This window comes from Panicum hallii, chromosome 9 (genome assembly GCF_002211085.1).
Source record: "Panicum hallii strain FIL2 chromosome 9, PHallii_v3.1, whole genome shotgun sequence".
In the NCBI taxonomy this organism is placed as follows: Eukaryota; Viridiplantae; Streptophyta; class Magnoliopsida; order Poales; family Poaceae; genus Panicum; species Panicum hallii.
The window spans coordinates 62,155,571-62,216,342 of NC_038050.1; the positions used below are offsets into that span (position 1 = coordinate 62,155,571).

The 60,772-nt window shown below is 47.2% G+C and overlaps 4 protein-coding genes and 1 pseudogene across 7 annotated transcripts; 4 read left to right on the forward strand and 1 right to left on the reverse strand.

Moving 5' to 3' along the window:
• Positions 1-2,818: 2,818 nt before the first annotated feature.
• Positions 2,819-6,773, forward strand: LOC112872549 (probable nucleolar protein 5-2). Its single transcript, XM_025935580.1, has 10 exons — positions 2,819-2,977; positions 3,069-3,204; positions 3,331-3,372; positions 3,930-4,109; positions 4,186-4,350; positions 4,628-4,828; positions 4,906-5,205; positions 5,445-5,645; positions 5,722-5,856; positions 6,159-6,773. The coding sequence occupies exons 2-10, from the start codon at positions 3,127-3,129 to the stop codon at positions 6,567-6,569; spliced, it is 1,713 nt and encodes a 570-aa protein (XP_025791365.1). The 5' UTR covers positions 2,819-2,977; positions 3,069-3,126; the 3' UTR covers positions 6,570-6,773.
• Positions 6,774-8,603: 1,830 nt separating this feature from the next.
• Positions 8,604-47,687, forward strand: LOC112872548 (probable nucleolar protein 5-2). Of its 3 annotated transcripts, none has more exons than XM_025935579.1 (10): positions 8,604-8,724; positions 8,810-8,944; positions 44,245-44,286; positions 44,844-45,023; positions 45,100-45,264; positions 45,542-45,742; positions 45,820-46,119; positions 46,357-46,557; positions 46,634-46,768; positions 47,073-47,687. In XM_025935579.1, exons 2-10 carry the CDS (start codon positions 8,867-8,869, stop codon positions 47,481-47,483), a joined length of 1,713 nt encoding a protein of 570 aa, XP_025791364.1. In that variant the 5' UTR covers positions 8,604-8,724; positions 8,810-8,866; the 3' UTR covers positions 47,484-47,687. The 3 variants fall into 3 exon arrangements, with proteins under 3 accessions (XP_025791364.1, XP_025791363.1, XP_025791362.1); XM_025935577.1 differs by lacking the exons at positions 8,604-8,724; positions 8,810-8,944 and adding exons at positions 43,733-43,891; positions 43,983-44,118; XM_025935578.1 differs by having other exon boundaries at positions 8,617-8,944.
• LOC112872550 (probable nucleolar protein 5-2) lies at positions 24,556-26,201 on the reverse strand. 2 transcript variants are annotated; one of them, XM_025935582.1, is made up of 5 exons: positions 26,047-26,201; positions 25,826-25,954; positions 25,653-25,694; positions 24,938-25,117; positions 24,556-24,860 (listed from the first exon to the last, which is right to left on the reverse strand). In XM_025935582.1, exons 2-5 carry the CDS (start codon positions 25,895-25,897, stop codon positions 24,660-24,662), a joined length of 495 nt encoding a protein of 164 aa, XP_025791367.1. In that variant the 5' UTR covers positions 25,898-25,954; positions 26,047-26,201; the 3' UTR covers positions 24,556-24,659. The 2 variants fall into 2 exon arrangements, with proteins under 2 accessions (XP_025791367.1, XP_025791366.1); XM_025935581.1 differs by having other exon boundaries at positions 24,564-24,860; positions 25,820-25,954.
• A 1,818-nt stretch (positions 47,688-49,505) lies between the features above and the next one.
• Positions 49,506-53,409, forward strand: LOC112877342 (annotated as a pseudogene).
• Positions 53,410-55,005: 1,596 nt separating this feature from the next.
• On the forward strand, positions 55,006-59,731 carry LOC112877608 (probable serine/threonine-protein kinase At1g54610). The gene is made up of 7 exons (XM_025941950.1): positions 55,006-55,488; positions 55,630-55,914; positions 55,998-56,315; positions 56,978-57,205; positions 57,706-57,806; positions 58,667-58,784; positions 59,094-59,731. The coding sequence occupies exons 1-7, from the start codon at positions 55,183-55,185 to the stop codon at positions 59,376-59,378; spliced, it is 1,641 nt and encodes a 546-aa protein (XP_025797735.1). The 5' UTR covers positions 55,006-55,182; the 3' UTR covers positions 59,379-59,731.
• Positions 59,732-60,772: the final 1,041 nt, after the last annotated feature.

A 60,772-nucleotide genomic window follows, 5' to 3' on the forward strand; every position in this document is an offset into this window, starting at 1 on the left:
CAATCAAGCTCTTTGTGGGTTTTGGCGTTGATGACCACCTAATTAGGGAACTAATGAGATTTATCGAGATGACATGCAGGTAATTTAAAAAGAGGATGATGTACAGGTTGGAGGATCCCCCAAATCTATTTGATGGCTATCTTGACTCATGAAGGTTTAATTTATTTTATATTTTGAATATTGAGTTTAAGGAAAGCCGTACTATAAAGAGGGATCCAAGAACAACTATCCAACTGTTGAACCAAATGCTCAAATCCTGAAAACCACATCCTCATACTCAACCAAAACAGCCAGCAAAATTTCACATCCAGCAGAGTTGTTTTGATGGGTGCGGCAGTGCCGCGCCCTGGTGCGGCAGTGCTGCACTTAATGTACCGTTGGAACCAGAGGGGTATAAATTCCCCAACGGTTACTGACCTCCTAACAGTGCTCCCAAACGTTCAGATTCGCAGAAGAAAGAACCAGAGCTCTTCTCTCTCTCCTCCATTGTTCCCACCTCTTCCCCCAAGCGGATCTCCACATCCACCCACCAAATCTTGAGGGAAAGTGCAGCAAACTTCGATTGGAGAGCAGATCTACTGTTTCCCCCACTCAAAAGAGCATTTGGTTCGCGTTTGGCCGGCGGGTCTAGGGTCTGTTACTCTTGGAGCTTGCTCCTAGCCGGCTAGTGGTCGCCCTTGTGCTTGCCCCTCCGTGTAGCAGCCTTGGGAGGTCTGTAACTTTCCCTTGCAGCTAGTAAAATCACTCCTCATCTTAAGAGTTCACTCTCTTGACTTGAGAACGAGGACGGGCTGACCTTTGTGGTGCAGCCCAAGCCTTTTGTGGCAGCCTCAATAACGTGGACTTAGGCCAGCCTTTGTGGCGACGCCGAACCACGGGATAAATCCCTGTCTTGCGTGCTGTTTTACTTTATTGCTAAGTTACTCTCTTGTTCAAGGTTTGAGGCCAATCTATTTATCTACTGCGGTGTTCTCTGTTTTAGTTCCATATATATGTTGCTGACACCTGCAGGAAACCTAGAAATTAACTCGATCTATTTTTGGTTCGGCAGTTCTTGAGTTCTGTAATTTGTGTTCTGTTTGAGCACGGCAGTGCCACACTCGGCACGGCAGTGCCGCACTCACCTCTAACGAGAATTTGGAGTTGAGTTTTTGCAGGCCTATTCACCCCCCCTCTAGGCTTCTTTACTGGTCCAGTGATCCTACAATGTTGGTGGTTTCATGTAGGTGGCCAGCGATCTCGCTGAATCATATTTACATTGTATGCATCAGTCTTCGATCCTAGCAACGCACGGATATATTTGCTAGTCTATTTACTATGTTTGTAAAAAAAATTATCTATCTGATAAGATGGATAGGAAAATTATTTTATTATTTTAGTAAAATGATACAAGTACATAATGGGATGACCATAATTAACTGAGTTGTAATATTTTTATTTTAAATATAAATGGTTGTTCTTCTTATACTAATAACATTGGTACATAACCCTTATTAGTCCCGGTTCCCAACCCTCCTTAGTCCCGGTTCGGTTACGAATCCGGGACTAAACTAAACATCTGAATTATTAGGACCGGTTTCCACACCTGGGACTAAAGGTCTGTGGAAAAGAAAAAAAAAATACTCCATGCCTAGTACTCAAATTCGAAACCACTTGCCTCACGCACCGCTTCTTTACCACTCCACCCACACAGCACATGTGACTTTGAATGTGATACCTTCCTTCTAAACTAACCGTGAAGGATCGTTTAGTCCGGGTTGAAGCCACCAACCATAACCCTTTTACTCCCGGTTGGTTTAGTCCCGGTTGGTAGTTTCAACCGGAACTAAAACTCCCCACCGCCCCCTAGCTGTTGAACCCGGACTAAAACTTTCATTAGTCGTGGGTCCAAAACTGGTCGACACAAATAAGGATGACGAAAGAACGATTCTGCAGTAGCATAAGAACTGATGTTTAATAAATCCACAAATATAAGCATGTGCAGTGTTTCAAATTTTTCCAGTAATATATGCAGTTATAGTTTTGTCTATTCTCCTCACGCACATCAATTACTTTCCGCAGCCGGTTGCATGTTAATTAGTAATCATCAACGTAACAACATTTAATTTTAATAATTCACGCAGATATGCACGCTTGCAATTAAACATGCATAGTTTATTACCAGCAGTATTTTGCTAAGACCGCATGCGTCTGTTTCCATGTTCTTTAATCTATTAAAAAATTCCTATGAATACTTTTTAGTAACACCCGTCAATGTTAATTTTATTATGATAATAATTTTTCTCAAGAATAAAATATGCTACATATTATCAATCCCACGTCAGTCAGCCTTACCAATTATATACTAATTAGCTCACTAACACTTGTGTTGATGTTAATCCCATGGCAAATTTACGGATGCTAAAAATTATTAGGTGGATCATATATTGATTTCGATTGAGATTCCAAGTGAAACTTTATGAAGCAAAGATCTCATGTTGACCTTAATCCAACAACAATTTTATGGATGATAAAAGTCAGTCATGTGGATCATATGTTGCCATGTTGGTTTAAGTTGAGATTATAAGTGAAAATTTCGTGAAGTAGAAAGGATGTTGACACTGATTTGAAAGTTGAACTGCATGAAAGTTGTAATTACATTCAACCCACAGTTGTTGCTAATCTAATTTTTAAACCAGAATTGTTGCAACGCAAAAAGTTGTCAGAAACAAAATCCCGTTAACTCCAGCCACTAACCTAAAACCCCAGACTATCCATCCAACGACCGAGCACACCGGCCTTGCTGAACCAACGGCGAGATCGGACACCGAGCCCCTTCGTCCTCCCCAGTATAAATTTCTCCAACTCCAAGCCCTAACTCTAAAACCCTTGCGGCGGCTACCTCTCCTTTCTCCACCCGTCCCCTCTCCGTCTCGCCGGCCGCCGCAAGGCGAAACCCCTCTTCGCCTCGCCGTACCCAACGTCGCGTATCCCCCAGGTTCGACGGCTTCAGGGCCTCAGCAGCCCGATTGGTTTCACGCGTGCGTTCCTCGGTCTGATTTGGTTCTGTGGGCGTGCTTTTGTTGCAGGTGAAGGGGGTATTTGGTTTGTTACAACTTAGTCGTGGGCTACTGATTCTAGGAGGATATGTTGGTGCTATTCGAGACCCCCGCAGGGTTCGCCCTCTTCAAGGTGCTGGATGAGGGGAAGCTCGACAAGGTCGAGGTGAGTGGTTACTGCTGGCGCTGTTTCAATTTCTGAGATTTGGTTTTGTTTCGGTTTGTTAAATTTGGCCTGCTGCGCGCTTGTTTATTGTACTCACCGTGGTATGTCTTGTGCTCGTGCTTGTAGGATCTATGGAAGGAGTTCACAACATCGGACTCGGCTAGAAGGGTATGTGATTCTGTTAACCATGAAAGCGCAAACGAGATTTGGTTCTACGAAATCCCACTGCAGGACCTAGCACATTATCACATTCTGCGTGTGCCTTTTTAAATCAATGATGTCAATGTAACTTTACCCTGGCGGAGCACTGTGGACTTCGCCAGTAGAATGGGAACTTAGCTTACAGATATGGGTAGCTAGCAGAATGTGTTTTAGAATTCGTTTTCGTTAGCTATTTTGAAGTTTGAACACATCAACTTTAAGCCACAAAGTGCCTAGAGAAGACATATATTCCTGCCTTCTTTCCCCCTAGGGGAACTACTATTTCCTGCTGATACATGCTATATGCCCATGATGGGTGAAGGTGGTAATGATGTATAGCATCTGTAACAGGCTCCTCAGATGATCGTTTTGTCTGTACCCCTACCAACACAAAGCTGTTTTTGTTCAAAATGCAAAATACCTGATCAGCTTTTATGATAATTGTGGTACCATGTCCTAGTTATATGCTTTGCTACTTTACATCTAGTAGTCTTTTCTAACTAGCGATAATAAACTTTGTGTAGGTGGTTGAGCTGAAGGCTTTCAACAAGTTTGAGAACACATCTGACGCTCTCTCTGCCGCAACCCTGATTATTGATAGCAAGCCTAGCAAGGGTCTGCGCAAGTTCTTGCAGAAGCACTGTGAGGGTGAAACATTAGCTGTTGCTGATTCTAAGCTTGGAAATGCTATAAAGGAAAAGCTGGTCAGTGGTGCTTCTCAGCTTTTTATATGTTTGTAGAGTGAGTGGCCCTCCTTAAAGTATAGTTATGCTCTTGCAGAAAATTGACTGCATTCACAACAGTGCTGTGATGGAGCTGATGAGAGGGCTGAGAAATCAGCTCACTGAGCTTATAACTGGGTTGGGTGCACAAGACCTTGGTCCGATGAGCTTGGGACTGTCCCACAGCCTGTCTAGGTATAAGCTGAAGTTCAGTCCTGAGAAGGTGAGTCTGATGCCATTGCTATTTCGTTTTTGCTAAATTTCTGCCTTTTTATTGTCCCATCACTTGTTTCTTCACATAAACATATTTATTCAGTTCCAATACTGTATTTGTGCATTTTGCACTTTTGTTGCCCTTTGGTGCTGCTATATATCTAATTTATCTTTGCAACATTCGTAATATTTGGCATCTTGTGTGTTGGCTAGTTAGGGTTTGTGTTTGTAAATTACCCATTTTGACTTGTGGAAGTGAGATGACCAACATTGTTTTTGTTCCGCAGGTTGATACCATGATCATTCAGGCCATTGGCTTATTGGATGACCTTGACAAAGAGCTTAACACTTATGCCATGCGGGTTCGCGAATGGTATGGTTGGCACTTTCCAGAGCTCACTAAAATAGTCACAGATAATATACAGTATGCTAAAGTTGTGAAGATGATGGGCAACAGAGCTAATGCAGTCAACCTTGATTTCTCTGAGGTGAGTTATTGCCATTTCTAAATGTTACTTACATGCCTAGTGGGGAACTGCTCAGTAATAAGCTCTGGTGTTTACAGATACTGTCAGATGAAGAAGTAGAAACACAGCTAAAGGAGGCAGCAGTAATATCCATGGGAACAGAAGTTAGTGACCTTGACCTGTTAAATATCAGAGAGCTATGCGATCAAGTGTTGGCTCTTTCTGAGTACAGAGCGCAGCTGTACGACTATTTAAAAAGCAGGATGAACACTATAGCGCCAAATCTGACCGCACTGGTGGGTGAGTTAGTTGGTGCTCGCCTTATTGCGCACGGTGGCAGTTTGCTAAATTTAGCCAAGCAGCCTGGCAGCACCATTCAGATTCTTGGTGCAGAGAAGGTGTGTGATATACTTATGATTTCAAAAACACTTTTTTTCATTTCTTGTTCTTTTTCTTTATGTGACCATGTTCTTCTATATATGCGTCAACACGCAGGGGATATGTAAGATGCTCGAAGGCTTGCCCTCTTTTTTTTTTTATGTTTCCTCATTTGTATGGAATGAATATACTATTTCTTTATGTTATCTGCTAGAATTGGTTTCTCCACTAAGCCACTGAAGGTTGTATTTCTCTCCAGGCTTTGTTCAGAGCTCTGAAGACGAAGCATTCTACACCTAAGTACGGGCTCATCTACCATGCATCCTTAATTGGCAAGGCATCTCAAAAGCACAAGGGAAAGATCTCTCGTTCTCTTGCTGCGAAAACTGCTCTTGCCATCCGGTATGATGCCCTTGGTGATGGTGAGGACAACTCCATTGGCACGGAGAGTCGACTCAAGGTATCTGCACTGTGGAAACAATTTTAGTTTCTATAATTCAAACAATAGATTGTTTTCTGACATGTAAAAAAAACAGCTTGAGACACGGCTTCAAGTTCTGGAGAAAACAGAATTTGGGAAATCTGCTGGTTCCGCAAAGGGAAAGCCCAAGATAGAAGCGTATGAAAAGGACAGGAAGAAGGGTGCTGGGGCTTTAATTACTCCTGCTAAGGTAAGCTGTGTCATGGTTGTGTTTCTTGAAAAATATTATGAGAAACATTTTGTATTATGGACGGCAGGGATAAACGTTGTTGCTCACTTCACTGCCAACTTTGTCGTCAATACTTAAAAGCATTGAAAGAACATTACTTCCTTGAACTAATGACTGTTCTAGTACTAGATGCGTCATCTAGTTAGCGAAAAAAGATCCCATGGTTTTTGCTTGAAGCATTCTTTTGTGAGCACCCTTTTTGGTGCAATTTGTTCTTTCTTGGGGTGGATCTCATTTTGGCTGACGTTTTGCTTTTGTTTTAGGCGTACAACCCTGCTGCTGATGTTTTTCTAGGAAAATCCACTGAAGAAACACCAAAGAAGTCAGAATTGGCTTCAAAGAAGAGGAAACATCATGATGCGGAGACTGCACCGCCAACAGAGCCTGCAGCTGAAGCAATCCAGGAGGATGGTGACCAGGACAGGAAGAAGAAGAAGAAGAAGAAGTCCAAGGAAACTGAGGAGACTCCTGTGGCTGATGCTGATGGTGAGAAGAAAAAGAAAAAGAAGTCTAAGGATACCGAGGAGGAACCTTCTGTGGCAACTGCAGAAGGTGGGAAGAAGAAGAAAAAGAAGAAAGCTGACACAGACGGTGAGGATGTTGCAATGCAAGCGGAGGAGTCCGGTAAGAAAGATAAGAAGAAAAAGAAGAAAAAGCATGCTGATGATGAGTGAGGAATTCACTTGGGGAAGGGAGAGCCATGGTGACGAAGGTTGGGGCTTCTGTTCTGTAGAATGGATATTACAGGCTAGTAACCAGGTGGAGATTAGTTTTCTTTGAACCCTGCTTGTATTCAAGGACTTGCTCGATCTGGACATTGAAGAAGTTTAATTTTTGCTGGCGCAGTCGCATAAATTACCATTATTGTTGATCCTTCATGAACTGAGTGAGATTGGTAACTAGGCAGCTGAAAGAGTTTCTTTCATGCTTTGCTTGCTTAGAATGCGCTTCCACAGACCGTTTGTGCACCCCATCAGATCTGCTCGAGAGATGCACGTTTCTGTTACCTGGTATCCCAGTAATACTGAAACATTAAACTAGATTTGCAGCAAGAGCCTCGAGTCTCCTGCTGCTCGATGATAGTTCATTTTTCACCATTGTTTCGTTTGTCTTGTAACCAGTTGAAACCCTGAATATACTAATGGAAGAGGGGGCTTCAGTGTCTACCACTCTACTACTTCCTCTACTCCAAATTATAGGTGATTTTTACTGTTCTAGATACATAATTTGTGCTAATCTAGACATATTATATATCTAGATGTATAACAAAAATGATTTATCTAAAAAGGCTAAAGCAATCTATGATTTGGATCATAGGGAGTATTTGCTTTGTGTTGATCATTAAATCTAAACCGCCATGTTTAGCATGTGTTATGCCAGAAACAAAAGGCATTGAGGTTGAACTTTTTTCAGGACTGGGCCAAACCAAGCCATGCGATGGCAACGCTGGAACAGGAAATGCAAGCCGCGGTTCCCTTAGTGCCATCCGGTGTTCGAACTCATCTGCCTTTTTCTGGTGCAGCACAGCGGCAGTTTGGTCTTGCTGTCCCTGTCCATGGGAAAGCAAACGGTCAGATAGATGCTCCTGGTTTCGCGTCAACAAAAGCCCGCTCCGCTCAGCTGACAGCCATGGCAGGCAATGGTTTGTGCCGAGCCGCCCAAGCAATCGCTCTTGCAAGCAAATGGAAGGTGGTAGCAGGGGCAATGTATGTATCCATCGTGCCCTCCTAGGAAGTAGGTAGCCTCACTGAGGTAGGATTTTTTTCCCATCGTCTAGTTCTATACGTGTGTCTAAAAACAGAGAATTAATTATAGGCCTATACTGTATCTCTTAGCTCCATCAACGATAGACAGTATTCCTCCAAACCTCTACGTATCACTTTCCTTTTCCGTTCTAGGTTTCCCTCTCGTACACACCACCGTTTCCTCACGTATTCGGTGGTTCTCCGATGGCCAAATCCACCGCTCTTACTAACACTGTACCATCGCTTCATTGGTAAACCTAGCCATTGAAAGGGTAAGGTATTCGAGTGTCCTTAGGAATATGTGCGCAAATGTTAATTTGAGTGTTAATGCATTTACTATGTTTTTACAGAAAAGCTATCTATTTGGTACAACGAATGTGATAATCCTATTTTTAATTGGTCAAAGGAATATAAATTGAGATGGGATGAACAAAATTAAATGGGTTATATTATTTTTTACTAATGCGAGTATTTTACGGTTGTTCTTATTATACTAATAATTTATCCATCCACAAATGCGAGTATTTGCGGCGCTTAAAATTTATCCACGAATTTAATCATTTATAGTCATGTATATTCACCTTAAGCGCAACAATTACTTTCCCATAGCGAGTTGATTGTCAATCAGTAATCATTAGCACTTACTTTTAATCATTTATAAAAATATGCATGCGTGCAATTAGATGTGCAAAAAGATTACTAGCAGCATTTGCCAAAGCTGTATGTACCTTTTTCCCGTGATCCTTAATCAGTTCTAAAACTCCTATAAATTCTAATTTAATTTTTAAATTTGAGTTGTTGGGATGCAAAAAGTTGACAGAAACACGGTCTTGTTAACTCCAACCACTGACCTAAAATCCCAGATAGTCCATCCAACGCCCGAGCACCACGGTCTCGCTGAACCAACGGCAAGATGGGACACCGAGTCCCTGCCTCCCCCCTAGTATAAGTTTCTCCAAGTCCAAACCCTTGCGGCGGCTATCTCTCCTTTACCCACCCGCCCCCTCTCCGTTTCGAGGGCTGCCGCAGGCGAAACCTCTCTTCGCCTCGCCCTCTCCAACGCCCAATCTCCCCTAGGCTCGACGTATTCTGGCGCCACAGCTGCCCGATTGGGTTCACGCGTGCGTTCCCCAGTCTGATTTGGTTTCGTGGTCGTGTGTTTGATGCAGGTCAAGGGCGGGGGCTTATTTGGTTTGTTTCAGCGGAGATAGTCGGGTGCTACCGAGATGTTGGTGCTGTTCGAGACCCCCACGGGGTTCGCCCTCTTCAAGGTGCTCGACGAGGGGAAGCTCGACAAGGTCGAGGTGAGTGGTCGCTGCTGCCGCCGCTTCAATTTCTAAGTTTAGTTTTCATTGGACATGTAAAATTTGACCTGTTTCGCACTTGTTTATTGAATTCAACGTGCTGTGTCCTTTGTTCGTCCTTGTAGGATCTATGGAAGGAGTTGACAACATCGGACTCGGCGAGAAGGGTATGTGATTCTGCTAACCTTCAAAGGACAAACCGAGTTTTCCTTTTACGAAGTTCCACTGCAAGATCTACCACATCATGACATTTTGCGTGTGTCTTTTTAAATTAATGATGTCAATGTAACTCTTTTACCCCGGTGGAACACTGTGGACTTGCCAGCAGAGTGCGAGCAATATGGGTTGCTAGCTGAATATGTTCCAGAATGCGTTTTTTGTATATTTTGAACATATAAACTATAAACCGAAAATTGCCTGGATAATTCTTGTATTCCTACCTCTCTCTCTCTCTCTGGGAATAAATTTCCTGCTGATGCAAGTTATATTAATGGGTGAAGGTGGTAACGATGTATGTCACCTCTAACAAGCTCCTCAGATGATCGTTTTGTCTGTACCCCTACCAACACAAAGCTTTTTTTGTTCAAAATGCAAAATACCTGATCAGCTTTTATGATAATTGTGGTACCATGTCCTAGTTATATGCTTTGCTACTTTATATTTAGTAGTCTTTTCTAACTAGCGATAATAAACTTTGTGTAGGTGGTTGAGCTGAAGGCTTTCAACAAGTTTGAGAACACATCTGACGCTCTCTCTGCCGCAACCCTGATTATTGATAGCAATCCTAGCAATGGTCTGCGCAAGTTCTTGCAGAAGCACTGTGAGGGTGAAACATTAGCTGTTGCTGATTCTAAGCTTGGAAATGCTATAAAGGAAAAGCTGGTCAGTGGTGCTCCTTATCTTTTTATATGTTTGTAGAGTGAGTGGCTATTATTGCCATAATTTGACTGGGCCAAGGGATGGGCCGAGAGTAACATGGGCTGAAGGAAATTATCGTAATGGTCTGCGAATCAGCTTCTGTGCGAACGCGTCAAGGGCCGGGATGACCATTTATCTAGTAAGGATAGTTTAAATATAGGAAGTTCGAGATTGTATCGTAATCAGCTAGGGTTAGTTAAAAAAGATCAAGTCTCCGGTCTATAAATATGTATCGTGAGATTCAATAAATCATTCATTCACAACAAACTCTCGGCGCATCGCCACCCCTTCCCCGAGGGCTTTCTCCATGTAATCGACATGCTGCTCCGATCATGTTCCGCATGATCGGAGCAGCGTTACGTTTATCTGCTTATCTTTGTGTTTCTCGTACTGAAACGTTGTTGATAGCGAGCAACACTAGTTATCTTAAACGATTATGATATTGTATTGGTTTTGATTAGTACATCCATGATCTGCTTGCTGTTCGTAATCGTTTAGCTGCCCTTGTACATGATCCTAGGTATAAGGGCAGCACCTTGCTCTGTTCTTGCTTAGTAGATCTAATTTGTTATGGTAGTTCTTTGTGCTACAAGGAATTGGTTTAGTATCCATATGATTAGGCCCTTCAAACAGGTTAAATGTTCCGGCTGCATGATTGGTGCTTTATGGTAATCTAATGAGGGATTGTTCCGGGAATCGACTTGTTAGTTGGTTTTTAGACCTCTTTTTTTGGGTTAGCGTATTGTTATCTTTCATGTTCGTTAGGCTTAACCACGCGTAGGATGTTCCGGTTATACGGTGAAAACCTTTACCGTCGCAGATTGGATTAGCTTGGTAATTACAGAGCATGTTTTTATCTTTTCTATCGGATTCGTACAAAACGTTTAAATATTAATCGATCCTATCTGTTAAACGGGGCAATCGGTTTCTTTTAGCCGATTCTGAGAGGTACCCAAAGGTCCAACCTGGCACGAAGATAGGTCCGACCTAGTACAGTGACTCCGTCGGCTTCTTTAGCTGATCTCGGGAGTCGTTGTAAGGGCCGATCACGGCTCGGACTAATGTTTGACATGGCTGTGTATGCAGGAAAATAACTGACAAAAATTTCTACACCTTCCTGATCAGGTATAGGTCAGGTGGCACGCCTAGCACTTCCTCATGTCAGGACGTGTGCCGGACTTCTAGGCCGTTGATCGAGGGATCGGGACCCACCAGCAGTCTCGGAAGCCTCCCGGCTCCTCGTGTTGCCTGTCGCTGCTCGCCGGTGGGTTTTAACCGACAACACATTCTGGCATGCCTGGTGGGACCTCATCGACTTCATCAACTACATCGACTACTTCCTTCGACTACATCGACTACAATCGGCTGCATCATTTTCTTCGGCTTCATCAACTTCCGTTGTCAAGATGCCGAACGAGAACCCGATTACTTTTGAAGAGTTGTCTGATGAGCACAAGCAGAGGTATAATGAAATAAAAGCTGCTTTTGAAGCCGATCTCATCGGCTCATTTGAAAGAACCCGTCACAACGGCATCAGATGGAAGGGATTTTCATCTGAAGGAGCACTCAACGAAGTGGATCTATCTACTCCTACGGAAGAACGCACGCGAGCTCTCCGCCAGGAAGTTAACTATATGGTGGCTCACTCATTACATCGACATTCTGAGAGTTTGGTGAACACCCTTGAGCGCGTCGCGGTACGTGTGGTGCAGGAAATTATGAAATACCAGTACTCTCCAACAGGACCTGCTTTAGGGAGCCACAAAGGGGAGTTGCCTTCTCTAGCCAGACCACCAGTGCCCTATGCATTTGCAGCCCCAGAACAATATAATTCTCCAGCATTTGTTATATACAAGGTGCGAGGTGACCCTGCTGATCACCAATTCTTCAGTGAACCCCCCAAGGAGGTTCCACATGGATATGTTTGTGCATATATACCAGATGGTGGTAACCCGACACAACCCACGCAGAGAATAACTGGAGGAACATCTGTAGTCGATGCCGACAAACAGGCATGGCTGACTACTTATGCGACAGGGCCGAGTCATGAAGGTATGCACTCGGCCCCAGGAATTCACACAGTAGATCAGATTGGTGCCATTTTGAGAGATCAATTTGGCATTCTCCCAAGAAGGCGAGCGATCGGCTACACCAAGCCGTATCCAAGTGAGTATGACTTGATTCCCCTGCCACCCAAGTATCGGCTATCTGAGTTCACCAAGTTCAGCGGAGCAGAAGGATCTAGCTCCATAGAACACGTGAGCCGATATCTGCGCAGCTTGGGATGATTTCGGTGTCGGATCCGTTGCGGGTGAGGTTTTTCTCGCAGTCTCTCACAGGGCCGGCTTTTGGATGGTACACATCGTTGGGTCCTGATTCTATCCGCACCTGGAAGCAGCTAGAGGAACAGTTCCATATACAATATCATTTAGAAGCTGCAGAAGCTGGGATTGCTGATTTGGCACAGGTCTGCCAGAAGCGGGGAGAAACAGTGGCGGAGTACATCCAGCATTTCAGAGAAGTCAAGAACCGGTGCTACTCGATTCGAATTTTAGAAAAAGAGGCAGTTGAATTGGCGTCTTTGGGACTAGTAAAACCAATCAGAGATCTGGTTTTCCAGCTAGAATTCAACTCTTTGGTTCATCTGGTACAGAAGATGACAGCATACGAGCAACGCCACCCAGAGTTATACCAAGACAAGTTCAAACGTCAAGTAGTAATGGTTGACGCTGAAGACTCTGAAGATTCTGATGATGACCAAGAGATAGCAGTTGTAGAGTGGGCACGGGGGGCAAAACCCGTGTCCTGCAAGTGGGTGAAACAACAAGGGCCTTCGAAAGGATTTGACTTTGACGTAAGCAAAGTCGAACAAATATTCGACTTGCTCTTGAAGGAGAAACAATTGAAACTCCCTGAAGGTTGCAAGATCCCAACAGCTCAGGAGCTCCAGGGAAGATCATACTGCAAGTGGCATAACTCTTTCACCCACAGTACTAGTGACTGCAAAGAACTCCGGCGAGAGATACAATCGGCTATTGAGCAAGGCCAATTAATCTTGGGGCAATACGCCATGAAGGTTGATACTCAACCATTCCCAAATGTAAACATGGTGGAAGGGTACGACCGGTCAACACATCATCAGCTGGATTTTACGTTCGGAATTAACATGGCAGGACGCACATCACGACATCAAGAGGCCGATTCCTGCGATCGGCCCCAAAAAGAAGAAAGGGACTATATCACCGAAGAGCAGGTGAGGCACGTCAGGAACCAGCGACCGGTTTCCTCTCATCTTCTGAGAAGGTACCAGTATCACTATCAACAGCATCTCCAACGCGAAACTGAAGAGGAAGAATACGAGCGGCGCACTGGGAAACGCCTCAGGAAGCGAGAGGATACGCGAGATCATTGGTATTGCCCGTTCTTCAAATACTGTTGGGATTCTGGTATTGTCGGTGTTTAACCGGCTGCCCACCGAGGGATATACCCAAGGTGGTAAGTTTTGGGTGAGGCGACGCTGAGATCAGAAACTCGAAGGTGCAAAGAACACAAGACTTTAGACAGGTTCAGGCTGCACGGAGCGTAACACCCTACGTCCTGTATGGTGGTTTGTATTCTCTTTGGTGTAGATTGACCTAATGATCTCCTTCTTTTAGGGGGGTCCCTGACCTCCCTTATATATCCGAGAGGCCGGAGTTACAAAGATGCTAACCAACCCCCGTCGAGGGATCATACCAGAACACATCTCGAGAAGATCCTCTCCGTGTTGGTTAGCTCTATCTCCTATTTAAACGGGATAAACAAGAGATAAATAAAATGAATAAGAGATAAGACGGACTTAATCTCTTAAACTACGTGATGTGCCCAACCCGGTGGCCCGGGTCTGACAAGCCCCCGAGCTCTTCGTAGCTGAGCACTGCAGGCTTATCGAGTACTTTCGAAGCAGTCTTCGACTTCTTCTGAAGCTTCGTCTTGAAGTCCTTCTTCGAGTACTTGTTTGGCTGCATCGAAGCTATGAGGTGCTCATGCCCCGAATTTCTGTTATGGCGTGCGATTTAAAAATCGCACTCCATATGGAGTAGCCCCCGAGCCTTAGTTTGAATCGGAGAATCAGGCTAAGGGTCCCATTTGTCTGTGACCCTACTTATCCTTCAAAAGATTTGAAAAAATAAGTAGTCGATGCCACGTATCCCGCAGCCCCCGCGTCATGCGCGACAAGAAGTCGATTTATATATGTATATGTTTGCACGTGACACTGGCCATCGTGGAAGTAAGAAGGCATGTACAACCCGAGTCATGTGGCACATGGCCTCCAAATTGATTCGGGGAAAGAAGATCTTCTGAGCCCCCGGGGAATTAGCGATCACCGGGCCCCGACTTAAGGGTAGAACTTGCGCAGGTTCTGAACGTTCCAGGAGTTCGGGACATCCTGACCCTCAGGGTATTGTAGTCGATAAGACTCTGGCCTTGTGACCTGCTTGACGACGAACGGGCCATCCCACCTTGAATTGAGCTTGTGTAGGCCAGACTCGTCCTGAATACGACACAAGACCAAATCACCGACGTTGAATGACCGTTCCCTGACGTTGCGATCATGGTATCGCCGGATCCCCTGCAGGTACCGGGCTGACTGAACAAGGGCGGTACAGCGAGCTTCTTCCACAGAATCGAGCTCTAACTGCCGCGCCTCGTCCGCCTCGCCTTCATTGTACATTTCGACCCTTGGAGACTTCCACATGATATCGGCTGGTAGGATAGCTTCGGATCCATACACGAGGAAAAAAGGTGTTTGTCCTGTGGCTTTGGACGGCTAAGTCCGAAGCCCCCAGATGACATGTGGCAGCTCATGCACCCATTTGCCTCCCTTCTTGCTATTTGCATCGTAAAGTCTCTTCTTGAGGCCGTCAGTGATCAAGCCGTTCGCCCTTTCGACTTGTCCGTTGGCCCTTGGGTGTGCAACCGAGACATATTTAACTTCAATGCAAGCATTCTCGCAGAACTCCCAGAACTGGTTCACCGTGAAGTTTGATCCCAGGTCTGTGATGATGGAGTTGGGGAAGCCGAACCGATGCAGAATATCTGATATGAAATCGACGACCCGATCTGGTGTGAGCTTGGCTATCGGCTTGTACTCGATCCACTTAGTAAACTTGTCGATAGCCACCAGGACAAGGGTAAAACCGCCTGGTGCCGTTGTGAAGGGCCCGATCATGTCAAGACTCCAACAGGCAAAAGGGCAGGATGGCAGTATGGTGATGAGGCTGTGAGCTGGAACATGCGTCTGTTTGCCGAAGAATTGACAATTTTGGCATCTGCGCACGAGATCCTCCGCGTCGGTCACTGCGGTAGGCCACCAGAAACCGGCTCTGTACGCTTTTCCCACCAGTGTTCTCGAAGCCGCATGGTTGCCGCAGATGCCATCGTGGATCTCCCGCAGTATGTCGTAGCCATCGTCCTTTGTGACGCACTTCATGAGAACCCCTGACCGAGCGCCTCGCCGATAGAGCTTGCCGTCGACCAGGACGAAACCCTTGCTTCTTTGCAAGATGCGAGCTGCTTCGGTGCTCCTAGCGTCGATTCCTGCTGGTAATCGTTGATCTCGAATGAAGTCGATAAAAGCCCCTCGCCAGTCCTCCTCCAGCACCATAACCTCTCGATCGGGTTGTTGGGGACCCGCGTCGATGGCTACCTGCGGAGAAGATTTGATGGATGGCTGTTTGAGCTCCTGGACAAAGACTCCCGGCGGGACCTGGGCACGCGTGGACCCCAGTTTGGACAGAATGTCCGCGCCAACGTTGTGCTCCCGCAGTACATGATGAACCTCCAGGCCGGAGAACTTGCTTTCCAACTTGCGCACTTCCTGCACATAAGCATCCATTGTCTCCTTATTGCAGTCCCATTCCTTGTTGACCTACTGAACAACAAGAAGAGAGTCGCCATATACAAGTATTCGCTTGATCCCTAGTGATATCGCCAAACGAAGCCCGTGAAGCAAAGCTTCATACTCGGCTTCATTGTTGGATACCGCCCACAGGATCTGAAGGACATATTTCAACTGCTCACCTCGGGGAGAAATAAGCAGAACCCCAGCACCGCCGCCGTCGAGCTTGAGGGACCCATCAAAATACATGGTCCAGTGCTCTGGCCTGTCCACTGGAGTTGGGACTTGATTCTCCCTCCATTCAGCCATAAAGTCGACTAGAGCCTGTGACTTGATTGCAGTGCGTGGCTTGAAGTCTATTGACAAAGCCCCCAGTTCCACTGCCCACTTGGATATGCGCCCCGTGGCATCTTGATTATGAAGAATATCCGCCAGCGGGAAGTCCGTGATCACAGTGATCTTGTACTCATCGAAGTAATGGCGCAGCTTTCTTGATGTAATTAAGATTGCATACAAAAGCTTTTGAACAGTAGGATACCGTACCTTGGATTCGGAGAGGACCTCGCTGACGAAGTAGACAGGCCTCTGCACTCCAAACGCATGGCCTTCTTCGCCTCGCTCGACTACAATAGCACTGCTGACGACATGAGTTGTTGCCGCGATGTAAAGTAGTAGATCCTCCTCTGGCAACGGTGCTGTGAGGATTGGAGGTGACTGCAGATGATGTTTCAGATCTTGCAAGGCCCGCTCAGCCTCCTCCGTCCATTGGTACTTATCCTGGCGTTTCAGGAGCTTGAAGAAAGGTAGTCCTCTCTCCCCGAGCCGGGAGATGAACCTGTTCAGAGCCGCTATACAACCTGTTAACTTTTGCACATTCTTGATTGTGGCCGGAGCCTCCATATCAGTGATGGCCGTGATCTTCACAGGGTTGGCTTCAATGCCCCGATTGCTGACGATGAACCCGAGCAATTTTCCTGAAGGTACTCCAAAGACGCACTTGGTGGGATTGAGTTTCCAACGAAATCTGCGCAGACTGCTGAATATTTCCTCCAAATCTGCGATCAAGTTATCGGAATCCCTAGTCTTGATGACCACGTCATCCACATAGGCCTCAACATTCCGGTGCAGCTGATCCACGAAACACATCTGGATCGCACGCTGGTATGTTGCTCCTGCGTTCTTCAACCCGAAAGACATTGTTTTGTAGGCGTAAGTCCCCTACGGGGTGATGAATGCAGTCTTGATTTGGTCCTCCTCCTTGAAGGCGATCTGATGATATCCTGAGTAACAATCAAGAAAACAAAGAAGGACACAACCAGCCGTCGAATCGACAACTTGGTCATTGCGCGGCAGCCCAAAATGATCTTTTGGGCAATGCTTGTTGAGATCGGTGTAGTCGACACACATTCTCCATTCATTGTTCTTTTTCTTTACAAGGACGGGATTCGCTACCCACTCTGAATGGATTACTTCTTTAATGAATCCAGCCGCGAGAAGTTTAGCGATCTCCCATTTAATGGCCTCACGCTTGTCGTGGGCAAACCTCCGCAGGCGTTGCTTCTTAGGCGTAGCCTTCGGATGTACATTCAAAGCATGCTCGATCAACTCCCTAGGCACCCCTGGCATATCCGCTGGTTTCCATGCGAATATGTCTCGGTTAGCCTGAAGAAAACTGACGAGCGCGAGTTCCTATTTGTCACCCAAGCCCGCACCGATGACGGCGGTCTTAGATGAATCTCCCTCCTGGAGCTGGATCGTCTTGAGGGCCACGTCATCAGTCGACTGGATGCTCGACTTGTTGGCCTTCTTGGAAGGAATCTCCAGCCCGGTCTGGGAGAGCTGCTGCGCGGCCGCGAGTACTTCTCCCGAAGCATCTGGCACGCGAGTAGTCGAAGCGTATTGGATCGCCTCCTGATTGCAGTCGTACGACTTCTTCAAGTCGCCGCGAAGGGTGAGTACTCCACCGAGTCCTGGCATCTTAAGAAGCAGATAGACATAATGCGGCACTGCCATAAACTTGGCAAGTGCCGGTCGACTCAGTATTGCATGGTAAGAAGAGTCAAAAGTAGCCACTTCGAACTTGAGAATTCAGTACGATAATTCTCCCGCGTGCCGAAGGTGACTGGGAGAACCACCGTACCAAGCGGGTGCGCCGCATTACCTGGAACGATGCTGTAAAAGGGGGACTTGCTGGGAACCAGCATATCCTTGAAATCCAGGCCCATCTTCTTCAAAGTGCTGACGAAGATGAGATTGAGCCCGCTCCCGCCATCGATGAGGACCTTGGTAAGCTTGACCTCCGCCACCACAGGATCCAGGACCAAGGGGAACTTACCAGGCTCGGAAAAGCTCGTCCACTGGTCATCACGAGAGAACGAGATGGGGACCTCCGACCAATGAAGTGGTCGTGGTACCGCCGGCTCGATGGACAAAATCTCTCGGAGGAGCAGCTTCTGATCCCGCCTGGAACAGAAATCCTCACCCCCCCGAAGATGACGTTGACCACCTTGGACGCATCCTGAAATTTCGGGTTGCGCCCGTGATCCTCCTGATCATCATCCTCGGATTCTTTGTAAGCAGACTTCTTGTTCTTCTTGCCGCCACCAGAGTTGCTGAACGTCCTCCGAAGGTGGTAGCAGTCGATAGCGGCATGGTTGGCGCCCGGGTGCCACGGGCACTTCTTCTGCAGGAGCTTCTCGAACTCCTCCTGAGTTGTTGACTTCTTGCCTCGTGAAAGACGATCGATAGCCGCGATGACATCATCTGGCTTTCGTTTCCGGGGTGGACCCGAAAAGTCCCGCTGGCCTTTGTCGCTGCGGTTGTCGTTTGGGCGCCGCAGATTGCTATCTTGACGCCGCGGGAACCGCTCCCGCATCTTCTCCTCCTGCTCGGACCAATCGTACATCATATCACGAAGGCCCGCAACAGTTTTCAGCCTGTTCCGCCCGAAGTCTCTGTATATGCCCGGGTCGGTGATGCCGTTGTAGAAGCAGTCGATGATGTCCTCCTCCGAGATGTTCGCGATGGTGGCGCGGACGTCGAAGAAGCGACGCGTGTAGGACCGCAGAAGTTCGCTACGTTCTTGCTTGCACTGGGCAAGATCGTGTCGAGTACCTGCTCGGGGAATCGCTCCCTGGAAATTGTCGATGAAGACCTTCTTAAGTCGTTCCCAGGAGTCGATGGAGTTGCTGCCGAGGCTCTCCAGCCAAGTGAGCGGTGCAGGGTCCAAAGCCATCGGGAAGTAGACGACTTTGGTGACATTCGAGCCCCCCGCGACCTCAATGGCCGTGGAGTAGCAGCGGAGCCACTGCTGGGGAGCCTGCTTGCCGTCGTACTTGGTGATGCCGATCGGCTTGAAGCCCTCTGGGTACTTGTAGCTGCTGAAACGAGCAGAGAAAGCAGGAAATCGATCGCTACAGTCAGTACCTTCAGCTTCGACTTCCTCGCGGGTCTTGCGCCTGGAGGAGATCACGGTGCGCGCATCGCGACCTTCATTGATGTGCTGGCGCAAATCCTCCGGAGGAGGTCATCGACTAGCCTATCGCATATGACCCCCTTGCGGTGGCTGTTGCCTCCCGCCAGGGGCCTGGCTCCCACGTGCGTTGTCATTGCTGATCTGGTGTTGAGGACGACCACCGGCCGATCGACTGCGAGCCTGACTTCGACTCTCGTCCACGCGCTCTTCCCGGATGATAGACGCCGGATTATGTTGATCCAGCTGGATCCAAGCCCTCTGCGCGTAGAGGAGTGCGCGACGTACCTCCAGGTCGTGGCTGCGCTCGAGGATGGCCGTGACTCTGGCGATGTTGGCCACCGGAGTCCTGAAGCCCCGCTCGCTTGCGGCAGCAAACTCAAGGTCGAGCTCGCGATGCATAGATCGCCTTCGCTCGTTGGCTCTCCTCCGCCGGATTGTGCGGGCCCTGTTCCTGGCCCTCCGCGCCTCACGATCAGCATCGCTCTCGTTACCGGCGTTGGCCGTGATCTCATCTTTAGAGATCGCTTCAAAGTTTTCGATTGGAAAATCCCCACCGTCCTCGCCTCCTTCGGCCATTAGCACCTGGCGGGAGGAAAGCTCATGAGAACTTTCGTCGACTAACTCAGTCGACCCCTCCGCCGCGGTTGCCAATGGCCTGCCCTCTTGGAAGGGCAATGGCTCGAGGTGAGCCACCAGCCGACTCTCTGCCTCGAGTAGGTTGGAGAGCATCATGCCCCTCCAATGCACAATGTGCCCCTTCGGCAAGGAGGTGATCACCAAATCACCGGGACCAGAACATCCCGAAGCCCCCCGACACGCGGTGACTTCAGGATTTCCATCCCGAAGTAGCAGGTCCAGATCCTTCTCTAACATGGAGAGGGATCCAGATGCGTTGGCCTCCTGAAGATCAGTGGCCGGTTCGCACAAGCCGGGTTGAGTCCGACCATGCGAATCCCTAGATTGGAACAAGTCCAAACCAGGGGAATTTGTCGCGACACCAGAAGAAGTCGAGCTTGGAACAGGTTCCATCTCGACCTGTGCCGCGGAAGCATGGAGCGACGAGTTGTCGAGCTCGTTGACGAACTTGTCGAGGCCGCTGCGAGGATCCGCAGCGACGGTTTTCGGCGTCATGTCGACGAGGAATCGCCGAAAGTTGCCCGCACCATCTGCGATGCAAACCCACGAGCCAAAAACGAACGTCGTACCCTGAGAGGGAACTGACCTGATGAAATTGAAAGATGCCATCGAGCTCGCCGGTGGATATTCGACGCGCTCCCCTATCTGGCACGCCAGCTGTCAGTGTTTAACTGGCTGCCCACCGAGGGATATACCCAAGGTGGTAAGTTTTGGGTGAGGAGACGCCGAGATCAGGAACTCGAAGGTGCAAAGAACACAAGACTTTAGACAGGTTCGGGCCGCACGGAGCGTAACACCCTACGTCCTGTATGGTGGTTTGTATTCTCTTTGGTGTAGATTGACCTAATGATCTCCTTCTTTTAGGGGGGGTCCCTGACCTCCCTTATATATCCGAGAGGCCGGAGTTACAAAGATGCTAACCAACCCCCGTCGAGGGATCATACCAGAACACATCTCGAGAAGATCCTCTCCGTGTTGGTTAGCTCTATCTCCTATTTAAACGGGATAAACAAGAGATAAACAAAATGAATAAGAGATAAGACGGACTTAATCTCTTAAACTATGTGATGTGCCCAACCCGGTGGCCCCGGGTCTGACAGGTATGAAACGACTACCCACTCTTGAGGATTGCCCAGAGTGTAAGCCTCAGAAACAAGATGCAAGGGGTGCCTTAGTTTTTTGGCGTTTAGGGCCAGTGCAACCCCGTCATGAACAAGTCGAGACATCACGCGCAGGGGGCAATTCAGAAGATGAGGAGGACAAGTATCACCGACCACGCTGGTGCCCTGATGGGCTTAACCGGTCCCAGAAGCGGAGGGTGCAGTGACTACGCAGCCTCGAAGAAGCCGAGGCCCAATATTTGGAAACACTAAGGAAGGCGCGACCGGATCTGGCGGAGAAAGTTCACTACCCCCACAGAGCAGAGGCAAGTCCTTCCAAGAAGGTGTGGCATCCCAAGAAGTCAAAAGCCGATGTAAAGACATCAGCTGATGCACACATGGTTTTTGTTCTTCCTGCAGAGTTTCATGCACTAGGCCATGAGGAGTTGTCAGTGGCTCAGCTTGATTTGGGGCTGCGACCAGTCATATTTGAGGAGCCCCGAGAGAAGAATTACAGGCACCTGAAGGCTTTATATCTCAAGGGTTACATAAACGGCCAATCTGTCAGCAGGATGCTAGTCGATACAGGAGCAGCGGTTAACATAATGCCGTACTCAGTGCTGCGTAAGTTGGGGCATTTTGTTGGGGATTTGATCAAAACTAACATCACGTTAAGTGACTTCAACGGACAAATATCAGAAGCGCAAGGAGTCCTCAGCGTGGATTTGACGGTAGAAGGCAAAACCGTCCCAACATCGTCTTTTGTCGTCAACAGTAAGGGCTCGTACACCGTTCTGCTTGGGAGAGATAGGATCCATGCCAATTACTGTATCCCTTCTACAATGCACCAGTGTCTGATTCAATGGGATGGAGATGAAGTAGAAGTAGTCCACGCGGACGATTCTGTTGAAGTTTCACATGGCGCCATGAGTGTCTGGGACGTGGAGGACCAGGAGCCGATCTCAGGGATTAGCTTGGAGGGCTGCGACCATGTGGAAACTAAAAAAAAAATGGGGTGAGGCTGGTCTTATCCACTGGCCTTACGGAGTAGATGGGGTGCCAAAGTTAGTTTGCAGCAGAGAAACAGGAGAGGCCGAACCCTGCGATCGGCCCCAAAACATAAGAATCGAGTTGTTTTTGTCATCCATGTTACATTGTTATGATGTTCACAAAGAGGCCCGCTCGAGCAGCCGGCCATGTGTTGATTGTAAAGTGGCACAAGTTAATGAAAAGAAAATGTCGGCCGATCCCTGCGATCGGCCGAATCCTTTTACTTCGTATTCATCGTTTATTTGCAGTATCGACCTAATGGATGAAGGGAAGCTAGGATACAGGTTTACTTCTGCTGACGAGCTGGAAGAAGTCGATATTGGTTCTAGGGATAAGCCACGGCCAACATTTATCAGCAAGAAGTTAAATCCAGAATTGAGAGAACCGATGATAGTACTGCTGAAAGAATATACGGAATGTTTTGCCTGGGATTACATTGAGATGCCCGGGTTAGATAGAAGTATTGTTGAGCATCGGCTCCCTCTCAAGCTAGGATTTCGGCTGTTCCAGCAACGAGCATGGCAAATGAAGGCCGAAGTCCTATAAGAAGTCAAGAAAGAAGTCGAAAAAATGATAGTAGCAGGCTTCATCAGGCCATGCAGGTATGCTGAATGGATTTCCAGTATTGTGCCTGTCCAGAAGAAGGATGGCCGGTGGTGGGTCTGCATGGACTTCAGAGACCTCAACAGAGCTACACCAAAGGATGAGTACCCGATGCCAGTTGCGGAAACATTGATTAATGCAGCTGCTAGTCATAAGATGTTGAGTTTCATGGATGGCAATGCTGGTTATAACCAAATTTTTATGGCTCCAGAAGATATCCATAAGACCGCATTCAGAGTACCAGGTGCAGTGGGATTATTCGAGTACGTGGTCATGACTTTTGGGCTGAAAAATGCTGGTGCTACATACCAACGGGCCATGAATTATATGTTTCATGACTTGATCGGTAAGCTGGTGGAAATCTACATTGATGACGTGGTGGTAAAATCTGCATCGGCTGAGGGGCATTTAGGAGATCTACGGCGAGTTTTGGAACGAACCAGGAAGTTCGGGCTTAGAATGAATCCTAAGAAGTGTGCCTTTGGTGTATCGGCTGGTCAGTTCCTGGGTTTTCTGGTTCATGAACGAGGAATTGAGAACGGCCTAAAAAGCCAAGAAGCTGTAAGAACAATGGTGCCACCTACTACAAAGAAGGAACTCCAACAACTCATTGGCAAGATCAATTTTGTCAGAAGATTCATTTCCAATATGTCAGGAAGAATTGAGCAATTCATGGAGTTGGTGAAAATTAAAGCCAATGACGAGTTCCGCTGGGGGGCAGAGCAACAACAGGCGTTTGAAGATATCAAAGAATATTTATCCAAACCGCCTGTGTTAGTCCCACCCTAGCAGGGTAAGCCATTCTATGTTTATCTGTCAGTAGGTAACACTTCCATTGCTTCAGTCATCGTACAAGTGCAGGATGGCAAGGAGAGAGTTGTTTTTTATCTCAGCAGAAGGATGCTAGATGCAGAGACAAGGTACCTCAAAATTGAGAAACTATGCCTTTGTATATTCTTTACCTGTACGAAGCTCCGCCACATCCTGCTTTCTGCCGAGACGATTGTCATCTGCAAATCAGATGTTACCAAACATATGTTGTCGGCACCGGTGTTGAAAGGCCGATTCGGTAAGTGGATGTTTGCTTTGTCAGAATTTGATATCCGGTATCAGCCTGCGAAGGCAGTCAAAGGGCAGGCGCTGGCCGACCTCGTTGCCGAAAGGACTAGCTCGGACATAGCAGCACTTTCCATCCGTGCATGGGCAGTGTATTTTGATGGGTCGGTCTGTGGAGATGGCTCTGGCATAGGTATTCTGCTGGTTTCGCCTCGGGGGGCAACATATTCCTTTTCAATCAGATTACCAACACCTTGCACCAACAATCTAGCTGAGTATGAAGCGGTGCACAAGGGTATGAAATTACTTCTTCAGGCTGGAGCAAAAGCGGTGGAAGTTTTTGGGGATTCAAAACTGGTCATCTCTCAGCTCACGGAGACGTACCGATGTGAGAGTGAGTTGTTGTTTCCCTTGTGGAGACAATGCTAGGAGCTAATGGCCCGGTTTAGATATATAAATTTCTACTGGATACCAAGAGTATAAAATTCTGATGCCAATGACCTTACCCAGATGACTTCCGGTTACAAGGATACGGCGGATGGAGCTGATTTTCCGATAAACCTGCTGGATCAGGGGATTGGAGAGCCGATATCTTCAATTACTTGAAGGATCCGGCTCGGGGGGCACCTAAGAAGATACGTTACAAAGCCATGAAGTACGTCTTTATAGGGGACGACTTGTTTTACAGGACTCTAGAAGGCCTACTGCTTAAGTGCTTAGGGCCGATTGAGTCCAATCGGCTTCTACATGAAGTCCATAAAGATACGTGTGGTACTCATCAATCAGCCCACAAGATAAAGTGGTGCTCGGGCGTTGGATGGACTGTCTGGGGTTTTAGGTCAGTGGTTGGACTTAACGAGACCGTGTTTCTGTCAACTTTTTGCATCCCAACAACTCAAATTTAAAAATTAAATTAGAATTTATAGGAGTTTTAGAACTGATTAAGGATATGTTTATGTGAAGCAACAAGTGATGGGACAATAAAAAGGCAAAAATTTAGCAAAAACGAAATAGCAATGGCATCAGACTCAGCTTCTCATGACTGAACTTGAGCTTATACCTAGACAGGCTGTGGGACAGTCCCAAGCTCATCGGACCAAGGTCTTGTGCACCCAACCCAGTTATAAGCTCAGTGAGCTGATTTCTCAGCCCTCTCATCAGCTCCATCACAGCACTGTTGTGAATGCAGTCAATTTTCTGCGAGAGCATAAACTATACTTTAAAGAGGGCCACTCACTCTACAAACATATAAAAAGATGAGGAGCACCACTGACCAGCTTTTCCTTTATAGCATTTCCAAGCTTAGAATCAGCAACAGCTAATGTTTCACCCTCACAGTGCTTCTGCAAGAACTTGCGTACACCCTTGCTAGGCTTGCTATCAATAATCAGGGTTGCGGCAGAGAGAGCGTCAGATGTGTTCTCAAACTTGTTGAAAGCCTTCAGCTCAACCACCTACACAAAGTTTATTATCGCTAGTTAGAAAAGACTACTAAATGTAAAGTAGCAAAGCATATAACTAGAACATGGTACCACAATTATCATAAAAGCTGATCAGGTATTTTGCATTTTGAACAAAAACAGCTTTGTGTTGGTAGGGGTACAGACAAAACGATCATCTGAGGAGCCTGATAGAGGTGACATACATCATTACAACCTTCACCCATTAATATAACTTGCATCAGCAGGAAATTTATTCCCAGAGAGAGAGAGAGAGAGGCAGGAATACAAGAATTATCCAGGCAATTTTCGGTTTATAGTTTATATGTTCAAAATATACAAAAAACGCATTCTGGAACATATTCAGCTAGCAACCCATATTGCTCGCACTCTGCTGGCAAGTCCACAGTGTTCCACCGGGGTAAAAGAGTTACATTGACATCATTAATTTAAAAAGACGCGCAAAATGTCATGATGTGGTAGATCATGCAGTGGAACTACGTAAAAGGAAAACTCGGTTTGTCCTTTGAAGGTTAGCAGAATCACATACCCTTCTCGCCGAGTCCGATGTTGTGAACTCCTTCCATAGATCCTACAAGGACGAACACAGGACACAGCATGTTGAATTCAATAAACAAGTGCGAAACAGGTCAAATTTTACATGTCCAATGAAAACTAAACTTAGAAATTGAAGCGGCCGCAGTAGCGACCACTCACCTCGACCTTGTCCAGCTTCCCCTCGTCGAGCACCTTGAAGAGGGCGAACCCCGCGGGGGTCTCGAACAGCACCAACATCTCGGTAGCACCCGACTATCTCCGCTGAAACAAACCAAATAAGCCCCCGCCCTTGACCTGCATCAAATACACGACCACGGAACCAAATCAGACCGGGGAACGCACGCGTGAACCCAATCGGGCAGCTGTGGCGCCAGAATACGTCGAACCTGGGGGAGATTGGGTGTTGGAGAGGGCGAGGCGAAGAGAGGTTTCGCCTGCGGCAGCCCTCGAAACGGAGAGGGGGCGGGTGGGTAAAGGAGAGATAGCCGCCACAAGAGTTTTAGCGCTAGGGTTTGGACTTGGAGAAACTTATACTAGGGGGGAGGCAGGGACTCGGTGTCCCATCTCGCCGTTGGTTCAGCGAGACCGCGGTGCTCGGGCGTTGGATGGACTGTCTGGGGTTTTAGGTCAGTGGTTGGAGTTAACGAGACCGTGTTTCTGTCAACTTTTTGCATCCTAACAACTCAAATTTAAAAATTAAATTAGAATTTATAGGAGTTTTAGAACTGATTAAGGATATGTTTATGTGAAGCAACAAGTGATGGGACAATAAAAAGGTAGAAATTTAGCAAAAACGCAATAGCAATGGCATCAGACTCACCTTCTCAGGACTGAACTTCAGCTTATACCTAGACAGGCTGTGGGACAATCCCAAGCTCATCGGACCAAGGTCTTGCGCACCCAACCCAGTTATAAGCTCAGTGAGCTGATTTCTCAGCCCTCTCATCAGCTCCATCACAGCACTGTTGTGAATGTAGTCAATTTTCTGCAAGAGCATAAACTATACTTTAAAGAGGGCCACTGTTGTTGGTCAAAACCCACCGGCGAGCAGCAACAGGCAACACGAGGAGCCGGGAGGATTCCGGGACTGCTGGTGGGTCCCGGTCCCTCGGTCAACGGCCCAGAAGTCCGGCACACGCCCTGACTTGAGTAAGTGCTAGGCGTGCCACATGACCTATACCTGATCAGGAAGGTGTAGAAGTCTTTGTCAGTTATTTTTCTGCATGCACAGCCATGTCAAACATTAGTCCGAGCCGTGATCGGCTCTTACAACGACTTCCGAGATCAGCTAAAGAAGCTGACGGAGTCACTGTACTAGGTCGGACCTGTCTTCGTGCCAGGTTGGACCTTCGAGTACCTCTCAGAATCGGCTAAAAGAAGCCGATTGCCCCGTTTAACATATCGGATCTATTAATATTTAAACATTTTGTACGAATCCGATAGAAAAGATAAAAAATATGCTCTGTAATTACCAAGCTAATCCAATCTGCGACGGTAAAGGTTTTCACCGTATAACCGGAACATCCTACGCGTGGTTAAGCCTAACGAACATGAAAGATAACAATACGCTAACCCAAAAAGAGGCTTAAAAACCAACTAACAAGTTGTGACGCCCTGAAAATTTCCAAGTCAAATTACGCGCTAAGACATGTTTGTTCGAAACCTTTTCGTCGCCGAAGCCCGCTCAACCCGAAACCCTAATCCCCGAGCCGACACCGAATCCGGCCGCGGCCCCGCTCCTCGTCCTCCTCACGCAGCGTGCGAGCGTCGCGCGCGCGTGGCCGACTGGCCACGGTCACCGCCGCGAATCCCGCCGGCACGCGTCGTTCTTTTCCTTTCCATTTCTTCTCTTTTCCCCATTTTCTTTTATTTCCCTTCCTCCTTTTCTTTTTCTCTCTTTTCCCATTTCTTTCTCCCCTTTTCTTTTCTCTTCTCTCCTTTTCTTTTCCCTCCTCCCTTCTCCTACCTTCTCTTCTCCCCTTCCCCTGCTCCCGAGCACCGCCCGGCCCCCGGCTTCCGGGCCACGCCGCCCCCACCCTTTTCTCCTCTCACGCACGCGCGCGCCTGCTCCCGGCCAACCGCACCCGCGCCGCGCACGCGCGCACGCCCGAGCGCCCACGCGCCCTCGCCCCTGGCCGCGCACCGGCCCTGTCCGCGCCGCGCGCGGGCCTTGCCCCGGCCGTGCCGCGACGCACGCGCACGCGCAGCGCGTGGCCGTGCGCCGCGCCGTGCCGCCCGTCGCCCGCGCCCCCGCTCTGGCCCGCGCCTCGCCGCGCCGTGCGCGCACGCGTGCGCCCGGTCCCGCGCGTGCCGCGCCGCCCGTCGCTGGCGCTCCGCCCCGCCGCGCGCGCCGTCACTTCCTCGCCCCTGTGCCGCACAGCGCCCGGCCCTCCCCCACGTGCTACGCCCGGCGCCCTCGCCGCCACGCCGCATCACGACGGCCGCGAGTGGCCAAACGCCATTAATGGCCGCCCGCGAAGCCGCCGGCCGAACCACCACCTCAGCCGCCTATAAATAGGGCCGAGGGGCACCCCCGGCACCCCACAACCGCCGCCGCACGCCCAGCCCCCCGCCTCCCTTGCTCCAGCACCGCCCCGCCGTACTCCCGCGACCGCCGCCGCCTGCTCCCGTCGCCCCACTTCCTCACGCCGCCCCAGCCCGAGGTGAGGCCGGGAATCGGACCCCCTCACCTCCCTCCTCCTTTCCCCCCCCCTCCACAACCGACGCCGGGCTTCGGGCCGGCCGGCGTGGCCGCCGCTGCCGCCCCTGTCCCCTCCCCTGTTTCGGTCACGGGGGAAGAGAGGAGGAAGAAAGGGGCTTTTTGCCCAGAGCCCCCCTTCCCTGTTTTCCCAAAGGAACCCCCCCCCCTATGTACTACCTTTTGCAAAAGAAGCCCTGCTCTTTCCGTTATTTCAAACCAAACCCCCCATTACATAAACCTAGATATACTTGACATTCTTTAGCATGCCCCGAGTATTTCTAGGGTTCGCAAATAGGCCCTTACTCCCTCCAGATAATTTCGAATAAGCCCCTGGACCCCTGTTTAACCACCCGAACCCTCTTTAACTCGTTATTTTATAACTTTACCATGCCATTTCTAGCATAGTCCCAACCATGCCATTACGAAACCACCCAAAAATATTACCCCTATCTCCATAACTAAATTATTTCCGATTTAAGCTCAACGATGAGAGCTTTTAGTTCTTTCGCTTGATTGTGTGTTTGTTTGCTTGCGTCGTAGGACACGGAGTGAACGAGGAGGGTCCCGACGGTGACCAAGTGAACGAAGACCAGTTCTGCGACCCCGATCCCGAGGGACAGTGCTTCGATCAGGACCTCCCGCAAGGGTTTGATGATGGCAAGTTCAATCCCGCCCTTTGATGCATATTTCCGTCCTAGTTTTTATAAACGCAACCCAGTGGCCTGTTTTATAAAATTGCATGGTTTTGCTTGCTGAGAACATGGTAGGATAGCCACCCTTGTTTGTGATAACCATACCTTGACCACCTGGTTTTATAAAATGAAGTGTGTGTGTGGGGGAAGGGATAAAATGTGGTTTTGAACGACGAGTCAGACGGGATGGATGGAATTTCTGTGTGAAATGCCGTTGAAGTGCTCGTACCTTTGTGGTTGAGCAAGGAAGGGAGATATCCATCTTGTCACCCCTAAGGACCGAGTTGATGTGTCATCTCACCTAGCTTTCTGTCGTGCAAACCACTTGACCGTTGTATGGGCAACGGCTTAGCATAAATCCCACTAGTTAGTCTGATAGCCATCAGGAGAGCTGAGAGCAACGGGTGATCAAGGAGAAGGGATAAGCTCTGTGTGACTTATGCCCCGGTTAAACCTCGGAGATAGGTCGAATGACCCCTTGATAGATCCCGTGGTGGCTAGTCAGGTCTAGCTAAGGTGGGTAATGGCTTTGTTGGATCTGCACCGACACTAAGGTGATCGTGCTGTGGTACCCCACCTGTGGGTAAAGTTGCACACCTCTGCAGAGTTAAAATCTATTCGAATAGCCGTACCCACGGTAATGGGTAAGTTATGGTGTGGTCACATAACTAGTGTTTTTCTCCGGGAATGGTTGGACTGGTGTGGGTTGTTTGGAAAGTGTCCGGCAGCTGTGCCGTGTGCTACGGCGGACGGGGAGTCCGGTAGCAGTTTAAGACTTGGATCCTGTATGGATCGACACCAAATGCTCTTTGGTACTTAAAAGCTTGTTTTGAAAAATTGTTTTTAAACGAACCCTTGCACATAACTGAGTTTTCCGTGAATGAACCCTAACCTTACCCTTGGACTGTCCTGTGCATTGATTTCTGTTGTAACCCCCCCCCCCCGGTGGGTGTGATTGGACTTGCTGAGTACGTTTGTACTCACCCCATTCTTACTCCTTACAACAGAAGATCCAGACTATATCCCAGAAGACGTCGAGTAGGGTTTCGTCCTGCACCCAGTCTTGCGTGTGGTTAGGGCCACCGCTGGAACTCCGCATGGCGCAAGACTCTGATGACCCTCTTTTCGTAGCTAGTGTGGTAGTGTGGGTTTTAGTGGTAATCCTCGCGATAGTGGCGCTTCACTGCCCATTACCGCGTAGAGTTGTACGGTGATGTACCATCTGATGTAATAAAAGTGTTATCAGCCTCCTGGGACTGATAAAGCATCACTTTTAAGTCTTCCCTGATGGGAGGACGCTTCAGGTGGTATCAGAGCCGTAGACTGGCCGTAGGACCTGACCCTAGGAGAGAGACCCTTTTCAGGCCTAGGACTTGTTCTGACTTAGTTCTTTTCCTACACTCACCGTTGATTGTTGCCCTGTTCCAGATGGCTGACAATGGATGGATCGACGGAATCTGCCACGCAGAGCCCGGCCTTCCTAAGTTATTAATACTCAGCCTGGAACGCATCGGAGTTATGGAACCACCAGAGTATGCTTACCGAGAATACACCTCCAAGGGCATCCTTCGGTGTGACATGATGGTCTTTGTAGGAAAAAGCACTCGCTACCCTGATGTGGACCCCTGGTTCATCTCCACCTCTAGTTTCCGCTTCCCTGACACTTACTGAAAGGCCGCCCGTAAAGCCCTGCGACGATTGCGTGTGATCTACAAGCACCACCTTCAGCGGACTCCTATGGGATTTTTCCCACCTACTGAAGGAAGAGGACGCACTTGGATCGCCTGAATCAGAGGACTCGGAAGAGAAGAAGAAGACCTAGAAGATACAGTCTCCCACCTATCCATCTACCTTACCGGCTTGGATGAACTCTACCGTGAACAAGCGGTACAACTGAAGCAGCTAATCCATAGGGTAGAAAAGGCAACCCAAGAACTGGAAGAACAACGGATAAGGGCCGCACGCGCTGAGTATTCCCTAGCCGCCCTCCAAGCCCAGATGCAGGAATACGAAAACCGCAGAGGAATAGGTGGATGGATAGAGGAAGAAGAGGAACCCGAGGAAACCCATTGGGATAAAGGTACTCAGACCGAAGGTGAAGTGATGGATCACTGCCTCCCAATAAAGAAGCGCCCTATCAGAATCGGGGATAGCACTCCAAGCTAGAGCCCTACCCTGATAACCATGTACCCATGGAAACTGTACCTCCATGTTGCAAGAATAAATGTTACCTACCCCTTTTGTACCTGTGCAAAATTTGTTTACCCTATCCTTGTTTCAGATGGCTGAGGAAGGATGGACCTAGGGCAATTGCCAAGCTGCACCTGGCTTTCCCAGCATTTTGATCGACGCCCTGGAAAGCCTTGGCGTTACGGAACGCCCAAGGTACTACAGCAGAGAGTACGAACACCATGGTACCCTCCGCTGCAGGGTGATCCTGGTCATCGCCAGGAGCAACCGCTGCCCCGACATCCAGTCATGGCGAGTGACTGCCACAGGGTTTAGGCATCAAGACACCTACCCCTTGACCGTCAGAAAAGCGCTCCGTTATTTATGCCGGATTTTTGAAGGACACCTCGCAGCCACACCAGTGAGGTTCTTCCCACCGGCCATCAGGACCCCAATTTGGGAAGCACGCATGAGAAGTCTGGAACGACGTCGCCATGAAGAAGGCCCTCTGTACCAAGTGGCTACTTATCTAGCCGCCTTGGACCAACTCTTCGATGAGCAAGCCAACCTTCTGAGGGAACAGACCCATCGAGCCGAGCAAGCAGAGCTCGCAGTAAGGCTGCAGCAGATCCGAGCAGCCCAAGCCGAGGCAAGAGCCGCAGCCGCGGTCAGCAGCGAAGCGGTCGCCCAAGAGAGCCTCAGGCAGGCCCGAGACCGGCGTATGCAAGAATGGACCCAAAGTGGAACGCCGGTCCCGGCAATCGGAGAGGATCATGTTTTATTCGGGACACCCGTCATAGGATGGGGACCGCTCTTTGGGAGCACACAAGCCCCACCCGAGAACCCTGAAAGTTCTGCTGCCGCCGTCGAAGGGGATACTGTAACGCAACCCTTGACGGATGGGAACCCAGAGGACGGCGAACAAGGATCTCTCACCCTCCCCACCCTGGAAGAAGACACGCCTCGCGAGTAGAATAACCGACGCTGTCCTAGTGATGCACCCCCCCAGCCTCTTCTGCTTAAGACGTGCCCTTAGACATGACCCGGACAAATAGTACGAGACCTGGTTTTACTCTAAACTGTACCCCCTTGCTGTAATAAAGTTGTTTGAGCTTGTTGTGTGCTGGTTTGTTGTGGGCTGTTTGTCTGTATAGCTACCGGCAGGTGGTAAATCCTGCCTTATATACGAATTAAACAACTTGAACATCACATAATCATAACCCCCATCTACCCAATCAACAGGTGACTCCCCGGAACGTCGCGAGGGCCTCCCGTAGCCGGAACCCCGCAGCCGCTGGTGCCGGAGCACAGCCTGTTGAACAAAACCTTCCTCAGGGAGAACAGGAAGTAAGCCAGAACCGAGGAGAAAATCAAGAAGGAGAGCAACTACCACCACCCCCACCCCTCGGAGACTTGGCACAGATAATCCACAACCAGACCCTTATACTGGAGACACTGGCCAATGCCCTCATTAACCGGCAGCCACGAGGGCAGAACATGAATGACAAGCTGACGGCTTTCCTAAGAACCAAGCCGCCCACCTTTGCCGGATCCTGCAACCCTTTGGATGCAGATGACCGGTTACGAGTAATCCAGAGGAAACTCGAACCGTTCGAATGCCAGGGCTGAGACAAAGTCCTTCTGGCTGCCCACCAACTCACCGGAACCGCATTAGCCTGGTGGGAAAATTATTGTGCCGCGGCCGAGGATGCCTCTACCATCACTTGGGAGGAATTCGTGAGAGAGTTCCACCGTTATCACATCCCTTCGGCCACCATGAAGCGCAAGGCGGATGAGTTCCGTGCCCTACAGCAAGGAAGCATGACGGTGGAAGAGTACACCCACCGGTTTATGGAGTTAGCCCGATATGCACCGGAGGAAGTGAACGACGATGACAAGAAACAAGACATGTTCAAGAAGGGACTCAACCCAGAACTCCGGACCCTGCTTACCCCTCAGATCTATCCGGACTTCAATACCCTGATGAACAAGGCTATCCTTACGGAAAGGGCCAAAACTGAAGAGAGGAAGGATAACAAACGCAAATTTCTGGAAAGTAAGGCCCGCCAACAGGACCGATTCCAAAAGCCAAGGAACTTCCGCTACACTGCACCAAGATCTCAGGCCCCAATGCAGTATAGGATTCAATCCCAAGTGACAAGACCACGGGCCCCTGACACACAGCCTAGGAGCCAGAGTACCCTGAGGGCCCCGCAGAGTAATACAAGCCTGGTCGCCTCCGACAACAACAATGTTAGGGCCTGTTTTAACTGCCGTGAGACAGGGCACTTCATCACCAATTACCCTTATGCCAAGAATAAGCCGGTTACATCAACCTTCTCCAACACGGTGAATGGCCCCAGACCAGCCCTGACCGGTGCCAACCGAGTGCCCATCCGGCACAACGACAACAGTCAACAGATGAAGCAGCCCCAGCAATCGTTTGGACGAGCCCGCGTCAATCACATCGACGCACAGGAGGGTCAAGAAGCTCAGGGTGTAGTGCTCGGTGAGTACCTAGTCAACTCAGCTCTGGCAACGGTACTATTTGATTCTGGAGCATCGCACTCGTTCATATCCACGAGTTTTGTGGGACAACACAAAATACCTACAGTACTACTAAAAACACCCCTATTAACCCGGATGCCTGGAGGCGACATCAATTGTCAATTAGGTTGTCCCCGGGTAAGGATCAATTTAAGTGGGGTAGAATTTCTTGCAGACTTGGTAATGCTTAAGTCTGGGGGAATAGATGTGTTCCTTGGAATGGACTGGTTAAGCCGACACAATGGTCTCATAGGCTGTACTGACAAAGTGGTACACCTAACAAACCCCGAAGGAATACGAGTAATCTGCCACACCCGAGAAAGTGAGTTTAACCCGATGGTGTTTAGCATGGAAGCCAAGCCCTTAGAAGGAGTCTCGGTAGTAAACGAATACCCAGATGTCCTCCCCGAAGAACTTCCCGGTATGCCACCGGACAGGGATATAGAGTTCGTCATTGACCTTATCCCTGGGACCTCCCCCATAGCCAAGAGACCCTATAGGATGGCAGCCTCTGAGTTGACAGAGTTAAAGAAGCAGCTAGAAGAACTGCAACGAATTGGCTTCATCAGACCAAGCTCGTCGCCATGGGGAGCCCCAGTTCTATTCGTCAAGAAGAAAGATGGGAGTATGAGGTTGTGTGTAGATTACCGAGCACTGAACGAGGTTACCATTAAGAATAAGTACCCCCTCCCCAGGATTGATGACCTTTTCGATCAGCTAAAAGGAGCCAAGTACTTTTCCAAGATCAACCTAAGGTCAGGATATTTTCAGCTTAAGATTAGAGAAAGTGACATCCCTAAGACAGCTTTTGTCACCCGCTACGGGCAGTTCGAGTTCACCGTAATGTCCTTCGGACTAACCAATGCCCCCGCCTATTTTATGAACCTCATGAACAAAGTATTCATGGACGAGCTAGATAAGTTTGTCATAGTCTTTATCGATGACATACTTGTCTACTCCAAGAGTATTCAGGAACATGAGCAACACCTGTGGGTAGTATTGGAAAAGCTGAGAATACATAGGCTATATGCCAAGTTTAGCAAGTGTGAATTCTGGCTGGAGAGAGTAGCTTTCCTTGGTCACATTCTGACCGCGGAAGGTGTAGCGGTGGACCCAGAGAAGGTCGAAGCAGTTTCCAACTGGTAGCGATCGACTAACGTTAGTGAAATCAGAAGTTTTCTTGGATTGGCTGGGTACTATCGGAGATTTATTGAGGGATTCTCTAAGATAGCCCGACCTATGACGGAACTTCTTAAGAAGGAGAAGAAGTTCGCCTGGACAGAAATTTGTGAAAAAAGTTTTCAAGAATTGAAGCAAAGGTTGACAACCGCCCCAGTGCTGACCCTACCGGACATCCATCGGGATTTTGTCATTTATTGTGACGCATCCCGACAAGGATTAGGGTGTGTGCTGATGCAAGACGGGAAAGTTGTTGCATATGCCTCCCGCCAACTCAGAACGCATGAGCAGAACTATCCGACACATGATTTGGAATTTGCAGCCGTAATGCATGCCCTTAAAATTTGGAGACATTACTTGATTAGAAATAAGTGTGAGATTTACACCGACCATAAAAGTCTGAAGTATATCTTCACCCAACCGGATTTGAACTTAAGGCAAAGAAGACGGTTGGAGCTGGTGAAGGACTACAATTTGGAAATTCATTATCACCCCGGAAAAGCGAACGTGGTAGCCGACGCCTTAAGTCGGAAATCCTATGGACCCAAAGATAACCATCTGCGCGAGAAAATGGCACGATTAAATGTGCACATTGTTCCTCGAGGTTCCAACCACGTGCTGAACGTCCAATCAACACTAGAGCACAGAATTAGGGAGGCTCAAAGCTCGGATCAAGAGTTAGTAAAGATCTGCAAACAAACTGGAGAAAACAAAGCACCGGGTTTCAGAGTAGATGATAAGGGAACGTTATGGTACGAGAATAGGATTTGTGTACCCCAGAATGGAGACTTCCGGCGGATAATCATGGACGAAGCCCATAACTCGGCCTACTCCATCCACCCAGGATCCACCGAAATGTATATGGACATAAGGCAAAAATATTGGTGGAATGGGATGAAGGCGGATATCGCACGATTTGTGGCTCATTGTGATACTTGTCAAAGGATCAAGGCCGAACATCAAAAGCCAGCAGGACTATTGCAACCCCTACCCATTCCGGTTTGGAAATGGGATGAGATAGGAATGGACTTTGTAGTGGGTCTACCTAGAATACAGAAAGGACACGATTCTATATGGGTAATAGTGGACCGACTCACTAAATCGGCTCATTTCATACCCGTACGAACTAACTACGGTGGAGAAAAGCTGGCAAAGCTTTATGTGGAAAACGTAGTAAAGCTAAATGGAGTGCCTAGCAGAATTGTCTCAGATAGAGGAACCCAATTCACCTCTAGGTTTTGGAAAAGCTTGCATCAAGCCATGGGCACCAAGTTAGATTTTAGCTCCACATATCACCCACAGACGGACGGTCAAACCGAAAGGGTAAATCAGATTATGGAAGATATGCTAAGAGCGTGCGTCCTGACCTATGGAAAGGACTGGGAGCAGAGTCTGCCTTATGCAAAATTCTCGTACAACAATAGCTACCAAGCCAGCTTGGGTATGTCACCATTCGAAGCTCTCTATGGAAGGAAGTGCAAAACTCCCCTGATGTGGTCACAAGTTGGAGAACGTGCCCTAGTAGGACCCGCACTTATAAAAGAAGCAGAAGAAAAAGTAGCGGAGATCCGCGAGAAATTGAAAGCGGCTCAATCCCGACAAAAGAGCTACGCAGACAAGAAAAGGCGAGAAATAAGTTTCAACCTAGGGGATTTTGTTTATCTCAAGGTCTCACCTATCCGAGGTACCCGAAGATTTCAAGTACAAGGAAAACTAGCCCCTCGGTACGTTGGACCGTACCAAGTTCTGAAGAAAATCGGAGCTGTAGCATACCGATTGGAGTTACCAAGAGAAATGGCAGATATACACCCAGTGTTCCATGTCTCACAATTAAGAAGGTGTTTGAGAGTACCCGAGGAAGAACACGTGCCGGTGGAAACAATAGATCTGCAGCCGGATCTGCGATACCAGGAAGTACTGGTCAAGATTCTGGACACTGTCACTAGGAGGACAAGAAACTCCAAAGTACGGATATGCAGGGTTTAATGGAGCAGACATGGAGTAGAAGAAGCGACATGGGAACGCGAAGAGGCTCTAAAGAAGGAGTTTCCCCATCTATTTAGGAGCCAGCCGAACCTTGAGGACGAGATTCATTTTAAGTGGGGTAGGTTTCTGACGCCCTGAAAATTTCCAAGGCAAATTACGCGCTAAGACATGTTTGTTCAAAACCTTTTCGTCGCCGAAGCCCGCTCAACCCGAAACCCTAATCCCCGAGCCGACACCGAATCCGGCCGCGGCCCCGCTCCTCGTCCTCCTCGCGCAGCGTGCGAGCGTCGCGCGCGCGTGGCCGACTGGCCACGGTCACCGCCGCGAATCCCGCCGGCACGCGTCGTTCTTTTCCTTTCCATTTCTTCTCTTTTCCCCATTTTCTTTTATTTCCCTTCCTCCTTTTCTTTTTCTCTCTTTTCCCATTTCTTTCTCCCCTTTTCTTTTTTCTTCTCTCCTTTTCTTTTCCCTCCTCCCTTCTCCTCCCTTCTTTTCTCCCCTTCCCCTGCTCCCGAGCACGGCCCGGCCCCCGGCTTCCGGGCCACGCCGCCCCCACCCTTTTCTCCTCTCACGCACGCGCGCGCCTGCTCCCGGCCAACCGCACCCGCGCCGCGCACGCGCGCACGCCCGAGCGCCCACGCGCCCTCGCCCCTGGCCGCGCACCAGCCCTGTCCGCGCCGCGCGCGGGCCTTGCCCCGGCTGTGCCGCGACGCACGCGCACGCGCAGCGCGTGGCCGTGCGCCGCGCCGTGCCGCCCGTCGCCCGCGCCCCCGCTCTGGCCCGGGCCTCGGCGCGCCGTGCGCGCATGCGTGCGCCCGGTCCCGCGCGTGCCGCGCCGCCCATCGCTGGCGCTCCGCCCCGCCGCGCGCGCCGTCACTTCCTCGCCCCTGTGCCGCACAGCGCCCGGCCCTCCCCCACGTGCAACGCCCGGCGCCCTCGCCGCCACGCCGCATCACGACGGCCGCGAGCGGCCAAACGCCATTAATGGCCGCCCGCGAAGCCGCCAGCCGATCTACCACCTCGGCCGCCTATAAATAGGGCCGTGGGGCACCCCCGGCACCCCACAACCGCCGCCGCATGCCCAGCCCCCCGCCTCCCTTGCTCCAGCGCCGCCCCGCCGTACTCCCACGACCGCCGCCGCCTGCTCCCGTCGCCCCACTTCCTCACGCCGCCCCAGCCCGAGGTGAGGCCGGGAATCGGACCCCCTCACCTCCCTCCTCCTTCCCCCCCCCTCCACAACCGACGCCGGGCTTCGGGCCGGCCGGCGTGGCCGCCGCTGCCGCCCCTGTCCCCTCCCCTATTTCGGTCACGGGGGAAGAGAGGAGGAAGAAAGGGGCTTTTTGCCCAGAGCCCCCCCTTCCCTGTTTTCCCAAAGGAACCCGCCCCCCCTATGTACTCCCTTTTGCAAAAGAAGCCCTGCTCTTTCCGTTATTTCAAACCAAACCCCCCATTACATAAACCTAGATATACTTGACATTCTTTAGCATGCCCCGAGTATTTCTAGGGTTCGCAAATAGGCCCTTACTCCCTCCAGATAATTACGAATAAGCCCCTGGACCCCTGTTTAACCACCCGAACCCTCTTTAACTCGTTATTTTATAACTTTACCATGCCATTTCTAGCATAGTCCCAACCATGCCATTACGAAACCACCCAAAAATATTACCCCTATCTCCATAACTAAATTATTTCCGATTTAAGCTCAACGATGAGAGCTTTTAGTTCTTTCGCTTGATTGTGTGTTTGTTTGCTTGCGTCGTAGGACACGGAGTGAACGAGGAGGGTCCCGACGGTGACCAAGTGAACGAAGACCAGTTCTGCGACCCCGAGCCCGAGGGACAGTGCTTCGATCAGGACCTCCCGCAAGGGTTTGATGATGGCAAGTTCAATCCCGCCCTTTGATGCATGTTTCCGTCCTAGTTTTTATAAACGCAACCCAGTGGGCTGTTTTATAAAATTGCTTGGTTTTGCTTGCTGAGAACATGGTAGGATAGCCACCCTTGTTTGTGATAACCATACCTTGACCACCTGGTTTTATAAAAGGAAGTGTGTGTGTGGGGGAAGGGATAAAATGTGGTTTTGAACGACGAGTCAGACGGGATGGATGGTATTTCTGTGTGGTTGAGCAAGGAAGGGAGATATCCATCTTGTCACCCCTAAGGACCGAGTTGATGTGTCATCTCACCTAGCTTCCTGTCGTGCAAACCACTTGACCGTTGTATGGGCAACGGCTTAGCATAAATCCCACTAGTTAGTCTGATAGCCATCAGGAGAGCTGAGAGCAACGGGTGATCAAGGAGAAGGGATAAGCTCTGTGTGACTTATGCCCCGGTTAAACCTCGGAGATAGGTCGAATGACCCCTTGATAGATCCCGTGGTGGCTAGTCAGGTCTAGCTAAGGTGGGTAATGGCTTTGTTGGATCTGCACCGACACTAAGGTGATCGTGCTGTGGTACCCCACCTGTGGGTAAAGTTGCACACCTCTGCAGAGTTAAAATCTATTCGAATAGCCGTGCCCACGGTAATGGGTAAGTTATGGTGTGGTCACATAACTAGTGTTTTTCTCCGGGAATGGTTGGACTGGTGTGGGTTATTTGGAAAGTGTCCGGCAGCTGTGCCATGTGCTACGGCGGACGGGGAGTCCGGTAGCAGTTTAAGACTTGGATCCTGTGTGGATCGACACCAAATGCTCTTTGGTACTTAAAAGCTTGTTTTGAAAAATTGTTTTTAAACGAACCCTTGCACGTAACTGAGTTTTCCGTGAATGAACCCTAACCTTACCCTTGGACTGTCCTGTGCATTGATTTCTGTTGTAACCCCCCCCCCGCCCCCGCGTGAGTGTGATTGGACTTGCTGAGTACGTTTGTACTCACCCCATTCTTACTTCTTACAACAGAAGATCCAGACTACATCCCAGAAGACGTCGAGTAGGGTTTCGTCCTGCACCCAGTCTTGCGTGTGGTTAGGGCCACCGCTGGAACTCCGCATGGCGCAAGACTCTGATGACCCTCTTTTCGTAGCTAGTGTGGTAGTGTGGGGTTTTAGTTGTAATCCTCGCGATAGTGGCGCTTCACTGCCCATTACCGCGTAGAGTTGTACGGTGATGTACCATCTGATGTAATAAAAGTGTTATCAGCCTCCTGGGACTGATAAAGCATCACTTTTAAGTCTTCCCTGATGGGAGGACGCTTCACAAGTCGATTCACGGAACAATCCCTCATTAGATTACCATAAAGCACCAATCATGCAGCCGGAACATTTAACCCGTTTGAAGGGCCTAATCATACGGATATTAAACCAATTTCTTGTAGCACAAAAAACTATCATAATAGATTAGATCTACTAAGCAAGAACAGAGCAAGGTGCTGCCCTTGCACCTAGAATCACGTACAAGGGTAGCTAAACGATTACGAACAGCAAGCAGAATATGGATGTACTAATCAAAACCAATACAATATCATAATCGTCTAAAATAACTAATGTTGCTCGCCATCAACAACGCTTCAGTACGAGAAACACAAAGATAAGCAGGTAAACGTAATGCTGCTCCGATCATGCGGAACATGATCGGAGCAGCACGTCGATTACCTGGAGAAAGCCCTTGGAGAAGGGGTGGCGATACGCTGAGAGTTTGTTGTGAATGAATGATTTATTGAATCTCACGATACATATTTATATTCCGGAGACTTGATCTTTTCTAACTAAGCCTAACTGATTACGATACAATCTCTAACTTATTATATTTAAACTATCCTTACTAGATAAATGGCCATCCCGGCCCTTGGCGTGTTCGCACAGAAGCCGATTCGCAGACCATTACGATGATTTCCTTCAGCCCATGTTACTCTCGGCCTATCCCTTGGCCCAGTCAAATTATGACGATAAAAGCCACTCACTCTACAAACATATAAAAAGATGAGGAGCACCACTGACCAGCTTTTCCTTTATAGCATTTCCTAGCTTAGAATCAGCAACAGCTAATGTTTCACCCTCACAGTGCTTCTGCGAGACCTTGCGCAGGCCCTTGCTACCTTGCGAGGGCGGAGTAGCGACGGCGGGGTAGAGCGGTCGCTTTCGGGGAGCAGATGGGGGCGCTGCGTTTGCGTTGCCCGCCCGGGAGGGGAAGGGAAGGGGATGCGAGGCGAGGACAGGAGGCGCGGAGCAGCAGCTTCGCCATGGTTCGACAGGGACGGGACGGGAAAGAGGGAGGCGCACCTGTCCGGCGAGAAGATCTGGGCGGGAGATGCGGCCGTTGGTGGGGATGGGACGGCTCGGAAGCGGGAACCTGCGGGAGCGGGAGTCCGGTGACGTGTCTGACGTGGCGGGGGTGGGGTGATGTCAGCAGTGATGCATTACTCCCTCCTTTCCTTTGTCTTCTTCTCGTGGGCCTTGGCAAAGAGTAATGAATGGGCACGATGCGGCACACATGTGTGTGGGCTGTAGCCCAGAACCTGTGGCTGATTTGCGTGGGCTGTCGTCATGCGTGAGGCCGTAGGTCAAAATCCATCCGTCACGTTCCAAAAGCCCGCGCTGAATTTAGACGACTGAGCCGGGTCAAAACCAAAACAAACCGTTTTTAAATTTAAAGAAAACAAAACAAACCGTTTTTTTAAAATAACAAGACAAACCGTATGATGTAATAACTTGTTCAAGCTCGAGCATATGATAAACTGAGTCAAGTTAGGGGTTGTGCCTAAGCTTATATCAATCAAGTAGTTGGGCTAGCTAGACTTGAGTACTCAGCTTGCTCGAGTTCAACTCGAGCTTATGTTCAAGTATTGTAATCATTGAGTACTACTAGTAACGAGCTTGTCAAAATGAGCAATGATTGAGCAAAAACTTGAGGTCCACTCAAGCTTCTTCTAGTTGTAATCTTGAATCTAGCACAAAGACATAGAGCTCCATTGGGCTTAAGTCTTAAACGGCGTCCGATTTGAGGGTGAAGTTGGATGGGGGTATGGCTATCCACGTTCCCAAGAATATAGTCCCTAGTTCGGTCAGATTCCTTGATGTCTATAGGTGTTTGAGTGTTCTTAGGGAATAAGTGTATGAGCGTTAATCTCTATACTTATATATTTCTAAAGCAACCAATGGTTCCTTGATCCGTCAATCCAAATTATAATCGGAACCGGGAAATCAATACCTTGCGCAGTCACGACATGGTCTGAACATGAAGTGGAAGAGCACAATGTTGGTGGTTTCATGTAGGTGGCCAGCGATCTCGCTGAATCATATTTACATTGTATGCATCAGTCTTCGATCCTAGCAACGCACGGATATATTTGCTAGTCTATTTACTATGTTTGTAAAAAAAATTATCTATCTGATAAGATGGATAGGAAAATTATTTTATTATTTTAGTAAAATGATACAAGTACATAATGGGATGACCATAATTAACTGAGTTGTAATATTTTTATTTTAAATATAAATGGTTGTTCTTCTTATACTAATAACATTGGTACATAACCCTTCTTAGTCCCGGTTCCCAACCCTCCTTAGTCCCGGTTCGGTTACGAATCCGGGACTAAACTAAACATCTGAATTATTAGGACCGGTTTCCACACCTGGGACTAAAGGTCTGTGGAAAAGAAAAAAAATACTCCATGCCTAGTACTCAAATTCGAAACCACTTGCCTCACGCACCGCTTCTTTACCACTCCACCCACACAGCACATGTGACTTTGAATGTGATACCTTCCTTCTAAACTAACCTTGAAGGATCGTTTAGTCCGGGTTGGAGCCACCAACCATAACCCTTTTACTCCCGGTTGGTTTAGTCCCGGTTGGTAGTTTCAACCGGAACTAAAACTCCCCACCGCCCCCTAGCTGTTGAACCCGGACTAAAACTTTCATTAGTCGTGGGTCCAAAACTGGTCGACACAAATAAGGATGACGAAAGAACGATTCTGTAGTAGCATAAGAACTGATGTTTAATAAATCCACAAATATAAGCATGTGCAGTGTTTCAAATTTTTCCAGTAATATATGCAGTTATAGTTTTGTCTATTCTCCTCACGCACATCAATTACTTTCCGCAGCCGGTTGCATGTTAATTAGTAATCATCAACGTAACAACATTTAATTTTAATAATTCACGCAGATATGCACGCTTGCAATTAAACATGCATAGTTTATTACCAGCAGTATTTTGCTAAGACCGCATGCGTCTGTTTCCATGTTCTTTAATCTATTAAAAAATTCCTATGAATACTTTTTAGTAACACCCGTCAATGTTAATTTTATTATGATAATAATTTTTCTCAAGAATAAAATATGCTACATATTATCAATCCCACGTCAGTCAGCCTTACCAATTATATACTAATTAGCTCACTAACACTTGTGTTGATGTTAATCCCATGGCAAATTTACGGATGCTAAAAATTATTAGGTGGATCATATATTGATTTCGATTGAGATTCCAAGTGAAACTTTATGAAGCAAAGATCTCATGTTGACCTTAATCCAACAACAATTTTATGGATGATAAAAGTCAGTCATGTGGATCATATGTTGCCATGTTGGTTTAAGTTGAGATTATAAGTGAAAATTTCGTGAAGTAGAAAGGATGTTGACACTGATTTGAAAGTTGAACTGCATGAAAGTTGTAATTACATTCAACCCACAGTTGTTGCTAATCTAATTTTTAAACCAGAATTGTTGCAACGCAAAAAGTTGTCAGAAACAAAATCCCGTTAACTCCAGCCACTAACCTAAAACCCCAGACTATCCATCCAACGACCGAGCACACCGGCCTTGCTGAACCAACGGCGAGATCGGACACCGAGCCCCTTCGTCCTCCCCAGTATAAATTTCTCCAACTCCAAGCCCTAACTCTAAAACCCTTGCGGCGGCTACCTCTCCTTTCTCCACCCGTCCCCTCTCCGTCTCGCCGGCCGCCGCAAGGCGAAACCCCTCTTCGCCTCGCCGTACCCAACGTCGCGTATCCCCCAGGTTCGACGGCTTCAGGGCCTCAGCAGCCCGATTGGTTTCACGCGTGCGTTCCTCGGTCTGATTTGGTTCTGTGGGCGTGCTTTTGTTGCAGGTGAAGGGGGTATTTGGTTTGTTACAACTTAGTCGTGGGCTACTGATTCTAGGAGGATATGTTGGTGCTATTCGAGACCCCCGCAGGGTTCGCCCTCTTCAAGGTGCTGGATGAGGGGAAGCTCGACAAGGTCGAGGTGAGTGGTTACTGCTGGCGCTGTTTCAATTTCTGAGATTTGGTTTTGTTTCGGTTTGTTAAATTTGGCCTGCTGCGCGCTTGTTTATTGTACTCACCGTGGTATGTCTTGTGCTCGTGCTTGTAGGATCTATGGAAGGAGTTCACAACATCGGACTCGGCTAGAAGGGTATGTGATTCTGTTAACCATGAAAGCGCAAACGAGATTTGGTTCTACGAAATCCCACTGCAGGACCTAGCACATTATCACATTCTGCGTGTGCCTTTTTAAATCAATGATGTCAATGTAACTTTACCCTGGCGGAGCACTGTGGACTTCGCCAGTAGAATGGGAACTTAGCTTACAGATATGGGTAGCTAGCAGAATGTGTTTTAGAATTCGTTTTCGTTAGCTATTTTGAAGTTTGAACACATCAACTTTAAGCCACAAAGTGCCTAGAGAAGACATATATTCCTGCCTTCTTTCCCCCTAGGGGAACTACTATTTCCTGCTGATACATGCTATATGCCCATGATGGGTGAAGGTGGTAATGATGTATAGCATCTGTAACAGGCTCCTCAGATGATCGTTTTGTCTGTACCCCTACCAACACAAAGCTGTTTTTGTTCAAAATGCAAAATACCTGATCAGCTTTTATGATAATTGTGGTACCATGTCCTAGTTATATGCTTTGCTACTTTACATTTAGTAGTCTTTTCTAACTAGCGATAATAAACTTTGTGTAGGTGGTTGAGCTGAAGGCTTTCAACAAGTTTGAGAACACATCTGACGCTCTCTCTGCCGCAACCCTGATTATTGATAGCAAGCCTAGCAAGGGTCTGCGCAAGTTCTTGCAGAAGCACTGTGAGGGTGAAACATTAGCTGTTGCTGATTCTAAGCTTGGAAATGCTATAAAGGAAAAGCTGGTCAGTGGTGCTTCTCAGCTTTTTATATGTTTGTAGAGTGAGTGGCCCTCCTTAAAGTATAGTTATGCTCTTGCAGAAAATTGACTGCATTCACAACAGTGCTGTGATGGAGCTGATGAGAGGGCTGAGAAATCAGCTCACTGAGCTTATAACTGGGTTGGGTGCACAAGACCTTGGTCCGATGAGCTTGGGACTGTCCCACAGCCTGTCTAGGTATAAGCTGAAGTTCAGTCCTGAGAAGGTGAGTCTGATGCCATTGCTATTTCGTTTTTGCTAAATTTCTGCCTTTTTATTGTCCCATCACTTGTTTCTTCACATAAACATATTTATTCAGTTCCAATACTGTATTTGTGCATTTTGCACTTTTGTTGCCCTTTGGTGCTGCTATATATCTAATTTATCTTTGCAACATTCGTAATATTTGGCATCTTGTGTGTTGGCTAGTTAGGGTTTGTGTTTGTAAATTACCCATTTTGACTTGTGGAAGTGAGATGACCAACATTGTTTTTGTTCCGCAGGTTGATACCATGATCATTCAGGCCATTGGCTTATTGGATGACCTTGACAAAGAGCTTAACACTTATGCCATGCGGGTTCGCGAATGGTATGGTTGGCACTTTCCAGAGCTCACTAAAATAGTCACAGATAATATACAGTATGCTAAAGTTGTGAAGATGATGGGCAACAGAGCTAATGCAGTCAACCTTGATTTCTCTGAGGTGAGTTATTGCCATTTCTAAATGTTACTTACATGCCTAGTGGGGAACTGCTCAGTAATAAGCTCTGGTGTTTACAGATACTGTCAGATGAAGAAGTAGAAACACAGCTAAAGGAGGCAGCAGTAATATCCATGGGAACAGAAGTTAGTGACCTTGACCTGTTAAATATCAGAGAGCTATGCGATCAAGTGTTGGCTCTTTCTGAGTACAGAGCGCAGCTGTACGACTATTTAAAAAGCAGGATGAACACTATAGCGCCAAATCTGACCGCACTGGTGGGTGAGTTAGTTGGTGCTCGCCTTATTGCGCACGGTGGCAGTTTGCTAAATTTAGCCAAGCAGCCTGGCAGCACCATTCAGATTCTTGGTGCAGAGAAGGTGTGTGATATACTTATGATTTCAAAAACACTTTTTTTTCATTTCTTGTTCTTTTTCTTTATGTGACCATGTTCTTCTATATATGCGTCAACATGCAGGGGATATGTAAGATGCTCGAAGGCTTGCCCTCTTTTTTTTATGTTTCCTCATTTGTATGGAATGAATATACTATTTCTTTATGTTATCTGCTAGAATTGGTTTCTCCACTAAGCCACTGAAGGTTGTATTTCTCTCCAGGCTTTGTTCAGAGCTCTGAAGACGAAGCATTCTACACCTAAGTACGGGCTCATCTACCATGCATCCTTAATTGGCAAGGCATCTCAAAAGCACAAGGGAAAGATCTCTCGTTCTCTTGCTGCGAAAACTGCTCTTGCCATCCGGTATGATGCCCTTGGTGATGGTGAGGACAACTCCATTGGCACGGAGAGTCGACTCAAGGTATCTGCACTGTGGAAACAATTTTAGTTTCTATAATTCAAACAATAGATTGTTTTCTGACATGTAAAAAAAACAGCTTGAGACACGGCTTCAAGTTCTGGAGAAAACAGAATTTGGGAAATCTGCTGGTTCCGCAAAGGGAAAGCCCAAGATAGAAGCGTATGAAAAGGACAGGAAGAAGGGTGCTGGGGCTTTAATTACTCCTGCTAAGGTAAGCTGTGTCATGGTTGTGTTTCTTGAAAAATATTATGAGAAACATTTTGTATTATGGACGGCAGGGATAAACGTTGTTGCTCACTTCACTGCCAACTTTGTCGTCAATACTTAAAAGCATTGAAAGAACATTACTTCCTTGAACTAATGACTGTTCTAGTACTAGATGCGTCATCTAGTTAGCGAAAAAAGATCCCATGGTTTTTGCTTGAAGCATTCTTTTGTGAGCACCCTTTTTTTGGTGCAATTTGTTCTTTCTTGGGGTGGATCTCATTTTGGCTGACGTTTTGCTTTTGTTTTAGGCGTACAACCCTGCTGCTGATGTTTTTCTAGGAAAATCCACTGAAGAAACACCAAAGAAGTCAGAATTGGCTTCAAAGAAGAGGAAACATCATGATGCGGAGACTGCACCGCCAACAGAGCCTGCAGCTGAAGCAATCCAGGAGGATGGTGACCAGGACAGGAAGAAGAAGAAGAAGAAGAAGTCCAAGGAAACTGAGGAGACTCCTGTGGCTGATGCTGATGGTGAGAAGAAAAAGAAAAAGAAGTCTAAGGATACCGAGGAGGAACCTTCTGTGGCAACTGCAGAAGGTGGGAAGAAGAAGAAAAAGAAGAAAGCTGACACAGACGGTGAGGATGTTGCAATGCAAGCGGAGGAGTCCGGTAAGAAAGATAAGAAGAAAAAGAAGAAAAAGCATGCTGATGATGAGTGAGGAATTCACTTGGGGAAGGGAGAGCCATGGTGACGAAGGTTGGGGCTTCTGTTCTGTAGAATGGATATTACAGGCTAGTAACCAGGTGGAGATTAGTTTTCTTTGAACCCTGCTTGTATTCAAGGACTTGCTCGATCTGGACATTGAAGAAGTTTAATTTTTGCTGGCGCAGTCGCATAAATTACCATTATTGTTGATCCTTCATGAACTGAGTGAGATTGGTAACTAGGCAGCTGAAAGAGTTTCTTTCATGCTTTGCTTGCTTAGAATGCGCTTCCACAGACCGTTTGTGCACCCCATCAGATCTGCTCGAGAGATGCACGTTTCTGTTACCTGGTATCCCAGTAATACTGAAACATTAAACTAGATTTGCAGCAAGAGCCTCGAGTCTCCTGCTGCTCGATGATAGTTCATTTTTCACCATTGTTTCGTTTGTCTTGTAACCAGTTGAAACCCTGAATATACTAATGGAAGAGGGGGCTTCAGTGTCTACCACTCTACTACTTCCTCTACTCCAAATTATAGGTGATTTTTACTGTTCTAGATACATAATTTGTGCTAATCTAGACATATTATATATCTAGATGTATAACAAAAATGATTTATCTAAAAAGGCTAAAGCAATCTATGATTTGGATCATAGGGAGTATTTGCTTTGTGTTGATCATTAAATCTAAACCGCCATGTTTAGCATGTGTTATGCCAGAAACAAAAGGCATTGAGGTTGAACTTTTTTCAGGACTGGGCCAAACCAAGCCATGCGATGGCAACGCTGGAACAGGAAATGCAAGCCGCGGTTCCCTTAGTGCCATCCGGTGTTCGAACTCATCTGCCTTTTTCTGGTGCAGCACAGCGGCAGTTTGGTCTTGCTGTCCCTGTCCGTGGGAAAGCAAACGGTCAGATAGATGCTCCTGGTTTCGCGTCAACAAAAGCCCGCTCCGCTCAGCTGACAGCCATGGCAGGCAATGGTTTGTGCCGAGCCGCCCAAGCAATCGCTCTTGCAAGCAAATGGAAGGTGGTAGCAGGGGTATGTATGTATCCATCGTGCCCTCCTAGGAAGTAGGTAGCCTCACTGAGGTAGGATTTTTTTCCCATCGTCTAGTTCTATACGTGTGTCTAAAAACAGAGAATTAATTATAGGCCTATACTGTATCTCTTAGCTCCATCGACGATAGACAGTATTCCTCCGAACCTCTACGTATCACTTTCCTTTTCCGTTCTAGGTTTCCCTCTCGTACACACCACCGTTTCCTCACGTATTCGGTGGTTCTCTGATGGCCAAATCCACCGCTCTTACTAACACTGTACCATCGCTTCATTGGTAAACCTAGCCATTAAAAGGGTAAGGTATTCGAGTGTCCTTAGGAATATGTGCGCAAATGTTAATTTGAGTGTTAATGCATTTACTATGTTTAAAGAAAAGCTATCTATTTGGTACAACGAATGTGATAATCCTATTTTTAATTGGTCAAAGGAATATAAATTGAGATGGGATGAACAAAATTAAATGGGTTATATTATTTTTACTAATGCGAGTATTTTACGGTTGTTCTTATTATACTAATAATTTATCCATCCACAAATGCGAGTATTTGCGGCGCTTAAAATTTATCCACGAATTTAATCATTTATAGTCATGTATATTCACCTTAAGCGCAACAATTACTTTCCCATAGCGAGTTGATTGTCAATCAGTAATCATTAGCACTTACTTTTAATCATTTATAAAAATATGCATGCGTGCAATTAGATGTGCAAAAAGATTACTAGCAGCATTTGCCAAAGCTGTATGTACCTTTTTCCCGTGATCCTTAATCAGTTCTAAAACTCCTATAAATTCTAATTTAATTTTTAAATTTGAGTTGTCGGGATGCAAAAAGTTAACAGAAATACGGTCTCATTAACTCCAACCACTGACCTAAAATCCCAGACAGTCTATCCAACGCCCGATCACCGTGGTCTCGCTGAACCAACGGCAAGATGGGACACCGAGTCCCTGCCTCCCCCCTACTATAAGTTTCTCCATATCCAAAGCCTAGCGCTAAAACCCTTGCGGCAGCTATCTCTCCTTTACCCACCCGCCCCCTCTCCGTTTCGAGGGCCGCCGCAGGCGAAACCTCTCTTCGCCTCGCCCTCTCCAACGCCCAATCTCCCCCAGGTTCGACGTATTCTTGCGCCACAGCTGCCCGATTGGGTTCACGCGTGCGTTCCCCGGTCTGATTTGGTTCCGTGGTCGTGTGTTTGATGCAGGTCAAGGGCGGGGGCTTATTTGGTTTGTTTCAGCGGAGATAGTCGGGTGCTACCGAGATGTTGGTGCTGTTCGAGACCCCCGCGGGCTTCGCCCTCTTCAAGGTGCTCGACGAGGGGAAGCTCGACAAGGTCAAGGTGAGTGGTCGCTGCTGCCGCCGCTTCAATTTCTAAGTTTAGTTTTCATTGGACATGTAAAATTTGACCTGTTTCGCACTTGTTTATTGAATTCAACGTGCTGTGTCCTGTGTTCGTCCTTGTAGGATCTATGGAAGGAGTTCACAACATCGGACTCGGCGAGAAGGGTATGTGATTCTGCTAACCTTCAAAGGACAAACCGAGTTTTCCTTTTACGAAGTTCCACTGCATGATCTACCACATCATGACATTTTGCGCGTGTCTTTTTAAACCAAGCGCATGGAAGGAAGCTAAACAGCTTAATGATGTCAATGTAACTCTTTTACCCCGGTGGAACACTGTGGACTTGCCAGCAGAGTGCGAGCAATATGGGTTGCTAGCTGAATATGTTCCAGAATGCGTTTTTTGTATATTTTGAACATATAAACTATAAACCGAAAATTGCCTGGATAATTCTTGTATTCCTACCTCTCTCTCTCTCTCTCTGGGAATAAATTTCCTGCTGATGCAAGTTATATTAATGGGTGAAGGTGGTAATGATGTATGTCACCTCTAACAAGCTCCTCAGATGATCGTTTTGTCTGTACCCCTACCAACACAAAGCTGTTTTTGTTCAAAATGCAAAATACCTGATCAGCTTTTATGATAATTGTGGTACCATGTCCTAGTTATATGCTTTGCTACTTTACATTTAGTAGTCTTTTCTAACTAGCCATAATAAACTTTGTGTAGGTGGTTGAGCTGAAGGCTTTCAACAAGTTTGAGAACACATCTGACGCTCTCTCTGCCGCAACCCTGATTATTGATAGCAAGCCTAGCAAGGGTCTGCGCAAGTTCTTGCAGAAGCACTGTGAGGGTGAAACATTAGCTGTTGCTGATTCTAAGCTTGGAAATGCTATAAAGGAAAAGCTGGTCAGTGGTGCTCCTCATCTTTTTATAAGTTTGTAGAGTGAGTGGCCCTCCTTAAAGTATAGTTTATGCTCTTGCAGAAAATTGACTGCATTCACAACAGTGCTGTGATGGAGCTGATGAGAGGGCTGAGAAATCAGCTCACTGAGCTTATAACTGGGTTGGGTGCACAAGACCTTGGTCCGATGAGCTTGGGACGGTCCCACAGCCTGTCTAGGTATAAGCTGAAGTTCACATAAACATATTTATTCAGTTCCAATACTGTATTTGTGCATTTTGCACTTTTGTTGCCCTTTGGTGCTGCTATATATCTAATTTATCTTTGCAACATTCGTAATATTTGGCATCTTGTGTGTTGGCTAGTTAGGGTTTGTGTTTGTAAATTACCCATTTTGACTTGTGGAAGTGAGATGACCAACATTGTTTTTATTTTGCAGGTTGATACCATGATCATTCAGGCCATTGGCTTATTGGATGATCTTGACAAAGAGCTTAATACTTATGCCATGAGGGTTCGCGAATGGTATGGTTGGCACTTTCTAGAGCTCACTAAAATAGTCACAGATAATATACAGTATGCTAAAGTTGTGAAGATGATGGGCAACAGAGCTAATGCGGTCAACCTTGATTTCTCTGAGGTAAGTTATTGATATTTCTAAATGTTATTTACATGCCTACGAGGGAAAGTGCTTAGTAATAAGCTCTGCTGTTTACAGATACTGTCAGATGAAGATGTAGAAGCACAGCTAAAGGAGGCAGCAGTAATATCCATGGGAACAGAAGTTAGTGACCTTGACCTGTTAAATATCAGAGAGCTATGTGATCAAGTGTTCGCTCTTTCTGAGTACAGAGCGCAGCTGTATGACTATTTAAAAAGCAGGATGAACACAATCGCGCCAAATCTGACGGCACTGGTGGGTGAATTAGTTGGTGCTCGCCTTATTGCGCATGGTGGCAGTTTGCTAAATTTAGCCAAGCAGCCTGGCAGCACAATTCAGATACTTGGTGCAGAGAAGGTGAACACTATTGTTTTGTTGATGATTTTAAGAATGGATATTTCATTTTTTGTTCTTTTTCTTGGTTTGATACTGTTCTTCTATATGTCCGTCCACACGCAGGAGATAAGTAAGATGCACCAAGGCTTGCCCTCTTTTTTATTACTTATTTCCTAATTTGTAGTGACATGAATCGATTGCATGAATATGAACTATTTCTTTATGTTATCTGCTAGAATTGGTTTCTCCACTAAGCCACTGAATGTTACATTTCTCTCCAGGCTTTATTCAGAGCTCTAAAGACGAAGCATTCTACACCTAAGTACGGCCTCATCTACCATGCATCGTTAATTGCCAAGGCATCTCAAAAGCACAAGGGAAAGATCTCTCGTTCTCTTGCTGCGAAAACTGCTCTTGCCATCCGGTATGATGCCCTTGGTGATGGTGAGGACAACTCCATTGGCACTGAGAGTCGACTCAAGGTATCTGCACTGCCGAAACAATTTTAGTTTCTATAATTCAAACAATAGATTGTCTTCTGACATGTGACATTTGAACAGCTCGAGACACGGCTTCAAGTTCTGGAGAAAACAGAATTTGGGAAATCTGCTGGTTCCGCAAAGGGAAAGCCCAAGATAGAAGCATATGAAAAGGACAGGAAGAAGGGTGCTGGGGCTTTAATTACTCCTGCTAAGATAAGCAGTGTCATGGTTCTGTTTCTTGAAAAATATTATGAGAGACCTCAATGGCTCGGGCAATAGTTTGCGCAAGTATTGACTGTTCTAGTACCTGATGCTTCGTCTAGTTAGCGAAATAAGATCCTGTGGTTTTGCTTGAAGTATCCTTGCGTGAACACCCTTTTATTGCAGTATGATCCTTTTTTTGTTGGGAGCTCATTTTGACTGATGTTTTGCTTTTGTTTTAGGTGTACAACCCTGCTGCTGATGTTTTTCTAGGAAAATCCACTGAAGAAACACCAAAGAAGTCAGAATTGGCTTCAAAGAAGAGGAAACATCAGGATGCGGAGAGTGCACCGCCAACAGAGCCTGCCGCTGAAGCAATCCAGGAGGATGGTGACCAGGAAAGGAAGAAAAAGAAGAAGAAGTCCAAGGAAACTGAGGAGACTCCTGCGGCTGATGCTGATGGTGAGAAGAAAAAGAAAAAGAAGTCTAAGGGGAGTGAGGAGGAGCCTGCTGTGGCCACTGGCCACTGCAGAAGGCAAAAAGAAGAAGAAAAAGAAGAAATCTGATGCGGATGGTGAGGATGTTGCAATGCAAACCGAGGAGTCCGGCAAGAAAGATAAGAAGAAAAAGAAGAAAAAGCACGCTGATGATGAGTGAGGTATTCACCGGGAATGGAGAGCCAAGAAGATGAAGGTTGGGGCTCGCTGTTTTGTAGAATGGATATTACAGGCTAGTAGCCATGTTGAGATTAGTTTTTTTGGAACCCTGCTTGTATTGAAGCACTTGCCATATCCGAATGATTGATGAAATTTGAATTTTGCTGCCGCAGCCTCTTTGTTGTTCATCCTTTCTGAACAGAGGTTGCTAACTAGGCAGCTGAGAGATGAAGCTTCATGGATGAAGTTGCTGGGAAAATACCCCTTGGGCAGAGCTTCATGTGAAGTTTTTTTTAAAGTTTTGAAGCTCTTCAAGCTGCTGTGCCTGCCTTGTACAGAGCGTTTGCGCACCCCATCAGATCTGTACGTTGGTAGTATGCTTGGGAGACGAAGGTTTTTTATTACCTGGCATCCCTGGAGGACTGGAACAATTTAAGCTATAAGCAACAACCTTTGGTCTCAAGCTGCTTGACAGTAGTTATCTGCCACCCCTTGTTCCATCGGAGTAGAAGCATTGGTGTTCCACCCCTTGACAGTAGTTATGTGTGCGAGGAGCTTCACCGTCTACATGCCGTGGCAACGCTGGCAGGAAACCTCCGACACCGTGTTTGAAACCATCTACCTAAACTCCAACGTGCGGTCGATTCGAAACAATCAACCAAAGAAATTAAAAGTTGGAAACTAACCATGCACTACACCATTGTTGATTAGGTGAATAATTCGTGCGTGTACCTGTACACTCTTTTGAGATTTTATTTCCCAGGAATGCCTGCTCCGTACCCCATGACCAGTTCAGCACGGTGCCTTTTCCTGGTGCAGCACAGCGGCAGTTGGTCCGGAAAAGGTTGCATCAGCTGGTTGCTGCCCGCGGGAAAGCAAAGATCTGGTGACAGCAACGAACGAACGGTCAGGTAAACGCTCCTGGGTTCGCGTCAAGAAAGGGAGACGGATGCTCGTGGTCAAAGCGATGATCCGCTCAGATCAGCTGACAGCCATGACAAGCGATGGTTTTTGCCGAGCAGCCCAAGCAATCGCTCTTGCAAGCAAACGAAAGGTGGCAGTGGTAGCAGGCCTCTTGGGAAGCCTCTCTATGATAGGATTTCTACTCAAATCGTTAAATCTTCCAAAGATTTTTACGAATGTGGCATGGAGACCAAGATTTTAATCCCAACCGGTCCGTCCCGTACTCTACCAGAGACGCGGCCTGTGGTATTTGAACTCTGGTTGCCAGCCTCACAGCCACGCAGGCTGACCAACCAAGCTGAGCCCCGCTTCGAAAGATTTGGTATATAAGCTTATTTTATTATAGATTCGATGGTACGAACTTGATATCGTAAATATATCATCTTTTCTATAAGCTTAGTTAAATTGAATATGATTTGATAGGTAAAGCTAGAAATTTTTGCATTTCGGAATAGGAGTATATATGATATAAAAGTGATATATTAGATCTAAATTAAAAAAACACACTACTCTATAATCATAATAGAGTAGTAGTAATTATTTATCAGCCTTACCCTATAAAAGTACTTCTATATAATTAACATAGTAATTATTTATCGCAGTCTTAACAAAACAAAATAAAATATGCTTGCTTTGTAAAAAAGTTGGAGAGAGTGAAAAGTCAAGCAAAGATCACAGAGAAAGCCATGCATGGAACACAAAAATAAGCTACCAAACCAAAGTCTAACCCAGCAAAACCAATGAGCCGCTTTTTTAAGCAAAATACGGGTAAAAGGTGATCCTTCCGTTGCCGGCAAAAAGTGTGCTCACGTTCTAACGCGACCCTCCCTGTATGGGTCTGGCCATATCACCGTCACATGGCATGAGCACATCCACATCCATGCGTGACATGATCCTCCGGGCACCGAGACAAACCGGAGAGCGAAAGACGAGAGAGACCCATCGGCTGCGGAGTCAAACCCTCCCTCCGGAGCACAGCAAAGCACAGCCACAGCTCGGTCCCCCTCCCCCCCCGGAGCGGTCCTCACGCGCGCTCGCTCCACTTCACTCCCCAGCCCCCACCCCCATGCGCCGCCGCCGCCGGCGGTGACCAACAACCCCGTGTCTCATGGGCTGCGTCCACGGCCGCCCCTCCGCGTCCAGCCCCGACCGCCCGCCGCAGCCGCCAGAGCCGGCCCCCGCTGCGCCGCCGCAGGAGGCTGCCGGGAAGGCGGAGCAGCCCGCGGAGAAGCCGGCGCGCCGGGAGAGGCGCTCCCGCTCGTCGCGCCCCGCCCCCGGCGGCGGGAGCTTCGCGAACAGGGCGCGCGGGGAGCAGGTCGCCGCCGGCTGGCCCGCCTGGCTCTCCGCCGTCGCCGGCGAGGCCATCGACGGCTGGACCCCGCGCCGCGCCGACTCCTTCGAGAAGATCGACAAGGTACGCGCGTGCGCGCTTGCTTACGCCCCCCGCTCTCCCGTCCATTCCCCCGGCCCCGCGCCGTGGCGTCCGGCGTCCGCCATTGGCTTAAGTAATGGAACTGACGAAAGCTTGCATCTTTTCGTGGGCCGTGCTGGGCAGATCGGGCAGGGCACGTACAGCAACGTGTACAAGGCGCGCGACACGGTGAGCGGCAAGATCGTGGCGCTCAAGAAGGTGCGCTTCGACAACCTCGAGCCCGAGAGCGTCCGCTTCATGGCGCGCGAGATCCTCATCCTCCGCCGCCTCGACCACCCCAACGTCGTCAAGCTCGACGGACTTGTCACATCCCGCATGTCCTGCAGCCTCTACCTCGTATTCGAGTACATGGAGCACGACCTGGCCGGCCTAGCCGCCAGCCCGGATATCAAGTTCACTGAGCCACAGGTCATCTTCGAGATCCCCGCACCATCATTGCATCCTTTGGTGCCATCGGCTTCACGCACTCACAGCGTATGAATAAAATGCAGGTTAAGTGCTATATGCATCAATTGCTGTCGGGTCTGGAGCACTGCCACGACAGAGGGGTGCTGCACCGTGATATCAAGGGTTCGAACCTGCTTTTGGACAACAATGGCATGCTGAAGATTGCGGATTTTGGTCTGGCCTCGTTCTTCGACCCAGACCGTAAGCAGCCGATGACTAGCCGGGTGGTGACCCTATGGTACCGGCCGCCAGAGCTGCTTCTAGGTGCGACGGATTACGGTGTGGGCGTAGACCTGTGGAGCGCAGGGTGTATCCTGGCTGAGTTGCTGGCTGGGAGGCCAATTATGCCAGGACGAACAGAGGTTAGCATAGTACATTTAACTGTCCAATATATCAATTAGATATGCCTTGCATTTGGTTGAATTCCAGCTAAACTAGGGCTCAGTTGAGGACTGAGTGTAGTTCTGTCATAGATTTTGAGAAAGTTTTCAATTTGAGCTTGCCTGTTCTGGCACCATTGGTAATGGGAATGCACTGAGCTGGTTAGAGCACATGTTTGCTTCTTGTTCCTGACCTAGGTGAAAACTGAAAACAACCTTGTTCATCATAGTATGGGGACTTGTCACGGCTAAGAAGAAATCACAGTAGAAGTTTCATTGTTTAATCATTTTGTATTTCCTTGTCTTTTAGTTTCTTCTATATAACTAGCAACTCTAACTTAATCATGCCAGCATAGAATTTTTTTTGTCCAGCAATGCCTCTCGTGAAAACACTAATCAGCCTTGAAAGTCTTATTCTATTGCCACGTCTCAACATTCATTTCCTATGCTTTGTATCCCTTTTATTTTGAGAACTTCCATGCTTTTTTTCAGTTTGCGGTGGCATTCAATCTACTGCATCCGAGTCAATTATGACCTGTAACACTGTTTGTGCACTTAATGTTGTCCATACCACCCAACCTGATGGGTAGCAACTGCATTAATCTTCCACGTTTCACTCATCTAGTCATGCCTGCCCCTTTTAGGTGGAACAGCTGCATAAAATTTTTAAGTTATGTGGCTCCCCAACAGAAGAATATTGGAAAAAGTCAAAGCTTCCTCACGCGACAATATTTAAGCCTCAGCAGCCATACAAAAGGCGAATAAGGGAGACGTTTAAAGATTTTCCACAATCAGCACTGCAGTTGATTGAGACACTACTTGCAATTGATCCAGCTGATCGGTTAACAGCGACAGCTGCATTAAGAAGTGATGTAAGTTCCTATCCGGCTATCCCTATTTGCTGTCACAAAACATTTGAAATTATTTATTTGTGTTAAAGTTATTACTAACTTTCATAAACACAGTATTTTGTTTCTTAACAAATAAATGAGAATATCTCTTTTGCCGGCATAATGGTATCCGTTGGTCTAAGTCTAGGTTCAATACCTGAACTTGCAGGCATCCGTAGCCACTGTAAATGTGCCGACTTTGTATTGCATATCGCAAAAACAACTCGATCAATTCTTTGTGCAATATGAGGAAACTCAGACCATGATTCTCAGTTTCTCATGATTCTATTGGGTCTAAAGTATCATATGGTTATTCCTGAAACACCATAATCCAACATGAATCTAGGGTAGCAGAGGTAGTAGGGGTTTCTAGCACCTGATATGATAGCAATCCAGATTTCTATCCTTGTCACATTAGGTTTTTGTAGCATAATTTTTGGCATAGCGTATTAATGCCTTCTGCTAACTTTCTATGCATGCAGTTCTTTACAACTGAACCTTTTGCATGCGAACCGTCGAGTCTCCCAAAATATCCTCCAAGCAAAGAAATAGATGCAAAACGAAGAGATGAAGAAGCCAGACGGTTTGTCACCTTGACACTTGTTCAGTTTGTTTCAGTTTTTATGAGGATCTACAGTGTCATAGACTTATTTCCATTGGGAGTACAGTAATACAATTTTGCTGATCTACAAGTGCACACAATGAGCATTGCAACTGCAGCCTATATGTGTGATCTGTGGGGCAATGGTGCTATCCTTACATAAGCACAAAATCATAAATGAGCTAGATCAATTACCTTTTATGAACCAGTGCTGCCTATTTTTTCTTTGGTTTTCTTGTAATCTGAAACCACAGTTTTTTCATCTACAGTTGCCTCTAAATATTCATATTTGCATGTTTGATATTTTGAATTATTCATACATGATATTTTTGTATTCAGAATTCCTGAGTATAATACTAGTGTAGGTTCCCAGGCTTTGTGAGTGCTTCCTATCAACAAGAAAAAGACATGAGTGCACATTATCAGAAGGTTTTGTGACCACTAGCTTTGTCTAGTGGCTGAAACAAACAACCACCGTACTAGTTTATGCTACAAAAGTATTAGGTATATATTGTCAAAAGCCATTTTGGTTAACTTTAAGTACTAACTGTGGTCAAATTTTAAGTGGCATAATTGCGTTAAAAGCAGCAGTATTTGTAATGGCACCAAAAGCCCTGGATTTCTGCTAACTTGTCGAGTATGTTTTGTAGACCTCATAATTGAGTCAAAAGACAACTACTGTTTCATTTTTCTGACACTGATTACATGTTCTCATATCTGCAACTAGCCAAATATCCTAGCACTACCTTTGTCCAATCTCCCTGTTCATGGTCTCATATCAGTTAGTTGAGTACTTCTGACGCTACTATGATGCTATCTCACTCATCCACCATGATCAACAGTTTAAGAGCTGCTGGTGGTAGAGCTAATGGTGATGGATCCAAGAAGACAAGAACACGTGATCGGCCTAAGGCAGTTCCAGCTCCAGAGGCAAATGCTGAACTTCAAGTGAATATTGATGTATGTTGAATGAACTTATACTCGTTACAATTTCTTTCTATGACTTGGTTTCTCTGGAGGTTAATAAGATAAACTTAGGATATAGTTGTTCAATGTTCTGAGGTGGTGCAACCACTTGTCCTGTCTGAGTCCTTTGACAAAAACTCTACTTTTGTAAATTATATCCTACATCCAAGCAGACTAACTTTATTTCTCATGATAGGTTCTCTGCTTTTTATTAACCATGGTCTCCAAAAGGCAGCCATACTATCCTAAAACATAATACTTTGCAGTATTGCTGACTTGTGCTTATTCCTTTTCCTTTTACAGAAAAGAAGGTTCATCACTCATGCAAATGCTAAAAGTAAGAGTGAAAAGTTCCCTCCCCCACATCAAGATGGCGCGGTTGGCGTCCCTTTGGATTCCTCAAATCATATGGACCCATTATATGAACCCCCAGACCCGTCTTCCTTCAGCACTGTGTTCACTTATGAGAAAGGAGCTGTGCCTACTTGGTCTGGGCCATTGGCTGATCCTGCTGTAGTGGCGAACCAAAAGCGGAAGCACAAGTCAGGGCGCTCATCGAAGCAACCAGCCACTGCCCGTGCTCGGTAAGATCCTAAGGATCGACTCATAGGTAAAGAAACTTCAATATGGAGAAACACTCCATGGTGGTACCTGCACGCAGTTTTGCAACAAGGCATGCAACGATATTAGTCTGTCGGTTACTTGTCATGTGAGGATTTTTTTTGACATCGTTGTATAGGCTGGGGAGGCAGTTGAACTAGGTACTTCTGTATATTAGGTTCTCTTTCCTGCTCATGAAGCAGCTGCGTTTGATGTTAGATTCATTTGAGTGGAAGCTTTAGATCTCTAGCATTTTGGCCCCCATTACATTGTAACACTCTGTTTACCTTATATAATCATCGGTTCTTATCAATTCAATGGAAATTTTCAGCTGGAGTTTATGGGAGATTGAATTTGAAATTCATTATGTGGAGTTTATGGGAGATCTAGTTTGGAATCCATTATGTTGAGTTTGTTTGAATACCCTACCTGTAATGTAGCTTGGGAGATTAAATTTGAAATTCGTCATATCGGTTGATCTTGCAGATCAGCAGATGACACCAGCTTGAGCATAGCTTTGTGAAAATGGTGATGTTAGAATTATAGAACTTTGGTGACTCGCTACAACTTGTTACGCTGTAAAGGTTGCGCTCCTGAAAAACAGTGAATGAGTGAAATACCGAATCATGTGATCATACCTCGAGTTTTATACAATTATACTCATGTTAGGACTTTTTGGAAAAAAATGTAGTAAATTCCATAACTCAAGGGTCATGAGCTCAGTCAAATCGTTGGCTACCAAATCATAAATACAAGTTCTCCAAGTTACAGCCCAACGCAGCTACTGTGAATATGCGAGACTTCATCACATTGTCTCTAACACAAAGCACCGAGACTATTTGAAAAGTGCAAATTTTGCGCCTGTATTTCTTTTCTTTTTAAAACGAGCTTGACATCCCGATGCTGAATCTACGGTAACTTTCCGTACGGTCAGTCGGACTTCCTAAGTTATTTTATAAGAGGAGCTCCCCTCCCTAGTGTAATTTTCTTCCTTTCTATTTTTTTCTTTTTCTTTGCCTAATTCTAGCCGGTGACTAAGTTTGTTCCTCAATTTTTTCTTCCAAACTGGGTATTAAGTTTTGCTTCCAAATTTTTTCTTTCCGAAATTTTTTCTCCCAAATTTGTTCTTAATTTTTTTTCCAATTTTTTTCTCCTGAAATTTTGTTCAATTTTTTTTAAAGTTTCACTGAAAGTTTGTTTCAAATTTTTTTCCCTTTTTTTAATTCTTCGTTTCTAACCTTATAATTTTCTCTTTCTACAATTTTTATCTTTACTATTTAAACAAACTTTGTGTATATAAATATTGTATGTAATTTTTATGTATATAATTTATTAAAATAGAAAAAGAGAGATACGTGCGGACGGTAGTACTACCTGGTCGG

Coding starts and splice junctions, on each gene's coding strand:
- LOC112877608 (XM_025941950.1), top strand. CDS start 55,183: ATGGGCTGCGTCCACGGCCGCCCCTCCGCGTCCAGCCCCGACCGCCCG. Junction 57,807..58,666: donor AGAGATGAAGAAGCCAGACG/GTTTGTCACCTT, acceptor CATGATCAACAG/TTTAAGAGCTGCTGGTGGTA. Junction 58,785..59,093: donor AACTTCAAGTGAATATTGAT/GTATGTTGAATG, acceptor TTCCTTTTACAG/AAAAGAAGGTTCATCACTCA.
- LOC112872548 (XM_025935579.1), top strand. CDS start 8,867: ATGTTGGTGCTGTTCGAGACCCCCACGGGGTTCGCCCTCTTCAAGGTG. Junction 45,024..45,099: donor ATGCTATAAAGGAAAAGCTG/GTCAGTGGTGCT, acceptor ATGCTCTTGCAG/AAAATTGACTGCATTCACAA. Junction 46,120..46,356: donor AGATTCTTGGTGCAGAGAAG/GTGTGTGATATA, acceptor ATTTCTCTCCAG/GCTTTGTTCAGAGCTCTGAA.
- LOC112872550 (XM_025935581.1), bottom strand. CDS start 25,897: ATGTTGGTGCTGTTCGAGACCCCCGCGGGGTTCGCCCTCTTCAAGGTG. Junction 25,118..25,652: donor CATCGGACTCGGCGAGAAGG/GTATGTGATTCT, acceptor AACTTTGTGTAG/GTGGTTGAGCTGAAGGCTTT. Junction 24,861..24,937: donor ATGCTATAAAGGAAAAGCTG/GTCAGTGGTGCT, acceptor ATGCTCTCGCAG/AAAATTGACTGCATTCACAA.
- LOC112872549 (XM_025935580.1), top strand. CDS start 3,127: ATGTTGGTGCTATTCGAGACCCCCGCAGGGTTCGCCCTCTTCAAGGTG. Junction 3,205..3,330: donor GGAAGCTCGACAAGGTCGAG/GTGAGTGGTTAC, acceptor TCGTGCTTGTAG/GATCTATGGAAGGAGTTCAC. Junction 3,373..3,929: donor CATCGGACTCGGCTAGAAGG/GTATGTGATTCT, acceptor AACTTTGTGTAG/GTGGTTGAGCTGAAGGCTTT.